Here is a 71,353-nt window from a genome sequence, read left to right as displayed (position 1 = left end):
TACTGGCCTCTAGTGGGTAGAGGTCAGGGATGCTGCTTAACCCCTACAGTACACAGGGCAGCCCGCACAGCAAAGAATCGACCACCTAAACTGTCAGTAGTGCTGAGGTTGAGAAATCCTGCTTAGACCTATTTTTTAAGGACTGGGGGTCCAGGTAGAAGAAGAAGGCTGCTGTGTGGTTGTCTTTGCCACTTCCTTAGGGTATTCTTTTTTTTTTTTCCTCAGGGTATTCTTTAGGGATGGGTTCAGACTATGAAGTGGGTACTTGTATCCAGGGCACCCCATCACTCCCCACTTATCTAGCCCTCTCTTGTCTGTTTTAATTCAGCTTGAAACAGTACTGTTTGACAGGGTGGAAATGTTTTCCCCATAGTTCCTATGCCTGGCCAGCTTTTGGCTGTGGCCTTGATGGCTCTGGTTGGAAATTCATGTGCTGTTTGGAGAGATTCATATTTTTTACAGCAACATAACCTATTTTACCTTTATCGTAATTGTTTTGGAATAAGAAGTAATCATCCAGGACTGACCAGCTTGCTTTAATAAGCGCTCCTTTCTCACTCCTGGCAAACTGCTTTGAGAATTGAACAAAGCTCGGCTCAGTCATGCAGGATCTCCATTCCAAAGGATGCTGAGGAAGTAAATCTCTGTTATACCAGCCCAAGTCATGCCTCTTCCTCCTTCTTCCCCGGGATAAAACGGTGAGCGTGTGCTTCATTCTGCATGCCCCTCGTCTTGGAGTCGTTGCTTTAAGCCTGGGGCTTGACCAGGGCATTTGCGATGCTCGTGGGACTGTACAGGAAACTTGTAGCAATAGACTGTTCTGTTAAAAAGAATTTTGTCCTTGGGGCTGAGTTGGCATTGTCCACGTGGCTGTTGAAGTTAATTTATGGCTGTCGTTCCCTGATACAGCTTCTGTGGATTGTTAAATAGGTATTGTGTGAAAAAGTAGTCAAGTGCGTTTGGAGGACCTATATTCTTTAAGGCAGGACTTCTCAAGGTCTTTAAATTGTTAACAAGCTGTGGGGATTGTTAAGAGGAGGACATAGCGTGTTGTAGTCCCCAAATTTATTTGGTCTCAGAAATCTATTTTTATGGAGAATCTCCCATGATAAGTGACCAGCAGAATAGATTTTGGAACATTGGAAAGGGGAAGGATTAGATCTCCTCTCCTCCTTTTCTCCTCCCGTCCCCTCCTCTTCTCTCCATCTCCCCCACCTCCCGCACACTCAGTTGGAGGGGGGATATGCTTTCAGGAAATGGAATGAGTTTTTTCCTTGTCCTGAGCTCCCTCAGATAGTTATGATCCAAGATCATTGTTCTGGAGAAATCCTCCTTTCATTCATGTAAACGGGGTTTTGCAAGGCAAATGGAAACCCATAGGCTCTCTCACCTCAGGGACTTCAAATGTGCTGGGCCCTCTCCTTGTAGGGAATAATCACCATCCCCTTCCCCAAGCCAGCTCCTGCTTGCTCATCTTTCAGGGCTCAGCTTAAACATCACGTCCTTGGAAAAGCTCTTCCTGACCCTCTGCCCAGGGGGTATCCACATCTTACGGGCTCAGCTACTTACTAGCTGCATGAACTCCTTGGTTCGGTTGTCAAGATAAGATCGAGATGTGTTAATGATCTTTATCTTGGTAATCATTTCACAATGTATATGTATATCAAATCATCAGATTTTAAATATATATAATTATATTTGTCAATTATTTATTTATTCCTCAGTGAAGTTGGGAAAAATTTTTAAAATAAGAAAGATCAAGAGATAGCCTATACTAGTGGGAAGCAGCCGCATAGCACAGGGAGATCAACTCGATGCTTCGTGACCACCTAGAGGGGTGGGATAGGGAGGGTGGGAGGGAGACTCAAGAGGGAGGAGATATGGGGATATATGTATACATATAGCTGATTCACTTTGTTATACAGCTCAAATTAACACAACATTGTAAATCAATTATTCTCCAATAAAGATGCGAAAAAATAAAAGAGATAGCCTATACATATCATTTTTGTGTGTACTTGGCATTTGTATTTGAGATCCAAGAAGAGGATATTATTTGGTGTTTGTAGGCTGGGAGTGGTTGACAAACCCAGTTCATAAGAAGTGATCTTACTGTGGGCATAGCGGGGGTCCTCACAGCGTCCTGTGCTGGTGTAGCTGTCTCCACGGCAGCCTCTGCCTCTGGCCCACGGCGCAGGGAAAGAACACTGCAATGGGAGTCAGGAGCCCAGGGTTCCAGGATGAATTTTCAATACCCTTCCAAGGCCTGAGGTCTGTGATTATGCAAATGATTGAACTGTAATACACTGATCTCCTGCGTGATTATTTCCCTACCATCTCCCCACAAACATTACTATGGAGACTGCTGCCAACTTGGCTGTTAATTATGTGATTGGGAGTCAAAATATATAGGTACAGTACAAGCTAACATCCCTGTAGCACCATAAGGCTCATGAATCAAGTGTCAAAGCAGCCTCGTGAGCCACTGTCTCTGGATATTGCTGAAACCACAGTCCTATTCATCCCCTTATTCCTTCAACGGATACTGATTGAGTTTGACCTTGAGCCAGGCTCCATCCATGCTGGGCACGGGAGATTCAAAAATGAGCAAGACAGGGTCCTCACCCCCAAGGGCATCATCCTCCATTTCTCTAAACCAGAAACTCCAACCTCTCCCCTACTGCATCTCCAATCTGCAGCCAGATACAACCACACCTCCTGAATCCATCACCTTCCATAACTGCTGCCATTATTCCAGTTCATCCTCGTTGCCTCTTGAGTCAGTGGTCCAGACCCTTCCTTTATAGGTGAAGAAATTTAGGGGGCTCTTTCTCCTTCTCTCCACAGGTCCTTACCTTGGCTTGTAGAGGAAGGAACTTTGCTATCATGGCTCTCTGCTCAGGGAAGTGCTGCAGGGTAAGCTTATTCCTTTCTCTACCCTTTTTTTTTTGTCATGCTGCATGGCTTATGGGATCCTAGTTCCCTGACCAGGTATCGAACCTGGGTCTCGGCAGTGAAAGCACTTAGTCCTAACCACTGGACTTCCAGGGAATTCCCTGTGCCCTCTTACTTGTTTGTCCTCCTCTAAATCGGAGGACTGTTTTAGTCATGTTTTACTGGTGGGCAGGGTTCCTGGTGTCTCCACTCTTTTTGACCTGTTTGCCCCAGGATTCAAAGAGCTCTGTTCTCAGCCCATTCCTGACTATATGGGATGTCTTCATGGTCCTGTGGGTTCTAAGGTCTAAATTTGGGGAAAGCCTCAGTCTAATTTGTGTTTTTCCTTCCAGCTTTGTCAGAGGGCTCTTCCTTTTGGGGGCTATTGGGTACAAAACTGGCCACAGATAAATTCAATACTCTTAATTCTTTTGGTGGCTGGTTAGCTGAAGGGGAAGAGGCAGAAGTGTCAGTGCTCTCACTCCCATGCTACCCCAGACCTCTAAACTTAGAGGCAGAGAGGATAAGAGGCTCTCTCAAGGTCGTGGGGGCTCTCGGCAGATGTGGGACTTGAGCTGTGGTCTCCTGACTCTTGGTTCAGTGCTGTTTCATCTATGTCTCTCTCTCCTCAAAATGTGGAGCTCACCAGTGGTGCTCTGCTTATGGAAAAGAGAATGTGATGATTAAAAAATGGGCTCTGAACCCAGAGAGACCTGGGCGTCCGAATTTCTAATCTCCCCTTATGTCTCAGTTCCCTCATCTGGAAACAGGGTAAATATATAATGGTACCTTCCTCATTGTGTTGTGATGGGTGTGAAATGAGATAATCCATGTAAAGTGCACAGAATAGGGCCTGGCACAGGATAATTGCTCAATAAATGTTACCTGTTTTTATTTCATACCAAACAAAACAATAAAAAGACTTTCAAGGCAGAGAAATCTATGCCAAGAAAAGGAAAAATAGAATCCAGCTGATATAAAGAACCAACAGAGGTGTTTTCTTGATGAACAGTGAGTGTATCAGCTAAGTTGTCAAGGAGCAGGAAGTCCCATCTGGAATTCACTTGGGTATTGTAACTGTTCCCTCCTGGCTGTGTAGCCCAGGCTGAATGCTCTCAGTACAGATGGCTGTCCATATCTGCTCAACAAATGGCAAATCAAAAATATTTGAAAAAAGAATTCCAGAAAGTTCTGAAAACCAAACTTGAATTTGCCGCTGCCTGGTAACTATTCACATAACATTTACCTTGTCTCGATATTTACAACTGTTTATATAACATTCACATTATATTAGGTATTATAAGTAATCTAGAAATGATTTAAATATATGGGAGGATATATGTACCTTATATGCAAATACTATGCCATTTTACATGAGGGACTTGAGCATCCGAGGATTTTGGTACCTGCAGGAAAGGGGTGGGGGATTTGGGCCCTGGAACCAATCCCCTGTGCATACCAAAGGACAACTGTACATACATCTAGAACACCACAGGCACTAATATCTATAAATAGGGAGGAAGCAAAAATGAGAGCTCATTAAGTTCTTACTGACTGCTGAAAAGTAAATTAGAAAAAATAAACAGAGCTGACCATTTGTGTAAACCTCAACCTTTTTGATGTTTTTCAATTAGCAGAGCCATTTTTCATGTGAAAAATTAATAGCTGTCATGTGCCACCTGGCTATAGAAACAAGTGACAAATTTGCTTTAATGACCGCTGTCACATCTCTGGATTTAGCTAGGCATGACTAGTAACAGGCCATCTGGGGTGGGAGGAGGCAAAAGAGAGGGGGCTGATCTTCTGGGAACACTGCTTATGTGCCAGACACTGCGCTAGGGTCAGGACTCACACCATCCCTTGAATTTTCTCCATGGTCCGGTGAAGCTGTTATCCTCATTTTATAGATGAGGTTCAGAGAGGTGAAGGAACTTCCCCAAGGTCACACAGTAGATGTGCAGGGAGGTCTGATTCTAGTCTGTGTCTTTTCCACTAAGCCACATTCTGCAGAAGGAGGACGATTTGGCAGGAAGGCAGAAGGTGTTTGGTAAGCTCTGGCAGGCAGCCTGAAGCTGGGGTGGGCCTGGAATGAAGTGATGGGGGTTGAAGTGGGCAGAGTTCAGCTGCAGGATCCCTGACATAGGAGATACAGCAGACTTCAGAGATATTGCAGTTTGGTTCCAGACCACTGAAATAAAGGGAATATCACAGTAAAGTGAGTCATATGAATTTTTTGTTCCCCAGTGCATCGAAAAGTTATGTTTACATTATACTGTCATCTATTAAGTGTGCAGTAGCGTTATGTCTAAAAAAACACAATGTAGACATCTTAATTAAAAATACTTTATTGCTGGGAATTCCCTGGTGGTCCAGTGGTTAGGACTCGCGCTTTCACTGCTGGGGGCCCGGGTTCAGTCCCTGGTCTGGGAACTAAGATACTGCAGGCCACGTGGTGCAGGCCAAACAAAACAAAACAAAACAACAAAAAACAAAAAAAAAATACTCTATTGCTAAAAATGTTAATCATCATATGACAACGCAGGGTTGCCACAAACCCTTCAGTTTATAAAAAACGCAGTATGTGTGAAGCACAATAAAGCGAAGTGCAGTAAAACGAGGTGTGCCTGTACTTAGGATTCTGTTGGTCTGGAGGTCTTTGAATAATAGAACCTCTGCCACCAAACAGGGGTTCCTGCCTCTGGGAGAGGGGCAGAAAGAGCAAGGCCGAAGGCAGGGGGGATGTCTGTTGGAGAAGGGACCTGACTTAACAGGTGTTTGGTAAACATTCAGTAAAGACTATCAAGCAGTTTATGAGAACAACACATTAGGGCCAAGGCCCACCTCTAATGCTGGGGCAACCCCATGAGGGTGGGGTAGCAGCAAGGAAGGCTTGGTTTCCAATTTCCATCTGGAGCCGCCTTCAGTCTGCGAGTGAGAGGGGCACAAAGCCTGCACATGGGGGCAGAACAACACCCATGACAACAGCTTTCACTGATTGCAGGACAGGCCCTTTTATACAGAATCTTTAATCCTGAAACCACATCAGGAGAAAGACACTATCTCTTTTCATAGGTGAGGAAGCAGAAGTTCAGAGAAGTGAGGCAACTTGCTTAAGGGCACAGGTGCCAGCTGGCAGAGTAGAGAAGCAAACCCAAAGACCTGTGTGTGTTCCCCTCCCCCTCTCCACACTGCTTCCCTGCCATTCCTACTCAAAACAGATGATTACTTTCTCCCTCCTCCATTCTTCCTGCCCCAATGTGCAGAAACAGCAGTGACCTTGGCTCTGGTTTCCTGGGCATTCTAGGCTCTTGTCTGGGCTCTGATTTCCTAGAGTGCCGAGAACATCTTGGCTGTAGGGACAAATCTGCTGCTTGCAGATTTCTTGCAGCCACAAGAAGAGGAGCCCATGGCTCCTCTCAGGAGTTTTGCTGATTGATTTGAACTTGACTTTGAACCTGGTTGTAGATAGAATTAAGTATTTTCATAGGTCTCTCTTTCCACTTGGTTTCCTCTTCCGTTTCTAATTACTAAAGTTCGTAATTATTCCATTTGCTCTTTTGTAGTTTGGGGACTGTTATTTTTTGTTGTTGCTGTTTTTTTTCAGCAACGTGAATATTGTTCTATGTACACCCCGTCAGCTTCCTGGAAGCTGCACTCTTCTTCCGGACGTTTCTAGAGAGACAGTTTGTTTCAGTTCTGGTCTTGCTGGCTGACTATTAAAAGTTTATTATCTCTGTCTCTGTCTCTGCCCATCTCTTCTTACAGCATTCTCTATCTACAAATTTATTCATCCATCGAGAAAGCCATTTATCTACCTAACTATCCCTTATTCCTCCATGCATGCCATGGCTCTGAATTAGGAAAGATTAAGATGCTTGGCTAAGGGATGTAGACTGCTCATGCTTTCCCATAGTCACGGAAACCAAAGAGAGTTAAAACAAAAAGGGAGAATTCAGTTAATCTCAAACCTTGTCTGAATTTATAGCTTCTCTTTCTTCCCCTAAAATGTTCTCTCTTCTTGTCTGTGTTGGAGACAGAGAAGAAGGAAAATCAGACTTATGAAAATCAGACTGGGGGTTTTGACCCCACAACTAGACCTCCAATCTAGAGGGCAGATTTATAAGGTCGAAGAAAGGAGGGTGGGCGCCCAAGGATCCTGAGATAAGGTATCAGGGGCAGGAGTCGCTGTGATGGCTGCTGCTCACCATCACTCCCGTTTGCCCACAGGTGACGGCTTGGGAACCATTGCTCATCCTTGATCAGCTTGTTCCTGGTCTTTCGCGTTGTTACTGGATATTCATTTCTGACTCCAATAAGCAGTCTTGGAGTGGGAAGGTCCTGGAACCCTCTCCAGGAGCTGATCTGCCTCTCTTCATGGCCCAGCAAGAGAAGGCAGAACAAGATGCTGGTGCCCCAGGATCTTCAGTTTCTCTGCTTCCCGCTATGCTCCCAGAATATTCTGGGTTGATTTCAAATCCTGACTTCACCACAAATTTACTGTGTTATGTTGGGCAAATTACTTAACCTCCCCACTTAAGCCTCAGTTTCCATATTTGTAAGATGTAGAGATAGTGCTAGTGATTACTATGGGTTGGCTAGTGATGCTCTGGATTGGCCTGCTCATTCTTCAGTCCTCCCTCCTTCTGGGCTGCCTTCTTGTACTACAGAGCCTGGAAAGCTAAAATCTACATTTTCCGGATGCCCTTGCAGCCAGGGTTAGGGATACAATGGAGGGTCTGTTAATTAAAGACCCTTGTGTGGGATGTGGTAGGCCACGTGAGGAGGAGGCACAGAACTTCTTCCTGGTCCTTCTGCTGATAAGCAAGGGTGCAGGAATGAGAGGCTTTGCAACAGTGCTCCAGTGTTGGTCCCCGCCTCCTGGGGTGAGTGGTAGTTATGGGGACAGCAGTGGGGGTCAAGGAGCCTTGACTCTGGTTTCTGAAGGCTGGCTCACAGCGATGGGGCTGTGCTGGGGACTCAGTAGTTCTAGTGTCAGCCTCAGGTGACCATCTCCCAGAGTTGGCCAGTCTTATTATTCTGGATATCAGTCCTGGGCGCCTAGATGAGAACCTGCTCTTCGAGCCCTTCCAATGACTTTGCAGCGCCTAATTTCCTTCATGACGTCGCTTCCTGCTTAAAAGACCCAGAGTTGTTCCAGTTTATTTTTATTTCAATCTTTAGACAATGATTTTGTTGGGATAACTGAAGGCCAGAAGACATCTGTATTTGAAGGACTATTTTAGCACAAAACAAATTATTAACCAAAAAAAAAAAAAAAAACTAACATTTTCCCTCCTCCTAAGGTTCTTGGCAGGCAGTCAGTTCTAAAATTCTAAAGTTTAAGGTGCTGTCAGGTATTGCCTAAGATAAAAATCTATATTGTCAGGCAGAAAAATTCTGCCCAGGGCTTTAGTTGCTTAGCCAAGGTGATGATGTATCTAAAAGTTGAGTTTCAGAAAGAAAGGAAAAAAGAGAAATCCCACTCCCTTACCTCCCCACACACACACATACTGGAAAACAGACCTTCCTCCAACTCATCCAAAGGTTCTTCAGCCATGCCAACTCCAGGACTCCTGCACTCGTGGGAGGGCAACACCACCTCGAAAGCACAGAAGAGCTTCAGGCTTTGCTTCTGAAGTGGTGTTACAATATCTTCATTTTCCCTTTCTTCAACGGTAGAAAGATCCTGAAGCTGTTAGGATTTTGAATTAAAGGCTAGACTTCAAAATATTCTGTTGTTAGAGATAAAAAGTAAACTCCAGCAATCCCAGGTAATAGTTTAGGTATGCTATAGCTTCAAAATCAAGTGAGACTTGCAAATGAATGACTAGATATGGACAACTATTTTTTATTATATACCACACAAATACTGGAGAAAATTATGGACACCACCATCCAAGTCATTGAGATTATCACTAATTCTAGGTGGCAGGCCAATGCTCAGATACTTCCATGTGGAAGCCTCTCACATCTCCTCCCCATAGCCCTGTTCTATTCTTCTCTCTAAAGTCTAGGAGTTCAATATTGAAAGGAGTCTGGTTAGTCAAAGAAAATCTACAGAGTTTACCCTGATGATCGATCCTTTTTGACCACCCATTGAAACCAAAGTAGTAATTTGCCAATTCTTGGCATCTGGAGCTGTTTAGGGCAAGCGTACTATGTTGAACCGCCTTATGTCTGGTGCCGAGACGAACCTAAAGACATAAAAGACCTAAAAATATCACAAGCCTACACAGAGACTTATTTTGGATATACCTGAGATTTATCAATACCAATTTCATAGAGTGGTTGTGAAGATTAAGTAGGACATTTTAAGCAATGAGTTCACAGTGAGCCCTAAGTAAATGTTATTTATTATTTTTAAGTCAGTACTTTTCTGCATCATTTCCAGGGCCCCTGATTAACCGGAAGGTTCCCTAACCTCTGGTGGTGAAAGTGATGATGAAAGCAACCAAGGAAACCCAGCAGAAGCCTATTACGGGGCTGGGGGTAAGCAAAGGAAGTGAACTGTTTTAGTCGTTTCATCCTGTAGCTCCTGCTTGAGAATATGACCTGAAGAGGAGATAAGATGGACCTGCCACTGAATTAGGACCTTAATCTGTAGCACACCTTCCCCAAGTTACTAAACCCTGTTAGAAGAGGGAATAGTATACCTCTATAAATGTAAATAAAGCAACCAAAAGAATTAGAGGTTCATCTGCATTAGCAAGCTTCTTTGAGAGTGCAAATATTTCCAGTCTTAACTCTCTAAGTAACTTACATATTACTGTGGATTTTTTACATCCCTAGTCCTTTCTTTCTTTTTTTTTTAAAATTAATTAATTAATTAATTAATTAATTTTTTGCTGTGTTGGGTCTTCGTTTCTGTGAGGGCTTTCTCTGGTTGCGGCAAGCGGGGGCCACTCTTCGTCGCGGTGTGCGGGTCTCTCACTATCGTAGCCTCTCTTGTTGTGGAGCACAGGCTCCAGACGCGCAGGCTCAGTAGTTGTGGCTCACGGGCCTAGTTGCTCCGCGGCATGTGGGATCTTCCCAGACCAGGGCTCGAACCCGTGTCCCCTGCATTAGCAGGCAGATTCTCAACCACTGCGCCACCAGGGAAGCCCCACTAGTTCTTTCTTAAATGTCTATTTCCATTTTGAACAGGGTGTAGTATATAAATATAGTCATAAAAATTCAAATAATACAAATAAATTCAAAGCACTGTTAATTGTTTTTTGATGTGTTTGTGCATCTTCCTCTGTCACTAGTTTATGAGCTCCTTAAGTGCTTGAAGGAACCATATATTCTTCTTTCCTTGTTACCAGAAACAAGCATAGATCTTGGCATATAATAGAGGAGTGATGGTCTGTTGACTGAGTGAATGAATGAGTACATAAGAAAATGAAATTACTTTCTCCAACTGAAGCTGCCTGCTGGGAAGGAGAAATGAAGACTAATTTTTAAATGTTGAGTGTCGCAACATTTAAAACAGGGAGGCTAGGCCCTGTACGGTGAGTCATAATGGAGCTGTCCTGGACAATTAGGAAGCTTCAGAAGGGCTCTGAGCCCCTGGGTAGTAGAGACAGTTGACTTCTGGGATAACCTAGCCACAGTTCTTGCTGGCAAACATTTCCCTTCGTGCTACTGAGAAAAACTCAGATACATTAGGCCTTTCCTTCATTTTATTTGAAGATGTTATTCTCTTGTCTGTATTTATAAAAAATACAGGGGAAAAAAATAAGAAGTATGTACACCTGCCAATGAATAAAAGAAGACCTAATTGGAACTTCCCTGCTGGTGCAGTGGTTAAGACTCCGTGCTCCCAATGCAGGGGGCCCGGGTTCAATCCCTGGTCAGGGAACTAGGTCTCACGTGCATGCTGCAACTAAGAGTTCGCACGCCACAGTTAAGGAGCCTGCGAGCCACAACTAAAGGAGCCGGCCTGCTGCAACTGGGGAGCCCATGTGCCGCAACTGGGGAGCCCTTGAGCCACAACTAAGGAGCCCGCCTGCTGCAACAAAGACCCGGTGCAACCAAATAAATAAATAAATAAAATTTAAAAAGAACGCATAATTAAAGTAGGTAACAGTTTCGGGGGTGTGGGTGGTAAACTAAGGCTCTGCATTAAATAAAGAAATCTAATACGAATGCCCTTTCCTCTCAACTCTATAGTGACTTGTAGAACATTTTCTTCATTACTCTATCAGTGACGGGCTTTATGCTGTGAAAATCTCAGAACCTAAGCTTATGGAATGGTCTTAATGTCCAGTATAAGAAAACTCATTACTCACAACTGATACCAAGTAACTGTCTCATAATCTTTCCAGGACCATCCGTAATATCTGAGGGGTTATGTGAAATGGTCGCAGGGTCCGCAAATTAAAGAATGTCTGAGACAAAAGCATTTCAATCCCAGGGAGTACAGCCAGGATTGAAGAGGGTGTTAAACAGGGTACAGAAGTGGGAGGTAGTGCACCTGGAGTCACATATGAGGAGAGTTCTCAGATTCAATAAAGGTGAAATCAGTGAGTAAAGAAATATGGGTGAGAATAGGCAGCAAGGTCAGTGAGAAGTAGCCAGAGCAAGAAGCCAATCAGAGAAGACACACAATTCTAACGTGAAAGGTCTGGGAAATCGAAGCCTCACTCGCTTATTCAGAGGAATTGAAAAGGTCCTTGAAAAAGGAATGGTGGCTGAACGGAGGCACATGATGAAATGTTAATTCTGGGGAAGTAAAATTGGATGGCATGTTAATATGGAATAAGGTTTCTACAATGCATTAAAGAATATTTTAACCATTTTCTGGAATCTGAAGGGAGTTCTGAATAGGCAGTTTCAGAGTGATGATGATGATGAAGCCTCCTTTATGTTACATCTGACAAAAGTTTGTCAAGCTCGGGACTTCCCTGGTGGCACAGTGGTTAAGAGTCCACCTGCCACTGCAGGGGACACGGGTTCGATCCCTGGTCCGGGAAGATCCCACATGCTACGGAGCAACTAAGCCCGTGTGCCACAACTACTGAGCCTGTGCTCTAGAGCCCGTGAGCCACAACTACTGAAGCCCGCGTGCCTAGAACCCGTGCTCCGCAACAAGAGAAGCCATCGCGATGAGAAGCCCACGCACCGAAACGAACAGCAACCCCCGCTCGCCGCAACTAGACAAAGCTGGCGCGCAGCAACAAGACCCAACGCAGCCAAAAATAAATTAATTAATTAATTTTAAAAACAATTTGTCAATCTCACAGATTTAAAATCCACATAAAAGTAAATATAAGGAAGACTCTTGTGAAGATTTCTTAAATTAAGGGGCAGCATAAACTGACATGGGGTTTAACATCAGTTAAGTTTGGGTTTGGCCTCTAGTTTCCACATTTACTGTCATGAACCTTAAGTAAGTCACTTAACCATCCTGAGTTCAGTTTCTTCATCTAAAAAAAAGAAAGAAAGAACTGGGGAACTGGGGGATCAGTGGAGCAGTGCATCTGAGAGCATTCTGTACACCACAGTGCTGTACAAACGCTGGCCTTAACCCCACCCCCACCCCGGGATCTTACTTCCCGGACCAGGGATTGAACCCGGGCCCTCAGCAGTGAAAGTGCAGAGTCCTAACCACTGGACCGCCAGGGAATTCCCGATGGCCTATTAGTTTTAAATTCAGCACTTCATCCCAGTAGAGCGAGGAATTCCACATTTGGACCCACCTTCACTGGAGATGCCTGAAAAAGCTGCTTCTGGTCGCATGCCTTTTGGGCTCTGTGGGCATCCCTTGCTGCATAAACTTTGATGATGGCATAGAACCCAGGACCGGCCACTGCTGCATTTGGGACGACTCGGACCGAACACTGAAGGCCAAACTGGGAGAAGACTCTGAACAGAGAATGCTGTAGGGTGGTCCCATGCTAAGTAAGTGCAGGCAATTTCACGCCCAGGAAGCCAAACCGCCCGTTCCCTTCCATTCCCCCAGCCCTTCGCCGCAGGCAACTGTGGTGAGCCTGCAACTCCAAACACTTCTCATTTCAGGAACAGGTTTCCCTCTGAAATCCTAAGCTTCGAGAAGCATGAGGAGGCAATGCCGTCTGCTGGGAACTATCTCTCAAGAATCTGTGCGGGTGAGCTGACTACTCAGGTCGGCTCTAGAACTAAGATTCCTCTCAGCGCAGACCACAGGCAGATGAGGTGCTGAAGCAGTACTCCGGGGCGCCCAGTTACTGGGGCGCGAGGTGGCTTCCTCCACCCCTCCTTCCGCCCCGGCTCGGCTCACTTGCAAGGCCTCGGCCGTGGGTCCAGAGCTCAGCTCCCACACCAGCAAGGTTTTGTCACCCACGATGGGAACCGCAAAAGGGACCAAAGACACCATCTTACCGTTACCGTGAGTGCGCGGCTCGGGGCGCAAACGGACTGCGCCTGCGCACCCGCCCTCGCTGTTTACCAACGGAAGCCTGAGGGGCGGAGCCAGCTTGGTGGGAGTGGGACGAGGGCGGTGCTCGAGCCTCTCCCTCGCCCCTCCCACTCCGGGCTTGTCTCTGCCTCTTGTTCCCCTTCTGCAACCCCCGCGCACAGAAGTCTTGGAGTTTAGCGCGTCTATTCAAATGTATTTTTAGCGTAGAGTCCAAAGTGTGAGTTTACAGGATCGAATGGTGCAGACATCTTTATAGCAGCTGGCTTCATCTTCAAACTCCCACAGAGGACTAGAGTACTCAAAAGTTAGCTCTAAATATACACTGAACTTTAAAAATTTAGATTTCCCGCCTCTGTGTGAGAAATGACCACCAAAGATGCAATCCTTCGACTTGAGTGTTTTCAGGAGTCTTAAATATGCAAATCAAGGTAGAACTCAGTAAAGCCATCAACAGTCTAGTGTGAAACTCTTAAAAAGCTGGTTTCTAGCCCATTTTCCTAAAGTACCCCCAAATCACCGAGCACATTTCTCCATCCCCACCACGACTTTCTCCACCTCAATAAATCAGACCCTTAGCCCCACCCATTACCTACTTCTGAGCTCTTTTACTTCAAAAATTGTTGACTTTGGAGGAATTACTTGGATCTTGATACTGTTTCAAACCAATAACTATAGATTTATTATCCGTATCATTATCCATTGCATTCATTGTATGTATCCATTTATTCATTGTATCCATTATCTGTGTATGGAGAAGATCCGTAATCTTCTCCAGAGCGATTATGAACATTTCAGGAACAATATTTACAGATTTATCATCCTTTTTCTAGTACCTAGCACACTCATACTCCATTAGGTACTCAAATATACTTGGGATTAATCCGTTGCGGAGCACGGGCTCTAGGCAAGCGGGCTTCAGTAGTTGCAGCACGAGGGCTCAGTAGCTGTGGCTCGCAGACTCTAGAGCACAGGCTCAGTAGTTGTGGCACACAGCCTTAGTTGCTCCGCGGCATGTGGGATCTTCCTGGACCAGGGCTCGAACCCATGTCCCCTGCATGGGCAGGCGGATTCTTAACTACTGCGCCACCAGGGAAGTCTGGAAGGCGGATTCTTTACCACTGGACCATCAGGGAAGTCCCAGGATCAGCCTTTTAAAGAAGCATCCCAGAGATGTTTGAGTGTAGAGGTCCACAGACCATATTTTGAGAAATGATATTTCCCTATGGACACCTTTCCTCTGGCAGCTCTTTTGAATGGCAGCTATGTTCTCTCCGATGCTGCACTGCCTGCAGTCTACCCAGCTTTCATTCCAGTGAGAATATTCCAGAGACCAACTAAGGATCAACTCCAGGTGTTGCTCCAGTCACCTCTGGGGCTGACTGCATGTCACCAGCAACCAGTACCTCACCTGCTGCCCAACTACAGTGGCACCTTCCAGATTTGTGACTCAGCTAGCTCTCCACCATGTTATTCTATGCGGACAACACCCTCCTTTTACAAAGCCTTGGACACCCATAAGCCTACAAAAAAAAAGACTAGGGCTCCAGGACTTCTCCAAGTACTGGTGGTGCCTCCTCACCATACCTGTATACGGACGCCTGTTGGACAGTGTTGGTTGGCTCTTGACACCCATTTCTACCCCTTTCTCTGCAGGTGCTAGAGGCCTGGGAACCATATTTCACAGATCCCCTCAACAGCAGGGTTCTGCCAATAATATGTACTTGTGTGAAATTTGGAAGGTGGAAAGCAGATGGAAATCATTTTTTCTTCCTCTGCAGCGGACTCCATATTCCCCATCTAGTCACCACCCTTGGGGCTTTGGGGCTGCAATGACCTCATCAGTGGTTTCCCAAAGTTTCCTGACTTCTGAGTGGCAGCAGCAGTTTTGAGTCTATGGAAAGCAGCTGTGGTAAAGTAACCTGAAGGCTAGTGCTACAATGTCCCCCATCCCCAACTTTCACCACCATTAGCCCCCTCAATGATAAGCACCAACTGTTTGGATATAATCTTTCTTTCTGGCTTTTTTTTTTGGCTTGAAATATCTAGAGTGCTTTCTATTTTCTTGTCTATGGTAGTTTTAAAATATGTCCGCAAATTCTTTGACTCTTCTTTCTTCAAAAGGTGGAGTCTAAATCCCCTCCTCTTGAATGTGAGCTGGAACGAGTGACTGACTTCTAACCATGCTATGTGGCAGAAGTGGTGTTATGTGCCTTCTGAGGCCAGGCCATAAGAGGAATAACCTCTGTCTCTCTCTTGGACAGCTCCCTCTGGAGGAAGCCAGCCATCGTGTAGTGAGGACATTCAATCAAGTAGCAGGTGGACAGACAGGCCCATGCAGGGAGGAAATGAGGCCTCCCTCTAACAACCAGCACCACCCTGGCAGCCAGGTAAGGGAGTGAACCATCTTGGAAGTGGACCCTGCAGCCTCAGTCCAGCCATCAGATGACTGCAGCCCTGGCCGATATCTTGAGGAACTCGTGAGAGACCCAGAGCCAGAACTGCCCAAGATATTCCCCTAAAGGCTTGACTCAGAAATTCTGAGGAATAAATGTGTATTCTTGTTTTGAGCCACTATTTTGGTGTGATCTGTTACATACCACCAGATAATCAATACACTGTCTGATTCAGGGGTTGAACCAGACAGACTTGAGACTCAGTATTTTGAACTGGCATTTTAATGAATGATGCCCTCGTAACGGTTGGGGACTTTGGTCATGGGCTCCAAGTCGTTTCCTCTACCACAATAGTTTTTTTTTTTTTTTTCCAATAAGTATACCACAGCTCTAATACTGTTGGACTTTATTTTTAAAAGATGTAAATGACTAATCCTATCCCAGGGTTTCATTTGGGAACACAGTTTCTTTTTTTTTTTTTTTTCACACACACACACTGTATTTTATTTTTACAAGAGATAAATAGACTGACACCAAGCATTGTACATGGATGACCACAACAAAAGCAACAATGATTGCAATTACCAAACATGAAACACACTCATACTATGTCATAATATTGACATTCAGTCCAGTAATCTTCCACTGTAACAGCTCCTTTACTTTGCAGTGAAAATTGATTTGTATATTCTCTGCCTCTGAGTCCTTGTGGGATTTTGTTTTTGTTTTTGTTTTTAAATTCAAACAGAAAGTCACAAAAATTATACTCATCCTCATCAGTTCACTCAGTGCCATGTAATTAATTTTTTTTCCATCTTGATCTTTTGTTAGCACTTTTATGAGTTCATCAGTTTTTCATTAGAGTTCTGAAAATGCTTATTCATTCAGTTCAGCAGTACAGTCAGTTACCAGAAACCTGTACTTGTCAGAGTCTTTTCCATGAATTTCTTGAAGATGAAACCCTTTTATAGGAACATATTTGCAAAAGCATCAGAGTACACTCAGAACTGTCTGTAAATGACAAGACTTAAAAATGACCACGGTTAAAGATCTGATGAAAGTTCATAATAATGCAGTTGACAAAAAAATTAGTTATTTCTGAGATATACATTTTAAAATAATAACTAGGATTATGACTTATAACATACCACAACATATAAGACTTTTAGAAATTTCATGTAATGTCTGAAACATTTATATTAACATATTTCCATACAAATAACCCAGTGAAAGTTTAGTATTAGTTGTTTGTTTTTTTATACTGCAGGTTCTTAGTCATCAATTTTATACACATCAGCGTGTACATGTCAATCCCAATCGCCCAATTCAGCACACCACCATCCCCACCCCACCGCAGTTTTCCCCCCTTGGTGTCCATATGTCTGTTCTCTACATCTGTGTCTCAACTTCTGCCATGCAAACCGGCTCATCTGTACCATTTTTCTAGGTTCCACATCTACCACAGTACTTACCATGCCAACAACCCACAGATTTTCCTGGGCACGAAATTCCTCAACCCCCTACTGTGCAAATATACAGTAGGGTTTTATTGTTCGGGGGTGGGGGGGAACTTATAAGCAGAACAATAACAGGGTGCACTCAATCACTCAAGCTTTCAGAGAAGGGGATTAGACCAGACTTAGCTGGATTGTGTGTCCCATGACCAGAGTTCCCGTAGACAAGGAGCCAGCCTGGAGTGCGTCACAGTTACAGGGATGGTGAGGCAGGGAACGTCTATACTACTAACAGTGGCAACTGCTTGGTGACAGAAATGGTCGCAGTAGGAGGGGGAGCCTATTTTTTCCATTGAGCTTGCTGGTACCTGCTGAGCTAGCTTTTTACTGAGCTACTGAAAGGGGAAAGGAATGAGTGTCCAGGACTACCCGAATTATTTCTCATAACCTTCTGGATTCCCAACACCTCACTGATCTCCATTCCCAGGTTACATTTGGACCTTATCATCATCTGGAATTTGTCATAAAAAATCTTAAATGTACATCTTTCATTCTCTGAACACAAGCTCTTGTCCTTCCAGTTCTCACTCATGTGTATCCACCGTACATGCTCTTCAGTTGCATCAAAATCTCTGGTCTGGTGCCCCATTTTCTCCCAGTTCCTACTTGGTCTAAACATCCAAGTTGACCTCTCAGCCTCTCTACATTTAGGCCACTATCAAAGTACCCTTTATAAAACTCAAGCTTGGTCATGTCTCTTCTCTATTTAAAACATTGTAGTTTGTGCCCTGTTTGGTCAAGGCCATGTGCCTTGACCAGGCCCTTTGGGATTGGGTCTCTGCTCTCCCGCACTGCCTCACCTACTGCCCTTTCCTCCTTGTGCTTCATGCTTGGGAACACCAGACTGTACACGCTTCAAGCCCACCCAAGGTTTCATGCCTCTTGCCTCTGTACTGTCCTCCGTCTAGAATGCCTTTCCTTCATCTCGTCCTCCCAAGAAACTTCTGTTTGGCTTTCTTCTTCTTCCCCTCCTCTAAGCCATCCCTCACATTTACTCCTTTCCAGCCAACCAAGAGCTGAACCACTTCTTGGTACACTGCCATTGTCATGTCAACACACTGTCTTCTATGTATAATATATCTTCAGGTGTCTGTGCCTCCTCTCAGTCTTAAGGCCACACAAGAGAAGGGACTTTGTCCTAATCAACTCTTTCCCCAGCACCAGCCACAGTGTCTGGCATATAATCCAGGCCCAGATCAAGTTCTACCTTTTTCATGGACCCTCCCTAGTTTCCTAACCTTCCCTCCTCTGAATCCTACAATTTTCTTCCCTGTATCATTTTTGCCCTAATCATATATTGTCTCATTTCATTATCTTTTAAAAAGTGGCTAAATTCTCTGACAGATTTCATCGGAATCAGAATTTGCATTCATTTAGTAGCTGTTGGCCTTGTATCTCCCTCTCCCCTTCTATCTCGCAGGTCTCAGTAAGGAGTTGGGCTCTGAGCTAGTTTGTCCATCATAAGATGGTGACAGAGGCAGCCCAAGGCGGCCATGTGTTGTACCACCTGACCCTGGGCACCCCTCCTGCTTCTGGGCCACAGCCAGGGATGACTGACTCCCTGATCCAAGGAGAGACAGCTCACTCACAGGCTGGCCAGGTGAAGTCTCTGGCTCTGGCAAAAACACTGCCCAATCTCGGTCAAGCTGGGCCAAGCAGAATCTTACTCTTGGCAATTTTAATTTAGAAACATGGTAGGGTAGCATTTGAGACTAATAAAAAATTGTGCAAATCTGAGGTAGTATGATACAAAAAATATTATCTAAGCCTCATTTTTGTACCAACTTTGAAATAATGGAAATATCCCAAACTAGGAACCTGGAGCTACCTGGAATCCTGGTCCACACTTTGGGAAGCCCAGCAGTACAAGGATCTCTACCCCTGGTTTCTCGTCAGCTCCCTGTCTTTGTGACCACCTCTCTTCCTGAAATCAGACCCCCACTCATTACAGAGTTTGAGCGGGCATGGGGACTTTCTGCTCTTGTGACCTGATAGTGTAACCAAAGTGCCTAGTACTGTACCTGGTCCATAGCAGGTGCTCAATAAACAGCACCTGCCCCCTTCTCCTCATTATTATCATTGTTATCAACTCTTTGGTGGCAAACACAGCTTATACTTCTCTGCATCCCTGTTGGAGTCTAACAGTTCTGGGCTCCAACATTAACTCACACTTTTGGACGTGGGGCCTTGGGTCCTTGAGCAGGTTACCTACATTCTTTAAACCCTGTTTCCTATCCGTCAAACGAGGCTAACAAGATATGCTTCCACGGACTGTTGGGCTAAATAAGGCCATAAGATGCCTAACCCAGGGCTTGGCACCAAGCAAGCAAGTGGTAAATGTTAGCTGCTGCTGCTTCCTATTGTTAGTAGTATTAGTCATGCGCCTTAAACACAGTAAATACTTGTTGGCTCACTGAAGTCACCGCCCAGAGAAAAACACTTGTTTTTCATTCTCAGTAAGAACCTTTGGGAGGTGACTTGGGCAGGCACTGAGAGAACAGGTGTCTCTCATGCAGCATCAGCAAACTCATAACTCAGAAGAACTGATGGGCCGTTCACTTTGCTTGGAACCCCACCCAACCGGCAGAACCTGCTGGGCTATCTCCCAGGCCCACTGATCCTCTGGGGGACCGTGTGCTATCACCCCATGGCTTGCACAGTTCTTCACCTCATATTACTAAACCACCAGCACTGTCTGTGGTCATTTTGGTAGATTATCAAATCTTGTTCATTCAGAATTTCTTTTACTCATTAATCTATTTAACTCTCACTGACTTAAGAAATGTGATTAATGACTTTCTTGGCAGGAGTGGAAGAGCCTTTGCACCTTCCGCAGGTGGCACTGTCACTATATAATCACTTGGAATCATGCAGCCCTGGGTCTGTGCTGGGTGAGGCAGGAGGTGGGTAGGTTTGGTGCTGGGCTGAGCTGGAGGGAGCCGAGCAGCACACAGCTGACCCTCAGTGGGGTCAGGAGAGGCCAGGGCCTGAGGAGGGCCGTCTTGGGCAATGGCTGCTCTCACACATTCTTCTTTACCCTGTCTTTCTGGCACCTCCCTGTTAGTTATCCAAGGGTTGGGATTTCTTTTTAAAGAAAAAAAACAACCCAATGGGAATTTTCCACCAGCTTGAAATGGTGGAGAACCCCCTACCAAGATAGGGTACACATTTGTACATGAGTTTGAGAACTTGGGAGAAAAGTCAGGCCTTGGCTCCACAGTGGAGGGAGACACAGTGATCCAAACATTCTGGCAACCACAATGACCGTAGGAGAGGGGCCAGAAGTAGATGATCCTCTATGGGCAGGAGGTCGAGTATGTTGTAAATAACTGGTACTTGATGAACCAGGAGAGAGAGCACCAGAATAAACTGCTATTTGATTTAATGATCTATGCCCCTTGAGGATGGTATGTTTTCCAGTTCCCAGGGACTGATGATACTGGGGAAACAAGGGAGGGAAGCCCCTCTTCATCCTTCTACTCATCCTCCTTTGCCCACATTTCCTCTTGTGGAAGTACTGGCTACCATGAGGGATTCTAGTTTCAGCTCTGCTTCTTCTTGCAGGCCCTTGTTAGTGGTGTATAAATATTCAACTATTTACATTTTAATTCCTTACCACATGGTTAGACTTGGCTATGAATTTATACATTTTAGTATGAGAAAAATAAGTATTTTGTAAGCAATGCTGAGAAGCCAATATTAGAAAATAAAATTTGCAGGTGGCTTGAGGCAGAACAGGGCTCTGTGGCTGTCTCGTGTGCTGTCTCACTTTCCTCACCCGCCCCTTCATCAACCCAATATGCAGCCAGAAGCTTCTCTGCTGGGGCTTTGATGACTTCCCTGGGGTAAGAAGAATAATGCCAAGGCTTTTACCTTTGAAAGGAACAATTATAGTTTTCATTATTTCCTCATTTTAGAGGAGAATTTTAAATTGTCCTCTATTATTTACCCTGCATCCTTACAGAATATCTCATCCTCATCAGAAGACTCCCTGTCGTGTAGCTTCTGTGCCATGTTTTCCTTGCGTGTGGCGTTGAGAGGCCTATACATATCCCTAAGCCAAAGTGGCTGCCTTCTCCCGAAAAAGCCCTCCTGGAACTCAGAAAGGGAAATATTAATTCAGCATCTCCCCTGCTTTCTCTGGCCACAGTACTATATCCCCCTCAAATTTACCTGACTCTCACTTCCTCCTGAGCTTCTCTTATGCAGCAGAAATCGAAAAAAGCCCCTTAGAGGAAAACACACACAGTTAGTGTTACATATCATTTTTCATCTCTCTCACAATGTGTTATCTCTGGTCTTATTAGGAGTAAATGGGTACCTCAGTCCATAATCACAATGAGCAAAATCACCACAGACCCGGGATCTTGAAAATCATCCCATGCATGCTGGCCTTCCAGAAGTTCTCTGTGTCAGTCCAAAATGGCACCCCCGTGTCTCTGGGGAGACCTTTGCATGTGGCTTAGCATGGAGTATAGGCAGGATTTTCAGCCCCATTCACCTTTTTTGGCCCTTGGCCAAGAGCCCTCGTGCAGAGAAAACACTGCACAGTGGCGCTGGGCAGAAACACATTACTCTCTAGATGCGCTTCACACCAGTCTGCTTCGGACTTAGTCGCACATGCAGCATTTGCTGGGGGTGTGGCTGTGGGGAGAAGGTGCTTTTATTTTCCTGGCTGCTCTATCCTATCCTATAAGTTGAATCACACCAAGTAAACACCTGAACCCAACTAGCAAAATTATCTATAGCTCTCTGGCTTTCATATTGCAGGCTGTCACTGAGGTGTCAGTGAATTGTGAAATCAGTTTAGAGGCCATGACCAGCAGGGAAACACAAAATACTCTTTTTGAATACAAATAGAATAGAAAAAAATCAGAGTGCACGATGTTAGTTTCAGAAACTACTTATGCCCATATAGTATGTGTATACTGAACTGTGACATAAAACGGAGCTCACAGCCCAAGCACAGTGTGATCAGTAGAGAAGTCCTCAGTGGAAAGGGACCATCTTCTTTTTGATAATCACTAGCAGTATGACCATGGGGCAAGATATTTTCCCTTTCTCTTTCTCCATTTCCTTATTATAAAAGGAAGAGACAAACTACTGTCTAAAGTTTCTCCCGGTTAAAATTCTATGAGGTCTGGATAAAGGGAATAGAGAGTAGGGGCCTGAAAAACAGTAGGGTGAGAAGGGAAGTTTTCTTGCCACTTTACAGAAGGGACTCATAGGTTCTACCTTTCGTCAGCTTTGAGTGAGGCCAGCCCCTAAATCCCCAACCATGTGGCCCTCCCTACCGCAGAGCCTCCTAGAAGGCCTCTGGCCTGGCCTGATGCCTAGGAACCAGGCACCAGGCCAGCAGGAACAGGTGCAACCAAAACCTCTCCCCGTCCACCATCTTTCCTTAAAGGACTAGTGAAAGCAGATGAATCTGTGCCAGTCCTGTTCTAACTCAGCTTGGGCTGGGAAGCTAATTCTGCTGATAAATAAATTAGGGTAATTAAACATTCTTCCTGCCTTTGGTGAGGAAATTGAAATAGATGAGTTCTAAGTTCTCCTCTAGTTGTAAAATTCTGCTTTAAAAGACCAATATTTACCTTTTGCTTCTTTTTTTATCTTCCCCTTTTGCAATCCTATGAGAATAAATCTGTTCTGAAAGAAAACATGATCATGATTATCCATTACAATTATTTCCAAATCTTTATTCATTCCTTTTTACTTTAAATCTTATCTACTCAGTGAGATGATAACTTTTTTAAGGAAAGGAATTCTACCCTGTTTAATAACCCTTTGACTCTTCCACAGTACCTTAGGGTCTTGCATGTAGCTGGCGATGTATTTTATTGACTGTTTTAGATAACTTTCAACAGATAATTCCTAATAAAAATTCTTAGAAGTAGGAAAAGAAAATAAAAGTATCTAGCAGAAACCTAAGCATTGCTTTAAAGTCAAGAACAAGAGTAGGATGTCCATCATTACTGCTACTATCGATCATTGTGGAGGAGGTCTTAATCAGTACGGTAAGAAAAACGAAGTATTGGAAAGGAAGAGACAAACATATTTGCATATGAAATGAGGGACCTAAAAAGACCAAAAGAATCAACCGAAATTTTATTGGAAGTAACATGAGTAAGATGGCTACATACAAAATCAAGAGATCAACATATAAGCCTCAATAGCTTTCCCATGTAACACAAATAATTCACTAAAAAACAGAAGAAACATCCCATTTACTATATCAATAAAAATGCATAAAGTACCTAGCAATAAACTTAAAATTTGTAAGACCTCTGTGATGAAAATATGAAAACTTTTTTGAAGGACATTAAGAAGTACTTACATGGCATGAGATACCATCCTCCTAGAATGTTGTAAAGAGGTAATTTCTCCTCAAATTAACCTACAAATTCAATGCAATCCATTTATATCCAAAATAATTTTTAAATAAAACCTGGCCAGCTGACATTTGGTAGAGAATATATGTAAGAATAGTTATGAAATGTATGAAAAAGAAGGTCAAAGAGTAGGAACTTGCCCTACCAGATATAAAATATGTTATAGAGCAACTGGAATTAAGCAGTGTGATATTGGTACTGGTACAGGACAAGATAACTGGATCACAGAATAGAGTCCAGATGAAGATAGTATATTAGACCAGGGAAGAAAGAATAAACCATTCAGTGAAAGATTTGAAAACAATTAGATCTTCATGTAGGGGTGAAAAGTTAGATCCCCTACCTCAACCACACTAAAAAACAAATACAACAAACTCTAGACGGATTATAAAAGTACTTGAAGAAAATATTAGAGATTATTTGTACGTCATGAGGTGACAAAGGCCTAGCTAACAAAATCCACCCCACATGAGCCATGAGGAGAGGACGGGCAGATATGGTGGCAGACTGTCAACACACCTGCTACTCTGAACAGCCCTTGCCCCCTTTTTCCCTGGACTGTTTGTCTTCTTCTTCTTGACTTATAAAACTCTTGGGAGTTCCCTGGTGGTCCAGTGGTTAGGGCTTGGTGCTTTCACTGCTGCGGCCCGAGTTTCAATCCCTGATCAGGGAACTAAGATCCCGCAAGCTGCACAGCATGCCCAAACCCCGCCACCCGCAAACAAACAAACAAAAAACTCTTTATAGTAAAGAAATACTGGCTTTCATTGAATTCCAGTGTTTCGAATCTTTCCAGTGTTTTTGTCTCCAAGGAGAGAAGACAAAAGAGTGGAGTGGGGAGCACAAGCTTTGCAGTCGGGTGAAACTGGCTTCTGCTTTTGGTTTGCCCACTGGGGCCTTACATTGATCTCCTTCATCTATGAAGGAGGGATAGTAATATCATCCTCACAGACTGTGGGCATTAAACCAGACAATATATGGATAACTCCTCATCTTACGCTTGGCATGAATCAGTGCTAAGCTGGTGTCACAGACAAGATGGTGGAATATATCAAAGGCTCTGCTTGTGGCATCAGGCTCTGAAGGCTCTTTCCCACAATAAGATTATAAAAATATTGCTTTTATTTTCTTCTAATACCTTTATGTGGTCTTTTTTCACATTTATGGAAATATGTTTATTTAAGATGAAAAATGGAGATCTGCTATTCTTTACCCCCCAAATAGTTAGGCAGCTATTCTATCACCATTTATTCATTTTCTCCCACTGATTGGAATATTAAAACATGACGTTTCAAAAGTCTTAAGAACACATGGTCTGTTGCTGGACTCGATGCTACTTCAAATAAATATTCGGTTGCATGATTCCTCACTGTGGAATTGACATAACGCCTCATCTCTCTTCCGTTGAACACCATTAGTGTCTACCATAGGAAGAACACTGCATGGCCCCTGTCCTCAAAGAGCTTATCATATAAGTGGGGAGAGGAAATAACGGTTAGGACTCCTCGCTTTCACTGCCGAGGGTACAGGTGCAATCCCTACTTGGCGAACTAAGATCCCGCAGGCCAAAACAAAACAAAACAAATTCAAGGTTAAACTACATAGAAGTTAGAAACAATAAAAAGGGGACTTTACAGAAATTCTAAAAAAGCAAAAGGCCATATGCCACCTGGAGATGTAGAGGGTACAGTCTGGGCAATGGCCAATGACTAGCAAGCTGACCCCATGCTAGTCCCCAGCCTCCTAGGCTCAGAAATCATACTCTTCCTCACCAAGAGAGAACTCACGTCTTCCTGTTGTGGCAGTCTCACTTTATCAATAGCACAGGATTGATCAAAAATCAGAATGCCAAATTATTACTTGACAATGAGAAATACAGCTGTTCTACACACAGGGCATCCGTGTCTACACAATCAGAGAATTACCTTCTGTGGAGACAGGCCTCCGTGGCACACTAAAGCACAATCACACAATCGAAGGCTACTTGGTGAGAACAGAATTAGAAAAGGAATCAGCTGAATCCAGAATTTAATGGGAAGGCCTGAGGCAGCTGGATCCATCCAGCTCCTCAACAGGCACAGCCTGGCTAGTGGGCCTGACTCTTCAGTTCTGCTGCCGAAGGTGCCATCTCTACTCTCGGGCAATGTGAGGATGGGCGCTGCCCATGTTGGTCTCTCCTCACCTTTTCTATGCTTTCACTACTGACCAACCCTCCTGCAGATAGACACATTTCTCTTTAGAAATTAGTACATCATGTCAGGTTTTATTCAAGTCTGATAGGCCAGGAAGCCATTAGTCCTTACACGTCTCTGCTCAGCTCCATGATGTGCTAACCTTGGTGTTTCTCTCTTGGGGGGCTGCCTTTTTAAAAACTGCTTACCACTTTTGTGAGTTCTGAGGGGAGGCGACTGCTTTGCTATGGCCCCTAAGAAATGGTGACAAACCTCACAGGACTAGGATCGGGAAGGCTGGAGTATTCAGGGAAGGCTTTATGAAGAAAGATATCTGAACTTGAGTTGGCTTTTGAGAGATTCATAGGACCTCCACAGGCAAAGCAAAATCAAGGAAATTTAGATGGGCAAAGGCACAGACAAAAGTAGGAATGGGTGTGGTGTAACTAGCGTATAGGGAGGAGCTGCTTTGGCTCCAATGGAGGGCTGCCATAACAAGAGAAAAGGTAAATAAAGCAGGTTGGACTGGTAGGGTAGAATCAAGATTGCCAGCTTATTAAAATCACTCTTTTAATGTTAGCAACTGCCTGTTGGGAAAAGTAACAAACCATTATGTAACTGACCAAAAGGTAAACAGGCTAGCTCCAGGAATAGGCTACTATAAATATGACATACTTTAGGGTAGCCTGCGGCAGGATTTTACTTGCAGTGTTTTAATGGAAGCTATCTAAACAATTCCTAATACACTGGAGAAGAAAGCTGCTAAGTAAACCTAAGGAATTGACAAGATCATACTTTTATCTTTTAGGCATGTCCTTTTAGCCCTCCCAGGGTGACTGATAGCTCCGTGAGTATGGAGATCATATACCTCTCATCACTTCAGCCAACAAGGAAAGAAATCAACAGTAGACTGAGAGTGACAGGTGACTACATCAAATCAGCATAGTTTTTTGAGTTGAAGAAATTTTGCTATCATGTCAACTCTGGCCTTCTTATAAACTTAACTTGTCAAAATAGTCCAATGTCTTGTTATCATGGATCCAATTCCATAGAGATCTCCTGGCAGTGGAGTTCCTTTAAAAATCCGGTGGGGACTTCCCTGGGGGCACAATGGTTAAGAATCCGCCTGCCAGTGCAGGGGACACGGGTTCGATCCTTGGTCTGGGAAGGTCCCACATGCTGCGGAGCAACTAAGTCCGTTCGCCACAACTCCTGAGCCCACGCGCCTAGAGCCCGTACTCCACAACAAGAGAAGCCACCGCAATGAGAAGCCCGCGCACCGCAATGAACACCCAACGCAACGAAAAAAAGAAAAGAAAAAAAAAAATCCTTGGGCTATAATTTTCAGTAAAAGAACAAATTGTATCTCAGTCCTCATGACTAAAGAGAAGTATCAAGTAGTAGTAGGTGGAAAGGTGGCTTTCATTCTCAGTTTGTGGGTTCTGAATCTGAATGAATTATTGTCCTTACCTCAATGAGATAGAGAATTGTAACCAAAATCGTCACTACTACAGTTACAGATATTGCCAAGATGAGTTTGTTGTTACAGCCATATCCTGGAACTTCTTTTGTGATCTAAAAAAACAAATAACAATTTTTTAAAAACAAAGAGATGTAAGGGATGAAAGCTAACTCTTCTTAAACCTATTCTAAACAATAGCTAACTATTCTTAAACTACTATAAAACCCAATCCTTTCAGGCGAGTAGCTTCTATAAGAACAAGCAAAATTTAATGTTATTAATGTTATCATTAGCTTTTTCTTCTACAATTTATCTACAATTTATTTGTCTTGTGTTATGTCCTCTTCTCGTCTACCCTAGGAATAGTGGCACACTCTCTAAATGAGCCAAGTGGGAGATCACTGTCTTAGCCAGTTTCATGGCTGAAGATACGATACAGACTAGGAGCCCGTGGTATTCCTGCCTGGGCACGTTCATGGCATGTCCTAAACTGAGTAAAAGTCCAGGTCCCATGTTTCAGGGGTTCTCCTCACCTCACTTGACTCCTGCTCTTTCTGCTCACTCTGGGCTTCTGTGCTCTCACTGACAGAGTTGTCACTTTTCCACTGGTCCGTATCCCATTCCGCTTTGGTCACCTTTACTTCTTGCTGCTTGCTGAGAAGCTTCATCAGGAGGCCTGTTCTAGAGATGAGGTTGGCACAGGCCAGCTGCACGTGGGTCTCCGCACAGTCTATTTTCAGAGTCTGGATAACATGAGAAATGAGCCTTCGCATGACATTGTTGGGGATGAGGGACCGCAGCTGCTGCTTTAGCTGAGTTTCAACTTGATCACCCGGGGATGTGAACCCCAGGAAAGTGAAGCCTGTGGGCTTAGAGGATAATTCAGTGCCCGTGTTGTGCTACTCCCATTGTGTTTCGTTGGTGTGTTGAACAGTTGGCATACTGTTGTCTGCAGCAACAGTAGAATGTGCAGTGGAGACGTTCCTATGGGTAGTGTTTCCAGGGCTGGTTCCTCCTGGCAGACTAGAGTTTCCTGTAGAAATAATTTCTTCAGAAACGTTTTGTGCAGTATTGTTTTCTGAAGTGGTGTTTTCTATCGAAGGGTCTGAAAGAGAAAATAATTCTGGAAAAGGATTTTCCTGAGAAGTCACTTCTCCTGAAGATGAAACAGGCTCTCGCGGAGGGGAATTTATGAGACTCCTCCCTACAGAGAACGGAGGGCTTGCAAGCATCATTCTATTGGGTGAACTTTTCTTTCTGAACTTTTGACTCCTTTTGACTTTGGGTTTTCTGTGGACCCGATGAGTCCTAATTTTATGGAAGATGTATTTTTTTCCCAGAATGTGAGATTAGTTCAAAATCCTTAATATTTCTAACTCTAGCCTTTGCATCTTCTAAAACAAGTATAGTGTTGGATAAGTCTTTTGATTTGCTTTTAACCTCAGGTGGGGATTTTGGAGGGATGGAGGCAGAAGGCCTGCCCTTGAAGTACTGTTTCAGGGTAGAGGAACCTGCTGCCTTGTGTTCCTTTATGAATGAAGACTCTGCATTGGAGGACTTTCCCACCAGCTTCCTGGGCCTCTGCACCATGAGTAGCTGTTTCAGCTTTCTTGGGGATGGCCTCCTGAGCCTTCTTTCTTCGGCAGTGCTCGCCACAGATGGCTGGGCATTCTGTTTCCCCCAGACGCTCTCATCTCCCACTGCTTGGAGGTGCATTTTCTGTAGGCCCCTCGGGCCCTTGAGGACCCTGTTCACTCTCAGCAGCTTTTCCTCTGTACTCTTAGTCTTTGCTAGGCTGTCTTTCTGTGGTTGGGCAGTTTCCAACTTCTTTTGAAAGATGTAGCGTTTATACATGGCACTTAAAAGGTTGGAACGCGTACGCGTGGCAGGTTTTTCTTCCTTTTTCACCTCATCCATTTTTTCTTGAGTTTCTGCATCTAACAAATTTTCCAGAAAATGGAGTTTCCTCCATCTATTTTTATTAGTTGAATTGTTGCGTGCACGTTTAACAGAAGGGCTCCTTGTATTGTTTTTCAAAAGGCCCAGCGGCATATCTCCATCTTGTGTATTTGAAAAAAGAAGTTGAAGGAATGGTAATAATGTTGATTCCACATCTCCTAGATTTCCCTCTGAGATATAAGGCAGTATGTAATTTCGTGCCCTGATAATATCACTGTTATTATTAAAGTCCAGCTGCTCATTCATGAAGCCTGACAAGCTGACAGCACTTTTATCTGAGGATGCCCTCTCTGACTCAATAGTCAGCTCGGGGCTGTTGTTCTTCTTCCACGCTTGTAACACCTTCATCAACGATCCTTCTGCATTCCCTAGAGATGTTTCTTCATCTCTCAAAAAAGAGGAGACTGTTTTTGATCACTGAAGACTGATGGGACAGCTTTTTGTCAGGCCACAGCCAAATAAATTAGGAATCAGTCAACGTTTGAGTGCCACTTAGGAGAAAAAGAAACCCACACTTAAGCCTATGACTGGCACCAACAAAATGTGAAAAAGGTATCTCTTGAAAAAGTGGCTATCTACTCAGAAAATTCCGTAGCGTGAAATATAGTAACTATATTCAGGATTACTCCACTGGTTCCCAGGGGCCAGTACTCAAGAAAAGCCAAGGCTGGAAGACAAATACTCCCCTACTCAGCTGGACTCTCTGCAGATCTACTGTGACTCCTCACATTCACATACCCCAACCTGTCCTGCCTCAGAGGCAGAGGAGTGTGAGGCTTCCTCTCTCCACCTCTTCAGTGTGCTTGTGTTCTCGCTACTATCACAGATGTCCACGACAACAACCGCGGCTAACAGGTGGTCACCTGGACATTCTCTTCTCCACCCACCCACCGAGTCCTTTGCTCAGTCCCTGCTTCCATATATCCCAGCCGCCATAACAGAAGGCTCTATACAGAAAAAAACACTATGTCCGCCGTGGCTCTTTGCTAAAATTTGGGCAGGGATCTAGGGTATATGTTACGAGAGTTGCCAGATTGTTTGTCAACGTGGAATGTTCAACAAATCAATGGAAGAATACTTGAGGTCCTAAAATGCAGAAGGGAGAAAACAACTTGTGTCAGATGGCTACTTTGCTTTCATTTCATTTTACTTCTAATATTTCCAGCTTTACTTGGGGAACCATCCAAAGCTTATAACTGTGTGAAGGTAATGTGTACCATTGTGTAGCTGGCTTCTATTCCAAAAGGATTAAAAGTATTTTTGGTCAGGGTCAAAGGAGGAGGGAAGGGTCATGAGAAAGGAGGAGCATGGGCTTGCAGAGAGCCCCAGAAAGGGGACAGGAGATCGGGGCACTAGGGTCATAGCACTTAACACCTCTGATTTTGGTTTTCCTCGCCTGTAAAAGGAGATGAAAAATGCCTTTTCTGCACACTTCTGGGCGAGAAGGGAGTAATATAATTAGTAAAAAAATTGTTTGGGGGAGTTCCCTGGTGGTCTAGTGGTTAGGACCCAGCACTTTCCCTGCTGCGGCCCGCATTCAATCCCTGGTTGGGGAACTAAGATCCCACAAGCTGTGTGGCACGGCCAATAAAAAAAAAAAATTGTGTTGAAAAATCAGCAATATTGTCTTTATAGAAGTACCAAAGTGTTATTATATATGACGTGCTCTAGATCACTGAAAGAGACCTGTATTCAAGCTACCTGGGCAGGAAAGCACATTTTGGAAGTCATAAAGTTAGTGCCAATAAATCTAATATATAGAAAAATAGTTGAAAGCCCCTGAGTGTTTTGTGGATAGAAAAGCTTGAGATTCAGAGCAAGTTCAGAGCTGGACAGTCTAAGAATAAACTAGCTCTCCCATCCATTAGAAGGGCTAGGTAGCAGCTTCTGGTTATGGAACCAGAAACTCTCAGGCTCCCAATAGGACATAAAACAGCATCACTTGTACTCTTTATAAAATTGCAGAAACAAATAAAAGAAACAAAAATATATTTACACCTGTCCTATTAGACAAAGGGTAGTTGAGACCTAATATATATAAAATCAGTTTACAAACTGTGATGCACTCTACGAATAAGTTCTCATTTGCCGAGAGCACAGCATAGGATATGTGGCCGATAATGTGAATTCCCTTCCCCCTTCCATGCCTTTCTCTTGTTCCTTTATGTATGCGGATCAGTTACATTATTAAGCTAACTATGTACCTGAGCTCTTATTAGCTTAATAATGTAACCAAGAATCTGATTTTTAGCAAGGGGGTAGTTCTTAGAAACGTAGGGAGCTGGAACGCTGAATGAATGAATTAAAATAATGCAATTACATCATTAATTTGAAAATTTATCATCATTGATTAAAAATAAAAATTATTAAAAAATTAAATTAAAATTAAAAAATTTATTATACCGCAATTGAGACTCACCACAACGTGTGACGTCTGTCAGGCATTCACTGTCACAACGCAGCTTGACTGTCTTACAGACAACCTCAATAGTATTTTTAAATTGGCAGAGGCAGCAGGCCATACGGCTAGGTAAGACCCTATAAAGGGAAACACAGGTAATTAAATTCGTGGTAAAAGAGTTACTTGAGTAGGTAGAAGAGGTAGGCCAAGGCCACCACAGACCAGTGCAAAAAGGAGTTCTTGGGGCATATGGACTGGAGAACTGGATAGGGGCCGGTTGGCCAATTGCTGCTCTTGACTGTTGTAAGTAAATATAGAGGAGGAGAGAGGTGCCCAACAGAAGGATTAGGATGGCAGTAGGTATGGTATGCCTAGAAAAAAGGGAATAGGGATTAGAATTGGGTGACATTGATCTGTAGTTTAATTCAGAAGTATCTCCTTCCAACCTAAAAGCCTCACTTGGGGTTGAGAGTACACAGGAAGAAGGCGGACTTCTAAGAAGAGTCTGAATAAGACCGCACCTTCTGGAGTCCTTTTCTCAGTTCCTATTTGTGAGTAGTAATATATTAGAAATCATTCTAGTAAGAAAAAAGCATCGTGTGGTTAAACAATAACAGAGATCGCATTGGCCAAATCTGGACAAAAGGAACATTCCAAAGAATAACATTATCGTTATAATAAGGTATAACATAGTTACTTTTTAAAAAAGCACATGAGTTAACAATGATACTCAAAATGAAAAGTGGGGGAGCTCTTCTTTATAGAATAATGTCAGCTAATAAATGCAAAAGGAATGATAGAATTAGGAAAGTGTCATTTGGCAACTATCAATGTAATAATCGATTCAGACAAGGATTATCATTGATGCACAGTTGGGTGAAGAGTTGTTTGAAAGTAGGATCTTCACTGATCCCAACGTATCACCCCACATATTATTTATCAATTACCAAGGGGAAAAATAACTTTACAATGGAGAGATATGGAAGATACCACCTCAGTCAAGTGATCAAACTTAGCACTGGGCCACCTGAAGTGATGAAGTATGAAGAATACATCACCTATATAGTATTCTTCCCCAAAATGTTTACTTTGAGTCTAATGAGGAAACAGACAAATCCAGATCGTGGGGCAATTGACAAGACAACTGGCTTAGACTCTTCAAAAATGCCAATGTCATAAAACATCAAAAAAAATAGTAGGGAAATATTCTAGATTAAAGGAAACAAAGACATGACATGCAATGCCTAATCTTTAACTGGACCCTGTATCAAAACAAAACAGACTTAAACTATGTTATTGGCTTCTGGCCAAGATGAAGTAACAAGGACCAATTTGACCTCCCACCTGAAACAATGAAAACATCAGACAGGACATATGAAACAACAGTTTTCAAGAAACTGGACCTCAGGCAATAAAGTTCAGTGATCTCCAGGAGATGGGAAATAAATGAAGTGATCCCTCTAATTGCCCTACCTTACTTCTCTGAGAGAGTTTCCAGGTCATGGTAAAGGGAAGAGAAGTCCAGGCAGAGACTGGTGGACTCCCTGACTGAGGAAATGGAGCTGAGAGTCTGGGAAAACCAACGTAACTAGAGTTCCCAAAGCAGAGTATCAGAGAGAAAAGAAGTGCACAGACAAAGAACTCTGGAGACATGCAGAGGGATCTCTTGAGAATTCAACAAAGTATTGGTCAGTACATTTGTGTGAGGAATTCCCTGATGCCAGGAAAAGAACCACATGAAAGGATTAATAATAAGAATAACTGGATATCACACAGGGTTGTAGGAATAGTACCTGTTCCTACAAGTCAGACTGCAAAACCTCATGATGCTCAGAAAGGACTTGTCTCCGTAGTTGCATATAGTGAGCTCCAGACTAAAGGCTACTTGGACTCCTACCCAACGAATCTTACACACTAGACCTAAAAGAATAAAATTGTTCTGAGTAACTTAATTTCACCCAAAACAAAGCTCAAGGATTTTACAGAAATATATATATATATAGCACACAATAAACTAAACCTCACAATATCTGGGATCATATAAAAAATTTCCAAGCATGCAAAGAAGTAGGAAAATATGACCCATACTGAGGAGAAAAGGCAATCAATCAAAACTAACCCATAATCCATACAGATGTTAGAATTGGCAGAAAAGAACATTTAAAAAGTTATTATACATGAAGAAAAGTTATTACAACTGCATTTCATATGTTAAAAAACCCAGAATAAACACTGAAAATGTTAAGTATAGGCATGGAAAATGTAAAACAGACCCAAATTGTGCTTCTAGAAATTAAAAACAATGTCTAAATGAAAAAGATACTGAACGAGGTTAATGGCAGATTAGACACTGCAGAAGAAAGGGTCAGTGAACATTAAGGCATAGCAATAGAAACTATCCAAAATGAAACAAAAAGAGTAACAAAACAAGACAACAACAAAAATGAATAGAGCCTCAGTGAGTTGTGCAACAACGTCAAGTGGCCTAATTCATGGGTACTTAGAGTCCATGAAGGAGAGGAGAAATACAACAATTTGAAGAAATAATAGCCAACACTTTTCCAAATTGGTAAACACTATAAACCCACAAAGTAAAGAAGATCAGTGAACTTTAAGCATAAGAAACATGGACAAAACTACACCAAGTCACAAAAAATAATCAAATTGCTCAAAACCAGCAATAAAGAGAAAAATTTAAAAGCAGCCGGAGGAAAAAACTATACACTACGTACAGAGGAGCAAAGATAACAATGACAGCAGAATTCTTGTTGGAAACAATGTAAAGGAGAACTCAGTGGAATAACACCTTTAAAGCAGTGCATTGAATTCTATCAAGCTAGAATTCTATACCCAGATCTGTCCAAAACAAAAGCAAAATGAAGACTATCTCAGACATACTAAAGTTGAAAGAATTCATTACTAGTAGACTTTTACTATAAGAAATGGTAAAAGAAGTATTTTTAAGCAGAAGGAAAATGACACTTGTTTGGAATATGGATCTACACAAACGATTAAGAATACTGGAATTGGGACTTCCCTGGTGGTTCAGTGGTTAAGAATCTGCCTGCCAGTGCAGGGGACACGGATCCCATCCCTGGTCTCGGAAAGTCCCACATGCTGTGGAGCAACTAAGTCCGTGTGCCACAACTCCTGAGGCCACGTATCTAAAGCCCGTACTCCACAACAAGAGAAGCCACCGCAATGAGAAGCCCGTGCACCGCAATGAAGACCCAACGCAGCCAAAAAAGAAAAAAGGAAACAAAAAATCCTGGGAATATACTTTTCAGTAAAAGAACATAGTGTATCTCAGTCCTCATGACTAAAGAGAAGAATCAAGTAGTAGTATGTGGAAAGGTGGCTTTCATTCTCAGTTTGTGGGTTCTGAATCTGAATGAATTATTGTCCTTACCTCAATGAGACAGAGAATTGTAACCAAAATCGTCACTACTACAGTTACTGATATTGCCAAGATAAGTTTGTTGTTACAGCCATATCCTGGAACTTCTTTTGTGAGCTAAAAAAATAAATGACAATTTTTTAAAAACAAGGAGATACAAGGGATGAAAGCTAACTCTTCTTAAACCTATTCTAAACAATAGCTAACTATTCTTAAACTACTATAAAACCCAATCCTTTCAGGCGAGTAGCTTCTATAAGAACAAGCTAAATTTAGTGTTATTAATCTTATCATTAGCCTTTTCTTCTACAATTTATTTATCTACAATTTAGTTGTCTTGTGTTATGTCCTCTTCTCGTCTACCCTAGGAATAGTGGCACACTCTCTAAATGAGCCAAGTGGGAGATCACTGTCTTAGCCAGTTTCATGGCTGAAGATACGATACAGACTAGGAGCCCGTGGTATTCCTGCCTGGGCACGTTCATGGCATGTCCTAAACTGAGTAAAAGTCCAGGTCCCATGTTTCAGGGGTTCTCCTCACCTCACTTGACTCCTGCTCTTTCTGCTCACTCTGGGCTTCTGTGCTCTCACTGACAGAGTTGTCACTTTTCCACTGATCCGTATCCCATTCCGCTTTGGTCACCTTTACTTCTTGCTGCTTGCTGAGAAGCTTCATCAGGAGGCCTGTTCTAGAGATGAGGTTGGCACAGGCCAGCTGCACGTGGGTCTCCGCACAGTCTATTTTCAGAGTCTGGATAACATGAGAAATGAGCCTTCGCATGACATTGTTGGGGATGAGGGACCGCAGCTGCTGCTTTAGCTGAGTTTCAACTTGATCACCCGGGGATGTGAGCCCTGGGAATGTGAAGCCTGTGGGCTTAGAGGATAATTCAGTGCCCGTGTTGTGCTACTCCCATTGTGTTTCGTTGGTGTGTTGAACAGTTGGCATACTGTTGTCTGCAGCAACAGTAGAATGTGCAGTGGAGACGTTCCTATGGGTAGTGTTTCCAGGGCCGGTTCTTCCTGGGAGAGTAGAGTTTTCTGTAGAAATAATTTCTTCAGAAACATTTTGTGCTGTATTGTTTTCTGAAGTAGTGTTTTCTGTAGAAAGGTCTGAAAGAGAAAATAATTCTGGAAAAGGATTTTCCTGAGATGTCTCTTCTCCTGAAGATGAAACAGCCTCTCGTGGAGATTACTAAATAACCAAGAGATCACTGAAGAAATCAAGGAGGAAATCAAAAAATTCCTAGAGACAAATGACAATGAAAACACGACGATCCAAAACCTATGGGATGCAGCAAAAGCAGTTTTAAGACCGAAGCTTATAGCTATACAAGCCTACCTAAAGAAAGAAGAAAAATTTCAAGTAAATAATCTAACCTTACACCTAAAGGAACTAGAGAAAGAAGAACAAACAAAACCTAAAGTTAGCAGAAGGAATGAAATCATAAAGATCAGAGCGGAAATATATGAAATAGAAACAAGGAAAACAATAGCAAAGATCAATAAAACTAAAAGCTGGTTTTTTGAGAAGATAAACAAAATTGATAAGCCGTTAGCCAGACTCATCAAGAAAAAGAGGGAGAGGACTCAAATCAATAAAAGTAGAAATGAAAAAGGAGAAGTTACCACAGACACCGCAGAAATACAAAGCATCCTAAGAGACTACTACAAGCAACTCTATGCCAATAAAATGGACAACCTGGAAGAAATGGACAAATTCTTAGAAAGGTATAACCTTCCAAGACTGAACCAGGAAGAAGAAGAAAATATGAACAGACCAATCACAAGTAATGAAATTGAAACTGTGATTAAAAATCTTCCAACAAACAAAAGTCCAGGAGCAGATGGCTTCACAGGTGAACTCTATCAAACATTTAGAGAAGAGGTAACACCCATCCTGCTCAAACTCTTCCAAAAAAATTGCAGACGAAGGAACACTCCCAAACTCATTCTATGAGGCCACCATCACCCTGATACCAAACCAGACAAAGACACTACAAAAAAAGAAAATTACAGACCAATATCACTGATGAATATAGAGGCAAAAATCCTCAACAAAATACTAGCAAACAGAATCCAACAACACATTAAAAGGATCATACACCACGATCAAGTGGGATTTATCCCAGGGATGCAAGGATTCTTCAATATACGCAAATCAATCAATGTGATACACCATATTAACAAATTGAAAAATAAAAACCATATGATCATCTCAATAGATGCAGAAAAAGCTTTTGACAAAGTTCAACACCCATTTATGATAAAAACGCTCCAGAAAGTGGGCATAGAGGGAACCTACCTCAACATAAAAAAGGCCATATACGACAAACCCATGGCAAACATCATTCTCAATGGTGAAAAACTGGAAGCATTTCCTCTAAGATCAGGAACGAGACAAGGATGTCCACTCTCACCACTATTATTCAACATAGTTTTGGAAGTCCTAGCCACGGCAATCACAGAAGAAACAGAAATAAAAAGAATACAAATTGGAAAAGAAGAAGTAAAACTGTCACTGTTTGCAGATGGCATGATATTACACATAGGGAATCCTAAAGATGCCACCAGAAAACTACTAGAGCTAATCAATGAATTTGGTAAAGTTGCAGGATACAAAATTAATGCACAGAAATCTCTTGCATTCCTATACACTAATGATGAACAATCTGAAAAAGAAATTATGGAAACACTCCCATTTACCATTGCAACAAAAAGAATAAAATACCTAGGAATAAACCTACCTAGGGAGACAAAAGACCTGTATGCAGAAAACTAGAAGACACTGATGAAAGAAATTAAAGATGATACCAACAGATGGAGAGATATACCATGTTCTTGGGTTGGAAGAATCAATATTGTGAAAATGACTATACTACCCAAAGCAATCTACAGATTCAATGCAATCCCTATCAAATTACCAATGGCAATTTTTACAGAACTAGAACAAATCATCTTAAAATTTGTATGGAGACACAAAAGAACCCGAATAGCCAAAGCAGTCTTGAGGGAAAAAAACAGAGCTGGAGGAATCAGACTCCCTGACTTCAGACTATACTACAAAGCTACAGTCATCAAGACAATATGGTACTGGCACAAAAACAGAAACATAGATCAATGGAACAAGATAGAAAGCCCAGAGATAAACCCATGCACCTATGGTCAACTCATCTATGACAAAGGAGGCAAAGATATACAATGGAGAAAAGACAGTCTCTTCAATAAGTAGTGCTGGGAAAACTGGACAGCTACATGGAAAAGAATGAAATTAGAACACTCCCTAACACCATACACAAAAATGAACTCAAAATGGATTCAAGACCTAAATGTAAGACTGGACACTATAAAACTCTTAGAGGAAAACATAGGAAGAACACTCTCTGACATAAATCACAGCAAGATCTTTTTTGATCCACCTCCTAGAGTAATGGAAATAAAAACAAAAATTAACAAATGGGACCTAATGAAACTTCAAAGCTTTTGCACAGCAAAGGAAACCATAAACAAGACGAAAAGACAACCCTCAGAATGGGAGAAGACATTTGCAAACAAATCAACGGACAAAGGATTAATCTCCAAAATATACAAACAGCTCATTCAGCTCAATATTTAAGAAACAAACAACCCAATCCAAAACTGGGCAGAAGACCTAAATAGACATTTCTCCAAAGAAGACATACAGATGGCCAAGAAGCACATGAAAAGATGCTCAACATCACTAATTATTAGAGAAATGCAAATCAAAACTACAATGAGGTATCACCTCACACCAGTTAGAATGGGCATCATCAGAAAATCTACAAACAGCAAATGCTGGAGAGGGTGTGGAGAAAGGGGAACCCTCTTGCACTGTTGGTGGGAATGTAAATTGATACAGCCACTATGGACAACAGTATGGAGGTTCCATAAAAAACTAAAAATAGATTTACCATATGATCCAGCAATCCCACTACTGGGCGTATACCCAGAGAAAACCATAATTCAAAAAGACACATGCACCCCAATGTTCATTGCAGCACTATTTACAGTAGCCAGGACATGGAATCAACCTAAATGCCCATCGACAGACGAATGGTTAAAGAAGATGTGGTACATATTTACAATGGAATATTACTCAGCCATAAAAAGGAACAAAATTGAGTCATTTGTGGAGACGTGGATGGATCTAGAGACTGTCATACAGAGTGAAGTAAGTCAGAAAGAGAAAAACAAATATCCTATATTAAGGCATGTACGTGGAACCTAGAAAAATGGTACAGATGAGCCGGTTTGCAGGGCAGAAGTTGAGACACAGATGTAGAGAACAGATATATGGACACCAAGGGGGGAAAACTGTGGTGGGGTGGGCATGGTGGTGTGCTGAATTGGACGATTGGGATTGACATGTATACACTGATTTGTATAAAACTGATGACTAATAAGAACCTGCAGGATAAAAAAACAAACAAAACAACTAATACTAAACTTTCATTGGGTTATCTGTATGGAAATATGTTAATATAAATGTTTCAGACATTACGTGAAATTTCTAAAAATCTTATATGTTCTGGTATCACGTTATAAGTCATAATTCTAGTTATTACTTTAAAATGTATATCTCAGAAAACACTAAATTTCATTGTCAATTGCACTATTATGAACTTTCATCAAATCTTTAACCGTCGTCATTTTTAACTCTTTTGTCAGTTACAGACAGTTCTGGGTGTACTCTGATGCTTTTGCAAATATGTTCCTATAAAAGGGTTTCATCTTCAAAGAATTCATAGAAAAGACTCTGACAAGTACAGGTTTCTGGGAACTGTACTGCTGAACTGAATGAATTAGCATTTTCAGAACTCTAATGGAAAACTGATGAACTCATAAAAGTGCTAACAAAAGATCAAGATGAAAAAAAAATTAATTACATGGGACTGAGTGAACTGATGAGGATGATTATAATTTTTGTGACGTTCTGTTTGAATTAAAAAGAAAAAATTTCACAAGGACTCAGAGGCAAAGAATATAGAAATCAATTTTCACTGCAAAGTAAAGGAGCTGTTACAGTTTAGGATTACTGGACTGAATGTCAATATTATGACATAGTATGAGTGTGTTTCATGTTTGGCAATTGCAATCATTGGTGCTTTTGTTGTGGTCATCCATTTACAATGCTTGGTGTCAGTCTATTTATCTCTTGTAAAAATAAAATACAGTGTGTGTGTGTGTGTGTGTGTGAAAAAAAAAAAGAAAAGAAATTGTCTAGGATAATGTTGAAAGGACAAAGAGTCATTTTAAAGCTGCTACTAGTAGCTAAGTTGTGAATACTTGAACATCAGTTAGAAAAAGTTATTATCATTATATAAGAAATTGAGTCTGTGCCTGTGAATGATATTCAAGGAGAAAAGTTAAAAATAAAGTATATAAGAGCTACTTTTACTACAACTAAAGGACATATCATAGGACATTTATTTTAATGAACTTTGAGTGAGTACTGAAAGAAAAAGAAAAAAAGGTCTTACCTAAAACCACAATCAGCAGTTTCCAGAATGCATCTGTCATAGCCTTCTGAATAGCAAGCTTCTGGGTTACCTTCCTTTTCATAAGGAATGATAATGACCCTAAATCCAACCAAAACACATGAATTTAAAATGCCTATCTGAATAACTGATTTCGAGGTTATGTGTTTAAAACTAAAAATGCATCTGTCATTCTTAGATCATTATCTTAGTGATTAAGGGCAGGCACAACACTGGGGTACGGTTGAATGTCTCTGTTGTAGGTATACCCTGGCATGGCACATTTTTACTGCTCAGATCTATTCTGGAAGTTCCTAAAATACTCGATGGGAAATGCAAACCAAGGACGGGGCACAAATCTCATGTTACTCACAGATTTCAAATGGACAAGCTGAGGCTACACTGCTACAGACCCTGCTCTCCTGTGCATAAAGGGCTGGATTCATACAGTGAGACAGACTTGGTGGTAGTGCAGATGATCTGGCCTCTCCTCAACCATCACCCACTCAGGTGGATGGTGGAGCCTCCTCCACTCCATTCGCTAACAGTTCCGCCTCTGACTTAAAACCCTAAGCCCAAGTGCCATGGATTCTAGGAAAAAACTCAGTACCAGTCGGAATCCCCTTTCTAGGGATCTACATTTACTTCTTCCGCTCAGGCCCCTCTATAGGAGGCAAAGGACTGAACATTTACACAAGAGTTTATTTCAATCTTTAGACAATGATTTTGTTGGGATAACTGAAGGCCAGAAGACATCTGTATTTGAAGGACTATTTGAGCACAAAACAAATTATTAACCAAAAAAAAAAAAAAAAACAACTAACTAATTTTCCCTCCTCCTAAGCTTCTTGGCAGGCAGTCAATTCTAAAATTCTAAAGTTTAAGGTGCTGTCAGGTATTGCCTAAGATAAAAACTTATATTGTCAGGCAGAAAAATTCTGCCCAGGGCTTTAGTTGCTTAGCCAAGGTGATGATGTATCTAAAAGTTGAGTTTCAGAAAGAAAGGAGAAAAGAGAAATCCCACTCCCTCACCTCCCCACACACACACATACTGGAAAACAGACCTTCCTCCAACTTATCCAAAGGTTCCTCAGCCATGCCAACTCCAGGACTCCTGCACTCGTGGGAGGGCAACACCACCTTGAAAGCACAGAAGAACTTCAGGCTTTGCTTCTGAAGTGGTGTCACAATATCTTCATTTTCCCTTTCTTCAAGGTTAGAAAGATCCTGAAGCTGTTAGGATTTTGAATTAAAGGCTAGACTTCAAAATATTCTGGTGTTAGAGATAAAAACTAAACTCCAGCAATCCCAGATAATAGTTTAGGTATGCTATAGCTTCAAAGTCAAGTGAGACTTGCAAATGAATGACTAGATATAGACAACACTTTTTTATTATATACCATACAAATACTGGAGAAAATTATGGACACCACCATCCAAGTCATTGAGATTATCACTAATTCTAGGTGGCAGGCCAATGCTCAGATACTTCCATGTGGAAGCCTCTCACATCTTCTCCCCATAGCCCTGCTCTATGCTTCTCTCTAAAGTCTAGGAGTTCAATGTTGAAAGGAGTCTGGTTAGTCAAAGAAAATCTACAGAGTTTACCCTGATGATCCTTTTTGACCACCCATTGAAACCAAAGTAGTAATTTGCCAATTCTTGGCATCTGGAGCTGTTCAGGGCAAGCGTACTATGTCGAACCGCCTTATGTCTGGTGCCGAGACGACCCTAAAAACATAAAAGACCTAAAAATATCACAAGCCTACATAGAGACTTATTTTGAATATACCTGAGATTTATCAATACCAATTTCATAGAGTGGTTGTGAAGATTAAGTAGGACATTTTAAGCAATGAGTTCACCGTGAACCCTAAATAAATGTTATTTATTATTTTAAGTCAGTACTTTTCTGCATCATTTCCAGGGCCCCTGATTAACCGGAAGGTTCCCTGACCTCTGGTGGTGAAAGTGATGATGAAAGCAACCAAGGAAGCCCAGCAGAAGCCTATTACGGGGCTGGGGGTAAGCAAAGGAAGTGAACTGTTTTAGTCATCTCATCATGTATGAGATGAGAATATGACCTGAAGAGGAGATAAGATAGACCTGCCACTGAATTAGGACCTTAATCTGTAGCACCCCCTCCCCAAGTTACTAACCCCTGTTAGAAGAGGAAATACATATACCTCTATAAATGTAAATAAAGCAACCAAAAGAATTAGAGGTTCATCTGCATTAACAAGCTTCTTTGAGAGTGCAAATATTTCCAGTCTTAACTCTCTAAGTAACTTACATATTACTGTGGATTTTTTACATCACTAGTTCTTTCTTAAATGTCTATTTCCATTTCGAACAGGGTGTAGTATAGAAATATAGTCATAAAAATTCAAATAATACAAATAAAGTCAAAGCATTGTTAATCCTTTATTGATGTGTTTGTGCATCTTCCTCCGTCACTAGTTTATGAGCTCCTTAAGTGCTTGAAGGAACCATATATTCTTCTTTCCTTGTTACCAGAAACAAGCATAGATCTTGGCATATAATAGAGGAGTGATGGTCTGTTGACTGAGTGAATGAATGAGTACATAAGAAAATGAAATTACTTTCTCCAACTGAAGCTGCCTGCTGGGAAGGAGAAATGAAGACTAATTTTTAAATGTTGAGTGTCGCAACATTTAAAACAGGGAGGCTAGGCCCTGTACGGTGAGTCATAATGGAGCTGTCCTGGACAATTAGGAAGCTTCAGAAGGGCTCTGAGCCCCTGGGTAGTAGAGACAGTTGACTTCTGGGATAACCTGGCCACAGTTCTTGCTGGCAAACATTTCCCTTCGTGCTACTGAGAAAAACTCAGATACATTAGGCCTTTCCTTCATTTTATTTGAAGATGTTATTCTCTTGTCTGTATGTACAAAAAATACAGTGGAAAAAAGATAAGAAGTATGTATTCCTGCTAATGAATAAAAGAAGACCTAATTGGAACTTCCCTGCTGGTGCAGTGGTTAACACTCTGTGCTCCCAATGCAGGGGGCCCGGGTTCGATCCCTGGTCAGGGACCTAGGTCGCACGTGCATGCTGCAACTAAGAGTTTGCATGCCACAGTTAAGGAGCCTGCGAGCCACAACTAAAGGAGCCGGCCTGCTGCAACTGGGGAGCCCACCTGCCGTAACTAAGGAGCCCGCCTGCTGCAACTAAGACCCGGTGCAACCAAATAAATAAATAAATAAAATTTAAAGAGAAAGCATAATTAAAGTAGGTAACCATTTCGGGGGTGTGGGTAGTAAACGAAGGCTCTGCATTAAATAAAGAAATCTAATACGAATGCCCTTTTCTCTCAACTCTATAGTGACTTGTAGAACATTTTCTTCATTACTCTATCAGTGACGGGCTTTATGCTGTGAAAATCTCAGAACCTAAGCTTATGGAATGGTCTTAATGTCCAATGTAAGAAAAGAACTCATTACTCACAACTGATACCAAGTAACTAACTGTCTCATAATCTTTCCAGGATCATGCGTAATATCTGAGTGGTTATGTGAAATGGGAAGTAAAATTGGATGGCATGTTAATATGGAATAAGGTTTCTACAATGCATTAAATATTTTAACCATTTTCCGGAATGTGAAGGGAGTTCTGAAGAGGCAGTTTCAGAGTGATGATGATGATGAAGCCTCCTTTATGTTACATCTGACAAAAGTTTGTCAAGCCTGGGACTTCCCGGGTGGCACAGTGGTTAAGAGTCCGCCTGCCAATGCAGGGGACATGGGTTCGATCCCTGGTACGGGAAGATCCCACATGCTGCAGAGCAACTAAGCCCGTGTGCCACAGCTACTGAGCCTGTGCTCTAGAGCCCGTGAGCCACAACTACTGAAGCCCGCGTGCCTAGAACCCGTGCTCCGCAACAAGAGAAGCCATCGCGATGAGAAGCCCACGCACCGCAACGAACAGCAACCCCTGCTCGCCGCAACTAGACAAAGCCGGCGCGCAGCAACAAAGACCCAACGCAGCCAAAAATTCATTAATTAATTTAAAAAACAATTTGTCAACCTCACAGATTTAAAATCCACATAAAAGTAAATATAAGGAAGACTCTTGTGAAGATTTCTTAAATTAAGGGGCAGCATAAAATGACATGGGGTTTAACATCAGTTAAGTGTGGGTTTGGCCTCTAGTTTCCACATTTACTGTCATGAACCTTAAGTAAGTCACTTAACCATCCTGAGTTCGAGTTTCTTCAACTAAAAAAAACAAGAAAGAACTAGGGAACTGGGGGATCAGAGGAGCAGTGCATCTGAGAGCATTCTGTACACCACAGTGCTGTACAAACGCTGGCCTTAACCCCACCCCCACCCCGGGATCTTACTTCCCGGACCAGGGATTGAACCCGGGCCCTCAGCAGTGAAAGTGCAGAGTCCTAACCACTGGACCGCCAGGGAATTCCCGATGGCCTATTAGTTTTAAATTCAGCACTTCATCCCAGTAGAGCGAGGAATTCCACATTTGGACCCACCTTCACTGGAGATGCCTGAAAAAGCTGCTTCTGGTCGCATGCCTTTTGGGCTCTGTGGGCATCCCTTGCTGCATAAACTTTGATGATGGCATAGAACCCAGGACCGGCCACTGCTGCATTTGGGACGACTCGGACCGAACACTGAAAGCCAAACTGGGAGAAGACTCTGAACAGAGAATGCTGTAGGGTGGTCCCATGCTAAGTAAGTGCAGGCAATTTCACGCCCAGGAAGCCAAACCGCCCGTTCCCTTCCATTCCCCCAGCCCTTCGCCGCAGGCAACTGTGGTGAGCCTTCAACTCCAAACACTTCTCATTTCAGGAACAGGTTTCCCTCTGAAATCCTAAGCTTCGAGAAGCATTAGGAGGCAATGCCGGCTGTTGGGAACTATCTCTCAAAAATCTGTGGGGGCGAGCTGATTGCTCAGGTCGGCTCTAGAACTAAGATTCCTCTCAGCGGAGACCACAGGCAGATGAGGTGCTAAAGCAGTACCCCGGGGCGCCCAGTTACTGAGGCGCGAGGTGGCTTCCTCCAGCCCTCCCTCCGCCCCGGCTCGGCTCACTTACAAGGGCTCGGCCGTGGGTCCAGAGCTCAGCTCCCACACCCGCAAGGTTTTGTCACCCACGATGGGAACCACAAAAGTTACAAACGGCACCATCCGACCGTTACCGCTCGTGCGCGACTCGGTGCGCAAGCTGACTGTGCCTGCGCACGCGCGCCTGCGGACGGGCGTCTGCGAAACGCGTGTGCGGTCGCACGCCTGCGCAGGGACATATGCGCACGCGCGATAGCAAACGGGCGTCAGCGCCCGCGCGTCTGCGGACGAGCGTCTGTGCACGGCGTCTATGAACCCCGTCTGCCTACGCGCGCCTACGCACCGCGTCTCCGCACGGGCGCCAGCGCAGACGTAGTGCGCAGGCGCGGTGCGCAGGCGCGCGGGCGCAGATGCGGTGCTCAGGAGCGCGTGCGCAGACTCGGTGCGAGGCGCGAGTGCGCAGACGCCCGTGCGCCGGCGCAGTCTGCTTGCGCACCGAGCCGCGCACGAGCGGTAACGGTCGGATGGTGCCGTTGGTAACTTTTGTGGTTCCCATCGTGGGTGACAAAACCTTGCGGGTGTGGGAGCTGAGCTCTGGACCCACGGCCGAGGCCTTGTAAGTGAGCCGAGCCAGGGCGGAGGGAGGGCTGGAGGAAGCCACCTCGCGCCTCAGTAACTGGGCGCCCCGGGGTACTGCTTCAGCACCTCATCTGCCTGTGGTCTCCGCTGAGAGAAATCTTAGTTCTAGAGCCGACCTGAGCAGTCAGCTCGCCCCCACAGATTTTTGAGAGCTAGTTCCCAGCAGACCGCATTGCCTCCTCATGCTTCTCGAAGCTTAGGATTTCAGAGGGAAACCTGTTCCTGAAATGAGAAGTGTTTGGAGTTGCAGGCTCACCACAGTTGCCTGCGGCGAAGGGCTGGGGGAATAGAAGGGAATGGGTGGTTTGGCTTCCTGGGCGTGAAATTGCCTGCATTTACTTAGCATGGGACCACCCTACAGCATTCTCTGTTCAGAGTCTTCTCCCAGTTTGGCCTTCAGTGTTCGGTCCGAGTCGTCCCAAATGCAGCAGTGGCCGGTCCTGGGTTCTATGCCATCATCAAAGTTTATGCAGCAAGGGATGCCCACAGAGCCCAAAAGGCATGCGACCAGAAGCAGCTTTTTCAGACATCTCCAGTGAAGGTGGGTCCAAATGTGGAATTCCTCGCTCTACTGGGATGAAGTGCTGAATTTAAAACTAATAGGCCATCGGGAATTCCCTGGGGGTCCAGTGGTTAGGACTCTGCAGTTTCACTGCTGAGGGCCCGGGTTCAATCCCTGGCCCGGGAACTAAGATCCCGGGGGGGGGGGGGGAAAGGCCAGTGTTTGTACAGCACTGTGGTGTACAGAATGCTCTCAGATGCACTGCTCCACTGATCCCCCAGTTCCCCAGTTCTTTCTTTCTTTTTTTTAGATGAAGAAACTGAACTCAGGATGGTTAAGTGACTTACTTAAGGTTCATGACAGTAAATGTGGAAACTAGAGGCCAAACCCAAACTTAACTGATGTTAAACCCCATGTCAGTTTATGCTGCCCCTTAATTTAAGAAATCTTCACAAGAGTCTTCCTTATATTTACTTTTATGTGGATTTTAAATCTGTGAGATTGACAAATTGTTTTTAAAATTAATTAATTAATTTATTTTTGGCTGCGTTGGGTCTTGTTGCTGCGCGCCGGCTTTGTCTAGTTGCGGCGAGCGGGGGTTGCTGTTCGTTTCGGTGCGTGGGCTTCTCATCGCGATGGCTTCTCTTGTTGCGGAGCACGGGTTCTAGGCACGCGGGCTTCAGTAGTTGTGGCTCACGGGCTCTAGAGCACAGGCTCAGTAGTTGTGGCACACGGGCTTAGTTGCTCCGCAGCATGTGGGATCTTCCCGTACCAGGGATCGAACCCGTGTCCCCTGCATTGGCAGGTGGACTCTTAACCACTGTGCCACCAGGGAAGTCCCGAGCTTGACAAACTTTTGTCAGATGTAACATAAAGGAGGCTTCATCATCATCATCACTCTCAAACTGCCTATTCAGAACTCCCTTCACATTCCAGAAAATGGTTAAAATATTCTTTAATGCACTGTAGAAACCTTATTCCATATTAACATGCCATCCAATTTTACTTCCCCAGAATTAACATTTCATCATGTGCCTCCGTTCAGCCACCATTCCTTTTTCAAGGACCTTTTCAATTCCTCTGAATAAGTGAGTGAGGCTTCGATTTCCCAGACCTTTCACTTTAGAATTGTGTGTCTTCTCTGATTGGCTTTTTGCTCTGGCTACTTCCCACTGATCTTGCTGCCTATTCTCACCCATATTTCTTTACTCACTGATTTCACCTTTATTGAATCTGAGAACTCTCCTCAGATGTGACTCCAGGTGCACTACCTCCCACTTCTGTACCCTGTTTAACACCCTCTTCAATCCTGGCTGTACCCCCTGGGATTGAAATGCTTTTGTCTCCGACATTCTTTAATTTGTGGACCCTGCGACCATTTCACATAACCACTCAGATATTACGGATGGTCCTGGAAAGATTATGAGACAGTTACTTGGTATCAGTTGTGCATAATGAGTTGTTTTCTTATACTGGACATTAAGACCATTCCAGAAGCTTAGGTTCTGAGATTTTCACAGCATAAAGCCCGTCACTGATAGAGTAATGAAGAAAATGTTCTACAAGTCACTATAGAGTTGAGAGGAAAGGGCATTCGTATTAGATTTCTTTATTTAATGCAGAGCTTTAGTTTACTACCCACACCCCCGAAATTGTTACCTACTTTAATTATGCGTTCTTTTTAAATTTTATTTATTTATTTATTTGGTTGCACCGGGTCTTAGTTGCAGCAGGCGGGCTCCTTAGTTGCAGATCAAGGGCTCCCCAGTTGTGGCACGTGGGCTGCCCAGTTGCAACAGGCAGTCTCCTTTAGTTGTGGCTCGCAGGCTCCTTAACTGTGGCGTGCGAACTCTTAGTTGCAGCATGCACGTGCGACCTAGGTCCCTGACCAGGGATCGAACCCGGGCCCCCTGCATTGGGAGCACAGAGTCTTAACCACTGCACCAGCAGGGAAGTTCCAATTATGTCTTCTTTTATTCATTAGCAGGTATACATACTTCTTATCTTTTTTCCCCTGTATTTTTTATAAATACAGACAAGAGAATAACATCTTCAAATAAAATGAAGGAAAGGCCTAATGTATCTGAGTTTTTCTCAGTAGCACAAAGGGAACTGTTTGCCAGCAAGAACTGTGGCAAGGTTATCGCAGAAGTCAGCTGTCTCTACTACCCAGGGGCTCAGAGCCCTTCTGAAGCTTCCTAATTGTCCAGGACAGCTCCATTATGACTCACCGTACAGGGCCTAGCCTCCCTGTTTTAAATGTTGCGACACTCAACATTTAAAAATTAGTCTTCATTTCTCCTTCCCAGCAGGCAGCTTCAGTTGGAGAAAGTAATTTCATTTTTTTATGTACTCATTCATTCACTCAGTCAACAGACCATCACTCCTCTATTATATGCCAAGATCTATGCTTGTTTCTGGTAACAAGGAAAGAAGAATATATGGTTCCTTCAAACACTTAAGGAGCTCATACACTAGTGACAGAGGAAGATGCACAAACACATCAAAAAAGAATTAACAATGCTTTGACTTTATTTGTGTTATTTGAATTTTTATGACTATATTTATATACTACACCCTGTTCAAAATGGAAATAGACATTTAAGAAAGAACTAGTGATGTAAAAAATCCACAGTAATATGTAAGTTATTTAGAGAGTTAAGACTGGAAATATTTGCACTCTCAAAGAAGCTTGTTAGAGAGAGGCAATGGTGGCAGAAGAGTAGGATGCGGAGATCACCTTCCTCCCCACAGATACATCAGAAATACATCTACACGTGGAACTGCTCCTATAGAACACCCACTGAACGCTGGCAGGAGACCTCAGACCTCCCAAAAGGCAAGATACTCCCCACGTACCTGGGTAGGGCAAAAGAAAAAAGAAATAACAGGGACAAAAGAATAGGGACGGGACCTGCACCAGTGGGAGGGAGCTGTGAAGGAGGAAAGGTTTCCACACACTGGGAAGCCCCTTCGCAGGCGGAGACTGTGGGTGACGGAGGGGGGAAGCTTCGGAGCCATGGAGGAGAGCGCAGCCACAGGGGTGCGGAGGGCAAAGCGGAGAGATTCCTGCACAGAGGATCGGCGCCGACCAGCACTCACCAGCCCGAGAGGCTTGTCTGCTCACCCGCCAGGGTGGGTGGGGCTGGGAGCTGAGGCTTGGGCTTCGGAGGTCGGATCGCAGGGAGAGGACTGGGGTTGGCGGCGTGAACACAGCCTGAAGGGGTTAGTGCACCACGGCTAGCCGGGAGGGAGTCCGGGAAAAGGTCTGGAGCTGCCGAACAGGCAAAAGACTTTTTCTTGCCTCTTTGTTTCCTGGTGCGTGAGGAGAGAGGATTAGGAGCACCGCTTTAAGGAGCTCCACAGACGGGCGCGAGCTGCGGCTATCAGTGCGCACCCCAGAGACGGGCATGGGACGCTAAGGCTGCCGCTGCAGCCACCAAGAAGCCTGTGTGCAAGCACAGGTCACTCTCCACACCTCCCCTCCCGGGAGCCTGTGCAGCCCGCCACTGCCAGCCCGCCCAATCATTGTCTAAAGATTGAAATAAACTCTTGTGTAAATGTTCAGTCCTTTGCCTCCTATAGAAGGGCCTGAGCGGAAAAACTAAATGTAGATCCCTAGAAAGGGGATTCCCATTGGTACTTGAGTTTTTTCCCTAGAATCCATGGCACTTGGGCTTAGGGTTTTACGTCAGAGGCAGAACTGTTAGCGAATGGAGTGGAGGAGGCTCCACCATCCACCTGAGTGGGTGATGGTTGAGGAGAGGCCAGATCATCTGCACTACCACCAAGTCTATCTCACTGTATGAATCCAGCCCTTTACGCACAGGAGAGCAGGGTCTGTAGCAGTGTAGCCTCAGCTTGTCCATTTGAAATCTGTGAGTAATATGAGATTTGTGCCCCATCCTTGGTTTGCATTTCCCATCGAGTATTTTAGGAACTTCCAGAACAGATCTGAGCAGTAAAAATGTGCCATGCCAGGGTATACCTACAACAGAGACATTCAGCAGTACCCCAGTGTTGTGCCTGCCCTTAATCACTAAGATAATGATCTAAGAATGACAGATGCATTTTTAGTTTTAAACATATAACCTAGAAATCAGTTATTAAGATAGGCATTTTAAATTCATCTGTTTTGGTTGGATTTAGGCTCATTATCTTTCCTTATGAAAAGGAAGGTAACCCAGAAGCTTGCTATTCACAAGGCTATGACAGATGCAGTCCAGAAACTGCTGATTGTGGTTTTAGGTAAGACCTTTTTGATTGTCCTTGAAGTGATTCAGTTTCAGTGAGCAAATAAACTTATTTGAAAAGTTGATTGGATGAAAATAATGGTTATCTAAAACATTACGTATTCTTTCATTCACCAGATGCTTTCACAGCAGCAGTCTTAAATTTGTTCTTTGTGGCATTTATGAGAAAAACGACAGCAACTATTATTGTCCCCGGTGTTTAGATGTAGAATGACTTGCCTCAGTTCATACAGAAAGTGTTTGATCCAGTTCTTCCTCAATTGCTTGCTTATCATACAGAATAGTGTAGTGATTATAAGCCTTGGACACCTGTGTTTGAGTCCTAACTTTGTCTCTTAGAATTTTTTGTTGTTGTTGTTGCAATTTTAGATTTTCCTAGCCGGAGACATTTGAAGGTATTTAATGTCTCTAAGCTGCAATTTCTTTATCTGCAAATAGGGTTAGTAATTCAGCTTATCACCTAATGGGGGATATTGTAAGAGTAAATGAGATGATGAATGTCAAAAGCTTAGAACTATGCCTGAAACATAGTAAGGAGACAAAATATATTGACTATTATTATTATCATTGTTGTTTTCTTGTTGAAGAGTTTATTAGATTATGTTTTTGGAATCCATTTAATTTCAGTTTTCATTTCTGATATATTGGGTGAATATGATTCTTATATAATAATCGGCTACGTTTTTGTGAGCCTTGAAAGTGGTCATGCTACTGAATAGCATTGACTGTGTTCCCTATCGAGTTAGTTATACAGCGGTGAGAATGTGACAGGCTGTGCCCAAAGGAAACTTTATGATTAGTAGATTCCCGGAACAGAATTGCTCCCCTGCTTCACAGCCCTGCAGGCTTAGAGACTGAGAAATCCTAGCTAAGTTGTCAGAGACCTTATTTGCTTGTAAGAGTTGACCCTGGATTGGTCTTGGCCTTCCGGCCTGCGCAGTCCTTCCAGTGAAGTTTGACTTCCCTGGTCATCAGGCAGAATCTCCATCAGCTGTCAACTCTGGGTAACAACCTCTAAGAACCAAACTAAATGTCTGGGTTGTTTGTCCCTAATATGCAAAGGTATTCCTTATGTGTACTCAAAACTCCTTAGACCAAAAAGCCTGGTGGCTCTAGCTTGCCTGGAGGAAAGCTGTATTGTCCAAAAGGTACATGGGCCAGTTTCTGCCAGTAGAGTGTTCAGATGCCCTCTCTCTCTGTCTCTGTCTCCAAAGCTTTGTTCATTGTATCTGGTAGAATTTTGGTCCCAAGGAGTAGGCACTTGCCTTGCTTGTAATATGAAGTATCTATTGTAGTCCAGTGGTACCTATCCCAGGTTTGAATTCACTTTGACCCCCACCTAATGCCTTCCTATTTAATTGTATTGTGATTGATCATTTTTGTTTCCACAGCTTTTAATTCCTATGTCATTATTCCTTAGTTCTTATTTCTAAGATCATAAAGGTTTTTGAACCAAAGTTGACACTTCTTATATATTTTTTCACAAATAATTATGCTAAAAACTGAAGTGTCAGATGAGGGCACTTCTAGGAAAATGCTCTTATTTTCTGCTTTTAGAAATCAAAAGAATGTCTAAGTATTGGGTGCTACCATTGTATACAGGAAGTTTTAGAACAAGAAAAGTTCTGAATTGATCCTTGTTAACTTTATTTCAGAAAGTGGTAAAATAGCTGTGGCATATAGACCCTGTGAAGAGGTCACAGATGCTAGAACCGAAGAGGAACAACAGGATTTAATTCAAGTATGTGGAGATAAAAACTCAAGGGGATACACAGCCAGTGTAGCCATAATTCAAAACAACCAGCAGGATTTGGAAGACTTTGGCATATCTACTCAGCTCTGTCAACCTTCGGAAAATGTGAAACTCTGAAACTGCTTTTGAGGCAGGGAATTTCTAGGACTTCTCCAAGTCCCGAGCCTTGTCTCTGGCCCCTTATTTGAAGTTTGGAGAGCAGGATTGAGGGCCATCAGTGTACGTCTACAGTTGTGGACACAGGAGAAGACACAGGCCTTTTAGAACTCCCCTCAAATAGAATTGCAGGGATTTGGGAACAAAGTAACTATGGCCTTAAGTGTGATTATGCTACGGTGTTTAAAAACTATTCATGCCTTTCAAGTAAGGTATATTACCCAGATCTCAGCATCTCATATATATCTGGTGTTAAATATTTTGCAGAAGAACCTTTCTGTAAATCAATTATATGGATGCCTCGAATTAGGGATTAAGTTGTCAACATAATTTCTAAAAGAAAACATTAATGTACCGCATATAGGATTTTTATTAAAAAGGAGCAAAAAATGTGTTTCATGTCGTTGAGAGCTTAATTTGGGGCTAGATTTCTGATTATTTAACTCACCCCAATGTTGCAAAGTTTGTTTTGAAGGGAAGAAAGTAGAGAAAGAAAAGGTGGTTTTGTTCTGAAAAATGTAAAAATTTTGAAAGTTTTTCCTGTACAAAATAATTAATTTAATTCAATTTAAATCAGTCAAGGAAACTTCAAACGTTTCCATGTTTGGGCTTTAAGAAGTCTAGCTTCCTGTGAAATGTGAGAGGAAAGGATTCCTTATTGATACTAAAGATTTCGGAAAGCTGATTGTAACAACAGATCCATTCCTAAATGAGGCCAATCTTGGAATCAGTTCCATTTAGAAACCATTGTGTGCTAGGCACTGGAAATAAGATGAAGCCCCTTCTCTCTTGGAGTTTAGGTGTTAAAGGTGTAGCAGACGATTAAAAAGGACTAAAATTAAATAGATTACGAAAAGGACTGTGAAGAAAGTAAACTGGATGCTAGTTACAGTATTTCAAGAAAATTAGTTACCATGCTGACTTAACATTCTAAGTGTCTTCTCCATGTGTGCACACAGGGTAGACCTCTGCAAAGCGACACTGTAGTTTTTTCTGGATTAACGGCTCTGTTGAGACAAGGTGGGATGGGGGAAGTTTTCCCATGCTAATGTAAAGGGCCATACACTTGGTTTTAGACTCTCTTTCCCAGAATGAATTGCTCACCTGCCCCAAAGCCCTCCTACAGAAGTTCTGGAGTCATCACTGATTCAGTGGTAACCCCTAATAATAGAGTGGTGAATTAATAATGAGACGTGAATACTGAGAGTTTGGAGGAAATGGCAACATTTTAGAATAACTGTAAGGTGTGTTCCCGTCCCGCCACCCTAACTGGTGCTCATTTTGCAGGTCAGCTACTTTTCTTGTCAGCCGTGTGGCCAAAGGGAGGAAGAATGCCTCTCAGACTTGAGCTTTGAGGAGGAAGAGTTCAGATTGCCAGAACTGGACTAGCACTTTTGAATTTCCCAGAATGCCAGGTCTTGTGGTTTCCTTGGGAAGCTCTGCATCCTTCCCAACCCCCCGCCACCCCTGGCCGCTGGAGTTTGGGGCCACTCGGGTCTCCAGCTCAAATCCCGCCTCATTGTTTGGGGCCAGGGAGGGCAGGGAGGGCTTGGGAAGAGGGCCCGGCAGGAGGTAATTGTCACCTTTGCAAGGGGAAGGATGGCTTGCGCCCTGGGGACTGTGGGAAAAAGGCCCACTCTGGTGGCGCGCATTGGATCTCCGCACGAACCTAATAACGGTGGCGGAACTAAACACGTCATAAATAACGGGTGGGACGTTAGGCGGGGGAGGGGCGCGCAGTTGCTAACGGTGAGCCCTCGCGTGGCGGCGCTGGCACAGCGGTTCAGCTCGGGCGCAGGATGTAGCTCCGGCTCCTCAGTGGCCTGGGTCACTGCGCCTGGGAGCCGCCGCGTGTTATGTCCCGGCTGCGCCTTTGGTTGCCACGGCTCTTCCTCACGTGGCAACAACTGTGGCTTCTAGTCCAGGCATTTCAGCCTCTGGAGTGGGCCCTGGGCCCCGTCCAGGTGACCCCCAACCCCCCCGCGGCTGACCGAGGCTTGGTCCTCACACGCCTCAGACCCCCCTCCCAAATTGCCCCATGCCCTTACACCCTGGCAGAAGCCGGGAGCTTTAATTACTTGACGTCCTCGTCTCCAGTCCAGATGTTGGCCCCGCCTCATCAGGAGTTGACTGAGACTGAGGTTCCATACCCGGACATGGATTCGGTTGGAGAGCTGCCTACAGGGCCAGATCAGTTTGCTGTTCCACATCAGGATCTGAATAACAAGCAAACCCAACATCAAAAGCTCCCAGAGGAAGTTCCAGTGCTGGATTGGAATCAGAATCAGGCCTTGGTTCTGCCTTCTCGACACAAAAGTAAGACTAAAAACATAGGTCTAGATCAGGCTGAAGGTCACCAATCATTTGAAATACTTGTTCCACCTCTAGGTAGTAAGAGCTCAAAACCAGTGAAGTTTATTGTTTCACCCCCAAACCTGAAGAAAGATCTAGTTCAGCATCAACGGCTTGCCAAAGTTGTTGTTGGAACTATAGGCCAATTTGAAACAAAAACTCAGGGTCTAGAACAACGGTTAGCAGGGTGATTATTCAGATCCCAGTATGGATGCCTTTTATCGTGAGGACAGCCTACCTACGGATTTTCTGGGGAGCCCAGATGAACCTCCAGAGCCCCCTGTGGAAGCTGAAATTTCTCCATCCCAGCAGGAGGCCCAAACTGGTCATTCTAGAGCTCACTGAGGAGGCTGAATCTTTACCCCAGCAAGAGGCCCCTGCTCAGCATCCACAGACCCCTGAGGAGGCTGAATCTTTTTCACCCCAGGCAGAGGCCCAGGCTCAGCATCCAGAGCCCACTAAAGAGGTAGAACCACCTCCACTTCAGCAGGAGGCTCCATCTCAGCCTTCAGAGGCCCCTGAGGAACTAGAAACTTCAAGTCCTCAGGAGGCCCTAGCCCAGCCTTTGGAGACACTTAAGGAGGTTGTAGTTCGACCAGTAGCACATCATGGGGTAAATGAAACTCAGCAGTCAAACTTGTACAATGTCACTGTTAAACCTCTGGATCTGGCACTGACCATAACTCCACAGGTCACCAAAGAGGTTGAACGTTCTCCAGTCCAGCAGGAGACCCCATCTCAGCCTCCAGAGAGCCCTGAGGAGGTTGAACCTTCTCTACTCCATCAAGAGGCCCCAACTCAGACTCCAGGGTTCCCTACTGAGTATGTACTCCAAATTCCAGTGAGTGATGAGGTAGCATCTCTACCTGGCGTTCAGCGTCACGCTCATTCAAACTTGCCCGGTGTTACACTTCAACCTCTGGATTTGGAACTTACCATCACTCCAGAGCCCACTCCGGAAGCTGAACTTCCTACAGCTCAGCAGGAGGCCCTGGCTCCACCTCTTGAGCATCCTGAGGAGACAGAATCTTCTCCAACCCAACAAGAGACCTCAGCTAAGCCTCCAGAGCCTCCTGGAGAGGTTGAGCCTTCACGTGAGCGGGAGCAACCAGCTCCGCCTTCTGAGCCTCCTGGGGACGTTGAACCTTCTGCAACCCAGCAGGAGACCACAGGTCAGCCTCCAGAGCCTCCTGTGGAAGCTGAGCCTTGTCCAAGTGAACAGGAACAACCGACTCAGCCTTCTGAGCCTACAGAGCCTCCTGAGGAGGTGAAGCCAGCAACCCAGCAGGAGACCCCAGCTTAGTATCCAGAGCATCCTGGAGAAGAAGTTACACCTGCCACAACCCAGCAGGAGACTCCAGATCAGCATCCACTGGCTCCTGGTGAGGTTGAATCCTCTCCAACTCAGTCTCCAGAGCTCTCTAATGTGACTGTAGTTTTCTCTCCAGAGCATCATGTGACAACAGTTTCTCCTGTAGGTCAGGATCAAGCTCAGCTTCTGCAGCGGCCCGATGTCACTGTTAAACCTGTGGATCTTGCAGTTATCGTAACTCCAGCGTTCACTAATGAGGTTGAAACTTCTCCACCCCAACAAGAAAACTCGGCTCAGTCTACAGTGTCCCCTGAGCAGTTGGAACCTTTGTCAGTCCAGCAAGAGGTTTCAGATCAGCATCCAACCCCCACTGAAAATGTTGAACCTTTTCCAGTTCAGCAGGGAGCCCCAACTCAACCAACATACCCCGAGGTGACATTTCCAAATCCAGAGCAAGTTCAGGCTCAGCATCCAACCTTGACTGAGGTCACAATTCAACCTTTGGACCTGGAACTGACCATAAGGCCCGAACCCACTAAGGAGGATGAACCTTCTCCAACCATGCAGGAGACCTTAACCCAGCCTCCAGAACCACCTAAGGAGGTTTTTGTAGCTCAGCCTCCAGTATATCAGAACCCAATAGATCCAGCACCAGATCAGGATCACACTGAGCCTCCAACATCACCCAGTGTCAGAGTTCAACCTTTAGACCAGGGGCTTACCACAACTCCAGAACCTACTATGGAGGCGGAACATTCCACACCCCTGCCGGAGACTATAGTTCCTCCAACATACCCCGAGGTGACACTTCCAAATCCAGAGCAAGTTCAGGCTCAGCATCCAACCTTGACTGAGGTCACAGTTCAACCTTTGGACCCGGAACTTACGTTAACTCTGGAATCCAATATGGAGGATGAACCTTCTCCAACTATGCAGCAGACCCAAGCTCAGCCTCCAGAGCTCATTAAGGAAGTTGTAGCTCAGTCTCCATTGTATCCCGAGGTGACAGTTCCAGCACCAGATCAGGATCATGCTGAGCATCCAACCTCACGCAGTATCACAGTTAAACCTTTGGACCTGGAGCTTACCACAACTCCAGAACCTACTACAGAGTCTGACCATTCTACAGCCCTGCAGCAGACTACAGCTCCCCCTCCAAAACACCCTCAGGTGACACTTGCACAGCCAAACCTGACTCAAGTCACAGTTCCACCTGTGGGCCTGGGAGTTAACATATCTCAGCAACCAAGGCCATCTGAGACAGTCCTTTTTCCTTCGACTCAGTATTCAGTATCCACTGGTCTTCCTGGTGTAAAATATACCCCAGAAAAGAAGCAGCCAGAATAGAATGCTACCACAAACATCAGCATATGTGAGCTCTGTACCTGCAAAAATGAGACACTGTCGTGTGTTGGTCTCAGCCCAAAGCAGAAGCTCCACAGAGTGCCTGAGCCAGAGCCTAACGCCTACAACGGCACCTTCACCATCATGTAAGAATCGCCTTTCCTCATTTGTTCTCTGCATCCTGCCTGGCATGGCAGCCTTTCTTCAGGTCTTCCTGGGTCCTCCTTATCCCCCCAATCCACATTGACTGACTTTCTGTTTCCACCTTTTGTTTGTCAATGATTCCTTATCTTCATTCTCCTTCTTACTATTTTTCCCCCTCCTCCAGTCTTTTACTTTTAATTGCCCTTATGTTTTCCTTCTCCATTTTTTACCCCATTATTTAATTCCTTAACATCTACTCTTCTCCCATCTTTACTCCATCCTCTTTACAGCAACATGTCCCTCTCCCCATCTCATTGTTGGTAATACAACAAAGTGGTTAAGAGTAGAGATTCCGGAGCCAGACTACCTGGGTTTGAACCCAGGTCTGTCATTTATTAGCTTTATGACTCAACTTCCTCATCTGTAAAATGGGGATTATGGTAGTCATCCTCTCATAGGATGACTCCTATGACTCCTAAATCTCCCCATGACTCCAATCTCATTGGGAGATTTAGATGAGTTAATATAGGTAAAGGTCTTCTATCAGTGCCTAGCATATATTTTAGTGTTAGCTATTATTATTATTCAATCCCTCAGTTATATCTAGAACTCATCTTTGTCCCCTGGCTTTCTATAAGTAGCACCCATTTTGTGCCCAACTCAGGGCTAAGTACTGTGGGAGCCACAGAAGTGTATGGCATTGTCTCCAGAACATGACAATGACAAGTGGGAAGAAAGGGGATATGCCTTAAAAGGGAGGTAATATATAATTAAGTGTTAAGAGAAACACAGATAGGTGCTGTAATTCACCAGAACCTGTAATCACAGGGGTGTGGAGGTCACGGAAGGCTGCATGGGTAAGCTAAATCTTTAGCTGGGACTTAAAGATTGGCTGTGATTTGTCAGAAGAATAATAGGCAGTACAGTCTAGGCAAAGGTGTGACTGCAGGGATGATCAGAATTTAATAGATTAGCCTGGCTGTAAAGAATTGGGTTAGGCAACAATGAAACATAGGATTATGAAAAACCTTGGCTATCGGCAATGGGGGTTTGAAAGTTACGCTGTAAGATGTGGGGAGCCACTGCGAGTTTTCAAGCAAGAGAGACAAATGATTAAAACAAGAGGCTTATTTTAGATTTCATATGTAGAGCGATCTAGAGACGAAAGCTTGATTCAGGGAGACCAAATAGAATGCTTTAGCAAAATCTAGGAGTAAAGTGAGAAGGGGCCAAATTAGAGTGGTTGTGATGGAAGTAGAAAGAAAATCCCGAGAGTACTACAGAGGAGCAACTGACAAGATGTGGTAATTGACTAGAGTTGGGGGATTGTAGTACAGGAAAGAGACAAATCACATGTGTTGATGGGCAGAATGATGGTGGTATAACAGGTGGAAATCCAGCAGTTGAGAAGCAGAGTCAGTTTTGAGGGAGATGAGTTCAGTCTTAGGCATCTTTTATTGGTGAGCATAAAGCAACCAGAAGGCTCTGTTTGAGTGGAAGTGTCCCTCAGGCAGATGGGCAGACAGGTATCCGTTATGAGGTATTTCTGACTCGCGTGAAAAATGTGCATATAAACTGAACAGTTACATTTTTGCTGAGGGAAGAGGACAAAGCTAAAGCTAAAAGATTCAAAGTCATCCACTGAGTTAGTGGTTCAAACTGAACCTCAAGCATTTAACAGCTTCTCTTAAACATGTCTAATTCATGGATACATTCTCACTGTTTAAAAATAGAAATGTCACAGAAGTATATAGGATAAAATGTGAAAATTCCACCCCACCTTCCCTACCACCTATAAGGTAACTCCTGTTACTGTTTTGATGTGTGTCCTTCCTTCCGAGCTCTTTCCTTTGCATTTTGTTCCCCTAATGAGGTAATAACTTTACTCCTTGCTCAGTAACTTGTACTTTTCCCTATGCAATATGCTTAAGAGATATTTTCGTATTAGTCCCTCTAATTTCTAATTGCCCGTATCCTTCTAACACCTGGACAGATTCTGAGGGCACTGAGCCAAAGCTTTGGTGTTGCCTAGCGTAGGATTTCTTTATATTCATTTGCTGATATTGATAAATGTTTGCCATTTTTCTCATTGATTTGTAGGAGTCATTTTAGACACATAAGTGATTTTGGAAAAAAAGTAATTGGCATTATGTATCCAAGAAATTGGACAGATAGGAAGTTCAGGTTCTGAAGAGATGCCTCATTGCTTGTGCCAGTGGCCTCACAGTATGTTTTTATTAATTGTGCACACCGGGAAGCTGAGAAGCTGTGGGAATTAGAAAGCTGGTCTTTTCTGCATTTGAATATTCCCCACACGGTGGCCATGATTCTTTTCCTTATTCTCTACATTCTTTTCCTACCTATTCAAGGATATGAACTGTGTTTCTTCACAGAAATTTCCAAGGAAACTCTATTTCTTACATTGCTGAAAGTATATGGAAGGCATACCGCTGGGCTGAGAAGCTGTGAGTATACTCTCCCCAAATAGGAATACAAAAAGTTAACTGCATTGTAAGATCCTTCTCCGTCCAGAATTTTGAGGTCAATGCCTGTGAGAAAAGGTATTTCCCCTTCCATATCCCAAAGCAGCCTAATGATTGAAATTCTGTGTTTATTTTAAAACTCAAATTTGGCAGGACCTCTTTAAAATCAGTAAGAGCCAATTTAAACTTATTTTCCATTATACAAGTAATACATGATTATATTCTCAATAGATAATAATGAAATAACAGGTATAGCGAAAACCCTCCTTGTGCCCTAATCCCCCACCCACTACTTTGAGTTTAGTATTAATCATTCCAGACTCTTTTCCATACGTTTGAGTACATACCTATTTACAGATAGCAAAATAGGTTTGTGTGTTTTTCTTATGTTTTTTTTACATAAGTAACATCCTGCAACTTGATTCCTTCATTTCATGGTATGTCTTAGATTTCTTTCCTTCCCAGTACATAGAGGGTTACCCCATTCATTTAAGCTCCTGCATAATATTCCATAGTATGAATGTATCACAGTTTAATAATGCCCCTATTGAAGGATGTTTAGATTATGTCCAGTTTTCTTGTTACTTGCATTGCTGCAATGAATATCCTTGTACCTGCATTTTTGTGAGCCTGCTCATTTATTTCTATAGAATAGTTATCTAGAAATGGGATTGTTGGGGTGAAGACTATTTAGATATAAAATTTTCATTGCCCTCAAAGAAGTTGTGCCAGCTTATTCTCCAGTCATCCTGCTGTGATGACATTCATTTCCCCACACCCTTCCACCACTGGATATTCTCCCTTTTTTTTTTTTTTTTTTTTTTTGCTAATCTGCCGGGTGAATAAAAGGGGTCCCATCTGAATTTGAATTTTTCTTATTACTTGTGAACTTAAATATCTTTATATGTTTACTGAACATTTGTATTTCATCTCTGAATTGTCTGTCCTTTGCCCATTTTTCTGTTACTATTTTTTTATTGATTTGTAGAAAAAGTCAGTTTAGATACATAAGTGATTTTGGAAAAAAACATTCAAAGTAATTTTTCATGACAGCCTGTGGTCATATCCTTAGTTCAACTTGAATAGACAAGTCATAAATGACTTCTGAATTAATAATAAAAGACATAACAGTCAATCTAAAAACAGGTGTTATGACCACCCTTAAGGAGATGCCCCCTTAGTCTGATATCTTATTGGTAAGGAAAAAAATGCTAGAACCAGGCAATTTGTTTTAATTTACAGATTTCCTAAATAGTATATGTAGTTTATATTTCCCGTGATAGTATCTAACTTGGAGATTTTATTTCCCAAACTTGTAAGAAAAATGAAAGTCACTTGGCACAAGAAATAGGTAACTTAATTTCCTCTGGAAGTGGAGGGGGGTGGTAGACTGAGGGACAGAGGTAAGAGAAAAAGTTTGAATTGTGTGCTACATATTTTTGGAATTTTGAGATGTGAATATATATGACATATTTTTAAAAAATAAATTGAAATTAAAAAAATAATTTTTAAAAAGCATGTGTTTGGGAGGCGATACACTATAACATGAGTCTGGTAAGGTTTGAAGATTTCTAAGTCAGCTTGAGGTTTCTACCGTATAAGCAGAGGTTCCTAACTTGAGGTCAGTGGTTCCCCAAAGCAGAATTTCTTAACCTCCTGCTCCCCCGTGTATACCTCTTTGGCAAGCTGCAGAAGCTTATGTTCTTGGGATAATGTTTTAAAATGTATAATAAGTCAAACTATATAGAAAAACAAAGGAAACCAACTATATTGAAATCGTTTTCAGAATATTTTTAAAATTAGTGAAATAGTAATAAATATGCTTCTCTTAACACATTAAGTAACAAGATATAGTGGTAGGTCTAATAAATATTATAACTCCAGGGTCGTGATGAGAATAAATGATATTTCGAGGTATCTGCAGCATATACGTGATATGAAATGACCTGTGATTTCTATTGGGGACCAAATTAACTATACTGCTGATCTACTGTGGTTTGTTGCCTACATTCATAATGGAAGGACGTGCTGATTTTAGTTCGAGATTTGTGAAAACTGAGATGTAATTTTATTTCCCATCCAAGTTTGGCACTCTGGATTCAGTCCTCTCTATTCACAGACCTCTGCCCTAAAAGGGTGATCCACAAGTCGAAATTGCATGCACACTTTTGCGTGTGTTCAAGAAAGTGCAGTTTTTTAGGGAAAAGAACCATTGCTTTTCTGAAATTCTCAAAGGATTCTTGTCTCAAAAGATTGAGTCACAAATGTAGGGGAGAAGAAAGACATTTCTTTTCCTGTACTTATCCTCATGAGTGACGATAAATGGATAATTTGTTTTAAGTCAAAGTATCTGATAGTTGATAACTTGTCACTTTCTGAATTCATTCAATAAATAGTTTTTGAGTATCTACTATATGCCAGGAACTGTTTTACATGCTAGGGTTTCAGGCCCAAGAATGAAACAGCCCAAGTATCCCAGTTCTCAGGGGGTTTACAAATATATAAAAATAAGTATATAAGTATAATAAATAGATAGCTATAATTTCAAGCATTGCTAAGTACTTTGGAGAGAAAGAAAGCAGGGGAAGGAGAGTAAATCAGTTCCAGAAAGGCCTCTTGTTTGCATTATATATATAGTTAAATCAATCAAACAAACAAACCCTGAGCCCTCTCAATTTCCTAGAAGTTACAGAGGTGGAGAGAAGGATAATTGTCAATAATACAGAATCAAGAATGAATGTGAAATTCAGAAGATTGCCTTAGACCAGAACCCTGGTCAGAAGTTAGACATGGATCTTTCTTAAATGTTACTTCATGCCTGGTTTTGATATTTTCATGGTGTGAGAAAGTTTTAGATCTGGCTTTAACTCTGATTCCCCATAGTTTTAAAATTTTTTCTTCAGTCAAAATGAATATTTGGAGTTCTACAGATTAATGTATTTTATTCCAGTTATTCAGTTATTGCTTATTTGAAGCTCCTTTTTGGGTAATTTTTTGGTGACTGACATTCTCAGTCTAAACTTTACTTCTAGGCTGAATATACCGTTGTTATTTTTTAAATTTCTACTATCCTGTCATCCAAACAACTTCACAGAAAGAAAGCCCATGAATTTGAAATACATACTGTTTGGTTACCCCCTTTCCTACCGTGATATTCAAACTCTAACCAGTCTGATATGGGCATCAGCCAATCAGAGAAGACAGTGCCATAAAGAGTTGAGGATCAGCTCCATCTCTTTGCTGTACTTACTGAATCCTTGTCAACGTTCAAAGTTATAATTAGTATATATGAGTTCCACTTTTTTTCATATACCATCATTTCCTGTGACGTTTGTATATCATTTATGGTATATACATACGGTTTTGTCATGCGATATGGGGAGGTAGAGTTTTTTCCTACCTTTGAAGGTATGAAAAGGGTTACCATAAATGTCGTTGGACATATTGATTTGGTTTTTTTCTTTTTGGATCATTTCCATGGAAATATGAAACCACTACTTAGAGGTGAGGAAACAATCAATCTTAGCACCATCTGTTGACCATTCCCCCTAACATGTATTCTGACAATCACTGCGATTCCTTTTAACATGGTGAATTTCAAATTGAGGTCAGGGTCTTTGAAGCATGCTCAGGGCTCCAAGAGTTCTTTGTGGGAATTGAAGTCTTTTGTGTTTTTGTTTTAGTGATCTTTTAAAAATGTGTGTGACTATATTCTGTATAATATGAACCACCTTAATAACTGAGTTGCAGAGTTTCCAGGTAGTAATATTTTAATTCTCATAAGCTATGAGTAAAGAATTAATTTATGAGCTGGAATTAAGCTATGAGATGGAATTAATATAAATATGTGACCAAGAGACACTGTGAGTGAAAAGCAGAAGGTTTTAAATGCAGAACTCAGTGGAAATAGTTTCACAAGGCAACATAGCCTGTGCTCAGATCCCCAAGGCTCCTGAAGGATGTACCACTGTTAATATTACCTGCAAGGAAGGGGATTCTTCCAGGCACGAGAAACCTACCTCTGATGCCTTATAGAGTTTCTTCTGTACTGGCTCTCTCTATTACTCCCTCACTCCACTCTTGGGATACTGGCTATGTGCCTTCCTGCTTATCAGCTATAAGAAACAGGTGCAAAACACCACCCCCTCCTCCCCGCAGCATGTTCCTAGTCTTTATCGTGAGACCAGCGGAAGCAAAGGGCTTAACATTCCTCTGGCAGACCCAGGCGTCAGGCTTGACTGTGAATCGTTCCTGCTCCCTTCATTCTGCATTCTGGAGAAGTCATTGGCTGGATCTCTCAGTTTCCTAATTTATTCTTTAACTGTCATTTCTGCTTCTCATATACTGAGATTTTTTATTATTGCTAACACTTTTCATTCGTATATTCTTGAGTTGATTAATGGATGCACTATCTGTTTACATCTGTCTGAGGGTAATAATTGTGCTATCCTAAGGTCCTCTTGTGCTTTGTTAACTCTGATTCATTGGTTATAAGCTCTTATGTTCGTTTTTGTTTTCTGTCCTTAATGGAGTTGGCTTTCTCACATTGCTTGGTCCTTCCTGAGTGTAATTCATCTTTGTAGTTGAGATTCTACTGCGTTTGTTTCCCAGCTTTAGGGGAGAAGTGAAATGAGCTGTTGGGGCTTATTACTCCCAATGGGTTCCCCTGAGAATAAGGCAGAGGTGGAAGGTGACTTCTGGAGGCTAGTCAGGGAGTGCATACCTTTATTCCAGGGTTCTGGGACCTTGCCCCCTTTCTAACACCAATTGCTCCTGCCTAGAGGAAGACACCTTTTGCTGCCTGGATCAAGGAGGAAAGATGTGGGGTTGATGTGTGCTGTAGGCTGCTCCTACCGCACTATTCCAACTGATCACCCTGTAGGTAGCTCCAGGACGTTTCTGGTAGGGGAGCATTTGTGGAACTGCTCCCACACATTGAGCTAAGGTTGTGATTCTTAAGTTATATGTTTTCAATCATTCTTAGGGATTTTGGTGGAAGTTGAAGGGGTGGAGACGTGACATGTTTCAATCGGCCAACTTGAAATAGCACAACTTCTTAGGAAACAGTTTTGTATCCCTATTACATCCTAGACAAACTCAGGCAAATATGTATCAGGATACAAATACAAGAATGTTCAAAGCAGTATTGTTTTTAATAAATAAAAACTAGAAAAATCTCAGTATACACCAACAGTTGAATGAATAAAGTGTGATATAATCATTCTTAGAAGTCATACACTTCATCAGAAACATAATGCAAGCCACATAAGTAATCTTAAATTATCTGGTAGCCACTTAAAAACAAAAGTAAAATGAAACAGATGAAATAGATGTTAATATCTTTTACTTAACCCTTATTTACAAAATATTATCATTTTAACATGTAATCATTATTAATAAGATATTCTACATTTTTTTCATACTAAGTATTTAAAAATATCCAAAGTATTATCATATCTACATGTAATCAATATAAAAATTAATGAGAGAATCTACATTTTTTTCCCATACTAACACTTTGAAATCACAATTTGGTTGCTAAATTTTATTACAAATACTTGATCGGTATTGAGATTTCATAAAATTTACAGTCAAAAATGTAGTATCACATATGCAAATTGTTGCTAACATAAACATTTTCCAATAATTACATTGAGTATCACTTTTTTAAATTTTAATTTTAAAATAATTGAAATTAATTAAATTAAAAATTCAACTCAGTCACATTAGCCACATTCAAATACTCAGAAGCCTCATGTAGTTGCACATGCAACACTACATACTACAGGCAAAAATAAAATAATTTTACAAAATAATGTTGAATAAAAGAAGCAATGTGGAAAATAATACATATAATATGATTCCACTTATGTAAAGTTCAAGAAGAAGCAAGACTAAACTGTGTTGTTTATGGCTGATAGAGAAAAGGCAAAACTACATTTAAAAAGCAAGGAAATTATTATTAAAGTCAGGATAGTGGTTCCCTCTAGGAAGTCAGAGAGAGGGTTACGATTGGAAAAGGGCACATGGGGTCTTCTGGGATGCTGGCAGGATTCTTTCCTGACATGAATGGTATTACGTGGGGGTCTGTTTTGTAATTATTAAACAGTTGAACAGTTGTTCAATTGGATTATTGAACAGTTATGTATATTTTATGCACATTTTAGTTTTCAAAAAAATTTTAATGGGGGAAAAAATCAGACGGCTTCATTTGCCCTGATACCGTTCTCTGTGGGACTTCTCAATAAGGTTTGGGGAAAGAGAGGAGGGAAGGGCAGCTCTGCAACGTTGGTGCCACCCAGAGCTGGGTTCTAACAGAGACTTCGTGATCTAGAGAATAGGCATTAACTATATGATTTGGTGGGAAGAGTGTGTGGGGCGTGGGTGTGTGTGTGTTTGTGTGTGTGTGTGTGTGTGTGCGCACGTGCACGTGCACATGCGTGATGGAGAGAGATGGACACAAAGGAGGACGTGAAAAGAAGGTTTAAATGAAAACAGAGCAGAAACCACCATCCCTAAATTAAATAAGAATTAGGTTGTTTAGGTGGCACCATTACCCAGCTTTCCTCCACATATAGGAGTTAGTCCTATGTAGTATATAGTTGTAGTTATTTTGCAGCTTGATCCAGAAATAACCTTTTCAGTTTTCAGAATTCTCAATGAAAATTATTTGACTGAATTACATAAGGACTCCTTTGAAGCCTTGCTATCCCGCCGATATTTGTAAGTTAATCATATTTATTTATGAGTTCTTATCTCTAAAGTAGATTATAAAGTAATTAAGGGATTCAAGTTAGATAATCTCTTCAGTTTCTTCTAGCAATAAAATTCTACAATTCTTTAAGTCTGTGTAGGGCCCCAGCCCATCACTAGCACTAAATATCTCCTATTGATTTTTAATTTTTTCATTATATAGACAAGGCATAGATAGAAAAATACACTTTAGTTGTAGAGGAAAAGTGGTAATGAGGTCTGAGCAATTATAGACTCCCATATGAACCTTTTATATAAGTGTTCATATATTCTCCATCTGTATTTATATTTTGTTTATGACCTATGGACCAAATCTGTCCCACAGTCCGTTTTTATACAGCCCATAAGTTAAAAGTGATTTTTAAAGGGCTGTAAATGAGAAAAAAAAGAAACGAAGAAAAATATGTGACAGGGACTGTATGTGGCCTGCAAAGCCTAAAATATTGACTTATCTGGTCTTTACAGAAAAGGTTTGAAAAAGTTGGTTTAGTGAAATGAGAGGACTTAAAGTTAACCTCAAATTGTCCCTTACAGGACAAGAAAATATAGAACACTTGCATTAATATGAATGCCATTAACTCATAACTTTGATAATTTAATCTAAATTAAATGAACATTTAAATATTAAATATTTAAGCAGATGAATGATGTAAACAGTATTGTCAAGGGACTTCCCTGGTGCTTTAGTAGTTAAGACTTTGCCTTCCAATGCAGGGGGTGCGGGTTCGATCCCTGGTCAGGGAGCTAATATCCCACATGCCTCATGGCCAAAAAACCAAAACATAAAAAAAAAGAAGCAATATTGTAACAAATTCAATAAAGACTTTAAAAATGGTCCACATCAAAAAAAAAATCTTAAAAATAAAATCAGTATTGTCAAGAACACATTAAGTTACCAAAAGAACAAACTGTTGTTAAGGATTTCGATGCAGGAATTGTGATACCAATATTAAGAATGTTTAAGATGATGGTTAAGTGGTATATTTAGAAATGTTTACACTAAATAAGCATATCAGAAATGCCCCTAACAAAAATCTCTCCAGCCTTTTTTTTTCTGTTTTTTGTTTGTTTGTTTTGTTCTTTGGGCCACGCCACACAACTTGCGGGATCTTAGTTCCCTGACCAGGGATTGAACCCAGGTCCCTAGCAGTGGAAGCGCCGAGTCCTAACCCCTGGACCGCCAGGGAATTCCCTCTCCAGCTTCTTTATCAAAGAGGAAATGCTTGCCTAGTATTTCTTTTTATTTAGGGATAAGGAGATAACTGTGTTTTTTGCTATAAAAGCTCAGTTTTTGTCCTTTGTCCATGGCATCCAAAGCTGTGTATGTCTTTAATCCTTATTAAGCCAATTAATGATCCTCTTTAGCAAATAGATTCTTCTTGCAAATATAAAAGGCTTAAGGGAAGTGGGTATAAAGAGCCTCACATGACCCTAAAAATAGTTCTTTTAATTATCAAACCTTCCAAGCGTTAAGGGGTAATCACCTTTATATTAGTCTCTTCTCTGCCATCTGGGCTCCAAACCTTACAAACACAGTTTGGAGAAAAACAAATCAGATAACTGCACAGTGGAATAGGCCCTTCATTATTCTACTATGAAATACTTTATAATCTGATTATTTCATGTTAGCATGAGTATTCTCATTCTTTAAAAAAAAAATGCCAATCAATAAAAAAGCGAAAAAAGAATATGCTAATCAGCACTATGCCTAGTGTTGTAAACACGAAGATGGGTAAGTCAGGACTCCTTTTAGCAACTCATGATCTCACAGGGAAAATAAACATATAAGCTCAAACCATAATGACAAAGTGCTGTGGCGGCACCATGAAGTAATAAACTACATTTCTTTTAAAACAGTCATTTCCTCCTTCAATCCACTCCCCAGCTATTTGTTGATTTCATAAATATTTGAGTTTGCTTTATGTCCACGCGTTGGCTTTAAACATGATAGACGATGCACATAAGCAGGATCTTGTCCATACTTTGAAGGAGTTTATGCTCAGAGGAAATGGGTTGCAAAAATAGCTATATTTAAAGAAAGAAATGAATATGGGCAAAGAGAGCTATAAGTTGGTATTGGAGCACAAAAGAGGGAAAAAAGTCTTCAAATTGGATCAGGGAAGATGTTACTAGAGCAATGCTGTTTAAACGGGACCTCGAAGGGCCATTGGGTATCAATGACAGACACCTTGGGAAGAATAAGCTTGCAAAAGGAAAGTGGGAGAAAGGCAAAACACAGGAAAAATACTCTGAGTACCTGTAGAGTACAAGTGGGAAGAGTAGGAGATTAGAGCCAGATCATCTAGGGCTTTGGAGGCCAAGCCAAGGATAACATGCCAAGCTACCATGTTACCACAGCAGTGCTTTAGGACAAGCTTTAGCCTGCAACCGAACCAACCACTTGGAGGGCTTGTGAAAACACAAGCTCCACCCCCATGTTTACTGATTCAAGAGGTCCAGAGTAGGGCTGAGTATTTGTATCTTCAATAAGTTCACAAGTGATGCTGGTATTTGAGAACCACTCCCGGAGAGTTAATCTGGTGATCGCATGGAGGATGGCTTAGAAAGGGAGAGGGTAGAGATGCAAACACCAGTCAGAAGACAGTTAAACCCATCCCGGTGAAGTGAGAGACTAAGCTGGAATCAATGGAAATAAGATAGTCAGCTCTAGTCAAGAGTAGGTATTTTCGAATAAAAGTCAATATGATAGAAAGTGTAATACTGAATTAAAGTTACATATTAATGAGAGAAGTAACTTCCTTTCAAGTTGTGTGAAAGGGTATCTTTTATTTCTTCTGGTAATGAATTGACCTAGAAAATCAGAACTCTACTGGGAAGTGTGTAAATACAAGAATATTCCTTTTAATATTAGAAATTATAATGATATATAGAGATAAAAACTTTGAGCTCATAATCTAGAATTTGATGAGACCACAAAAGGTGGAATCTAATCAATGCTTCTGCTCTCAGGAAAGATTACCTCCAAAATCTATCAAGATCTATAGTTGTATATTTAATTTATGAAGGTCTTGAAGGTGAGACTCTTAAGAGAGGTGAAGGCAGGGTTAGGGGCTCTGGAAGATTCAAATAATAATTCCTAAGGTTTGGAGTTTAGACCAAAGCTTCTTATTTATTATTATTCTAACGTCTACTAGTTATTCCTACTAATTAGATATCTAATAGCTAATTGGGGCAATATTTTCCTTTTACTTTTCCTAGAGATTTATCCTGCAATAAAATACAGTCTATCGAAAGACGTACATTTGAACCACTACCTTTTTTGCAGGTTATGTAAGTTACAAGTATAACTTCATTATATTTGGAATTTTTGTAAAGCTTAATTTTTTATAAAATTAATTTGTTACTCATTTTGAAATATGATTAAAATTACTACTAAAATTTTGTAGCAAATCCTTTTTGTCTCTAGCAAAGATTAGTGTGAGAATTATTACACAGATCAGAGTGAATCATTATAGAGCAGTGGCTCTCAACCAGGGTGATTTTGCACGCAGGTGACATTTGGTAGTGTCTGGAGACATTTTTGCTTGTCAGAACTGTATATGCTACTGGCACCTAGTGGACAGAGGCCAGAGATGCTACTCAACATCCAACAGTGTACAGGAGAGCCTCCCACAGCAAAGAATTATCCAGCCCAAAATGTCAATAGTGCTGCCTTTCTAGAGAAATAAAGATCACTTAACACAAGTATTTAATGAGCATTTACTATTTTGTATCTAATGCACCACATATATAATCATGAAAGTATAAACCATAATATCTTCCACAGTGAGATTTCTTTAGCGTATGGAGGGAGTAGTGTTGTTATGTTTCATCATATATAAATTAGAATTATTGCCAAAGGATAAATGTTCTGAAAGAATATATATTTTTCTTCTTCTTTTGCTTGTGTCTTTTTTTGTAGAAATCTTAGTTGCAATTTACTCACAGAACCGAGCTTTGGAACGTTTCAGGCCTGGCATGGAATGCAGTTTTTACACAAGTTGTAAGTGAAATAGAAGATGAATACATGTAAAAAACTGTGTGTAAAAGCATCATGCAGTTCTTGGTTAGCTGGGTGTAAGCCCAGTATGAATTCTGGAAAGTATGTCTTGAGAGCCATTTA

General features: G+C 42.4%; 3 protein-coding genes across 7 annotated transcripts; 1 reads left to right on the top strand and 2 right to left on the bottom strand.

Annotated features, from left to right (window-relative positions):
* Positions 1-4,270: 4,270 nt before the first annotated feature.
* On the bottom strand, positions 4,271-13,270 carry LOC137754871 (RAD52 motif-containing protein 1-like). The gene is made up of 5 exons (XM_068530796.1): positions 13,175-13,270; positions 12,615-12,794; positions 9,008-9,128; positions 8,458-8,628; positions 4,271-5,122 (listed from the first exon to the last, which is right to left on the bottom strand). Exons 1-5 carry the CDS (start codon positions 13,268-13,270, stop codon positions 4,908-4,910), a joined length of 783 nt encoding a protein of 260 aa, XP_068386897.1. The 3' UTR covers positions 4,271-4,907.
* Positions 13,271-16,121: 2,851 nt separating this feature from the next.
* On the bottom strand, positions 16,122-46,095 carry LOC137755546 (RAD52 motif-containing protein 1-like). Its single transcript, XM_068531755.1, has 11 exons — positions 45,883-46,095; positions 45,571-45,737; positions 45,007-45,172; positions 42,108-42,230; positions 41,564-41,639; positions 40,503-40,601; positions 35,543-36,114; positions 35,014-35,118; positions 31,623-31,741; positions 27,253-27,357; positions 16,122-22,868 (listed from the first exon to the last, which is right to left on the bottom strand). The coding sequence occupies exons 1-7, from the start codon at positions 46,093-46,095 to the stop codon at positions 35,909-35,911; spliced, it is 1,050 nt and encodes a 349-aa protein (XP_068387856.1). The 3' UTR covers positions 16,122-22,868; positions 27,253-27,357; positions 31,623-31,741; positions 35,014-35,118; positions 35,543-35,908.
* On the top strand, positions 46,004-57,069 carry LOC137755296 (leucine-rich repeat-containing protein 37A-like). 5 transcript variants are annotated; one of them, XM_068531389.1, is made up of 6 exons: positions 46,004-46,155; positions 46,554-46,719; positions 50,830-50,928; positions 52,589-52,674; positions 54,130-54,257; positions 54,945-57,069. In XM_068531389.1, exon 6 carries the CDS (start codon positions 55,406-55,408, stop codon positions 56,495-56,497), a length of 1,092 nt encoding a protein of 363 aa, XP_068387490.1. In that variant the 5' UTR covers positions 46,004-46,155; positions 46,554-46,719; positions 50,830-50,928; positions 52,589-52,674; positions 54,130-54,257; positions 54,945-55,405; the 3' UTR covers positions 56,498-57,069. The 5 variants fall into 5 exon arrangements, with proteins under 5 accessions (XP_068387490.1, XP_068387487.1, XP_068387488.1 ...); XM_068531386.1 differs by having other exon boundaries at positions 46,540-46,719; XM_068531387.1 differs by lacking the exon at positions 50,830-50,928 and having other exon boundaries at positions 46,540-46,719.
* Positions 57,070-71,353: the final 14,284 nt, after the last annotated feature.

This window comes from Eschrichtius robustus, chromosome 20 (genome assembly GCF_028021215.1).
Source record: "Eschrichtius robustus isolate mEscRob2 chromosome 20, mEscRob2.pri, whole genome shotgun sequence".
NCBI lineage: Eukaryota > Metazoa > Chordata > Mammalia > Artiodactyla > Eschrichtiidae > Eschrichtius > Eschrichtius robustus.
This window is presented reverse-complemented; position numbering and strand designations above follow the sequence as displayed.

Bases quoted from the DNA above. Each gene is read 5' to 3' on its own strand.
- LOC137755296 (XM_068531390.1), top strand. From the start codon at position 55,406: ATGCCTTTTATCGTGAGGACAGCCTACCTACGGATTTTCTGGGGAGCC.
- LOC137755546 (XM_068531755.1), bottom strand. From the start codon at position 46,095: ATGGGAACCACAAAAGTTACCAACGGCACCATCCGACCGTTACCGCTC. The intron at 45,738-45,882 runs GTGCGTAGGCGC...CGCGTTTCGCAG, and splicing joins GGCGCCCGTGCGGAGACGCG to ACGCCCGTCCGCAGGCGCGC. The intron at 40,602-41,563 runs GTCTGTTTTCCA...GGTTGGATTTAG, and splicing joins TTTGGATAAGTTGGAGGAAG to GGTCATTATCATTCCTTATG.
- LOC137754871 (XM_068530796.1), bottom strand. From the start codon at position 13,270: ATGGTGTCTTTGGTCCCTTTTGCGGTTCCCATCGTGGGTGACAAAACC. The intron at 8,629-9,007 runs ATCAGGGTAAAC...CAAAATCCTAAC, and splicing joins GTGGTCAAAAAGGATCGATC to AGCTTCAGGATCTTTCTACC. The intron at 5,123-8,457 runs GTCTGTTTTCCA...CCTTTATTTCAG, and splicing joins TTTGGATGAGTTGGAGGAAG to TGGTCTGGAACCAAACTGCA.